Source organism: Pantherophis guttatus, chromosome 2, assembly GCF_059756535.1.
Source record: "Pantherophis guttatus breed Tessera chromosome 2, ASM5975653v1, whole genome shotgun sequence".
Taxonomy (NCBI): domain Eukaryota; kingdom Metazoa; phylum Chordata; class Lepidosauria; order Squamata; family Colubridae; genus Pantherophis; species Pantherophis guttatus.
In genome coordinates, this window is record NC_142064.1 from 19,863,692 (window position 1) to 19,922,109 (window position 58,418).

The window sequence follows — 58,418 nt, forward strand, 5'->3', positions numbered from 1 at the left end:
CCACTGCTACTGTTCTGTCCCCTCCCACGAGTGGCCTTGCAGAGGCTCAAATAGCCCGGCAGTAACAAACACAGGCTAGAGAGACTGAAGCTGGCCCTTTAATAAATAGTTCTCTTCCAAAGCGTATATCAGTCCAATAGTTACCGGGCAATGTTCCAAAGGTCTTGGCAGACAGCCAGCAGGCTAATGCAGGAATGCAGACTCTTGTCAAAAACTCCAAACTAACAGTTGTAACTCCACTGCATCCAAAACGCCAACGAATTGTTCACCACACCTTTCCAGCCCAGTCACACCCCTTTTATACTTTGTAGGGTGTGGCCCTACGTCTCCTGATCACACCTCTTAGGACATGGCAATAGCTGTTCTCTATGTCTCCTACGTCTCTCTCTTGCTTCCAATAGGGGCTCTCCCTCGTCGTTACCGGCCTCCGTTTCCTCCTCAATTTGGCTGGGGTCCATAGGCATGTCAGCAACTGTCAGTTCTTGCTGACTCACCAGTGAAGACGGCCCCTCCGGCACATAGCTTGTGACAGCTTCCTCCTCCTCCATATCATCCTCCGAATCAGCATGCGAAGATAAATCAGCCTCCGGGGCCAGGGCCACAACAGCTACCTTCTTAAGACGAAATGGGACAACTTGCTGCAGCCAATTCATTTTGGCCAGCTCGCCACAGCCAACTCACCATGGTCAATTCATAATCAGAAAAATTAGCTGCAGCACAATTCAACAATGTTATTTAATTGTTTTAAATAATTTTAAAACTCTTTCAATTTTTGTCATTCACGTTTTGTTTTGTCCCCTTTTTTGCATCCTTTATTTTAATGATTCTATCTCACAATTTCTTCGATATTAGGTAACTTTCGTCCCGTGGCAAGTTGCCCCATGGCGAGTTGGCCATGGCAAATTGTCCCATGGTGAGTTGGCCGTGGAGAGCTAGCTGAGATGAATTGGCTGTGGCAAGTTGTCCTAGATCAGGGGTCAGCAACCTGCGGCTCTGGAGCTGCATGTGGCTCTTTCACTCCTCTGCTGCGGCTCCCTGTCAATCAAAATATGAGTCACAACCGCCAATGTGCGATACCCACCGGCACATGATTTATTGAGCTTTTCAACCCCCGGTAGGCCAACCATGGATAAATCCAAGCAAAGAAAAGTTTCAGAAGAAAACAAAATGTTTAATTCAACTACATATGCTAGTCTTGTGGCCGCTCAAGAAATAGTCAGGCACAGGAAGGGTTTTGTGGTTCCCGGTGTTTTCTTTTCTGTGGGAAACGGGTCCAAATGGCTCTTTGAGTGTTTAAGGTTGCAGACCCCTGTCCTAGATCCTTCTTAAGAGATGATATGATGTCTCTCCCAGAGATTATACAGCTCCCATCCAGAAGGTGTCCAGAAAGCAACTCAAAATATGGCTGTTCTCTCAGGCCCTGGAGTAGAGAGGTGATGGAGCCCCTATGGGATGTTTTTTGTTGTTATACAGCTAGTCCTCATCTTACAACAGTTCTTTTAGTGACTGTTCAAAGTTACAACAGCACTGACAAAAGTGACTTACAACCATTTTTCACCATTACAACCTTTGAAGCATCATGTCAAGGTTCGAAGTAACACCCCCAACGAAAGAAAAGTCCGAGGCTTGAGTTTTCTCAAAGTTCCATTTTATTAGAGATGTCATATTGGCACATCTGGGAAAACCCGAATCTGAAATCTTCCAGGTTTTCCCCATCCAAAGAAAACCTCATGTGATCAAACTTCAAATGCTTGGCAACTGGTTCATACTTACGACTGTTGCTGCGTATGTGATCACCTTTTGCGACCTTCTGACAATCAAAGTCAATGGGGAAGCCAGATTCACTTAACAACCAGGTTACCAACTTATCAACTGCAGAGATTCACTTAACAACTGTGGCAAGAAAGGTCGTAAAATGAAATGGGGCAAAACTCACTTAACAAATGTTTCGGAAGACATTTTGGGCTCAATTGTGGTCGTAAGCCGAGGATTACCTGTACAGAGTTTGCCTGTTGGCTGTTTATGATCTCTTTCAATTTTATTTTTATTACCTAAATTAATGTAAGCCACCCAAAGTCATCTTGAGTCAAGTAGTCTCCAAATTGTTTAAATAAAAAGTAGGTTAACATGTTATGCAAGTTACAAAACAAGTGTTAAATTCCACATCAGTTGTAAAAACTGCTTTTCTTATGTTTGTTTAGGCACACCAATGAGTTTGTGTCAATTTAGTTATAAATTATACTTAAAATAATTGGAGGGGTGAGAATCTTTGAGTGTATAATAGCTACTCTCCAAGAAAAGACAAAGAAAGGTAAAATGCTGGGTGTATCAATTATCACCAATGGCTTGGACTTAATGAAAAAAAAATCAATGAAGTTACTCATTTTTAATTTTTAGAAAAAAATTATACATGCACAATTAACAAATTTTTAAAAAACAAACTTAAAAACTGCAAACAAATTAAAAATATAAATTAAGAGAAAGAAAAAAAATACATTTTTTAATCAAGCGCCACTAGTTTACTAATAAATAGAGTACTATTATTTTAAAATATCACAAAATCTCCACCACGGTAACCCATATAGCTGGGTCCTTTGATTAGTAGAAAATATTGCCTTTTCCAAAACAGATAAATAACACACTTCTGACAATCATTCCTTAATACCAGGTGTAGGAAGTTAAAACCCACCCCTCTCCTAGAAAAATGAAATATTTTAGGAAATATTAAAAGGGCAGAATATTTCTCCTAAAAGGGAGGCAGAAACTCAGCCCCCCTCCCCCCACCTTGGTCAATGGGCCATTAAGGCCTGGGTCAGTCTATTCTACATAATAAAAATCTACCTCCTTCAGGCAGAGCCATAGTAGGAATTGCCAAAAGCCCTTTCATTACATCATCACCCAGCAAGAGTCAACCAAGCCTGGGACATAAAAGACAACCTACAAAGTTACCCCTGCATGGCCCCATGGGAGTCTGACAACCAATCAGAATACAAGTTCAAATTCAAAAGCCCACAGAAGGCATAAAACCCAGGCACTCTCAGCATCCCTGTCCTTTTTGCCCAGGACCTCAAAACCATGTGGTCCTGTCCACCATTAAAAACCATCTTTCCAATCAGCCACCATATTTTCCAGTGTCTTTCTCCCCACTTGGAACTGAACCCAGATGGACACTTCTTCCAACACTGGAATAATATCACATTTCCAATGTCTCATTATGATTTCTTTAGCCGCTCTCCTATGCTCAGCTCAATCATAATTCCTGATAAACTGTCAGAGATGAAGGTCTGGACTTACGCTATTGCTGCTTCCTGAGAGGAACGGAACAGGAATGATTGGAATGATGGAAGAACTTGATTTGCTTGTGACGTTTGGAAAATAAAAGGGTAGAAACAGCCCTGCTGCAGAGCATTAAAACTCGTGTGAGTTGGAAAGCAGGTTTTTTTTTTATAAGATCCTGTCACTTTTAATCAATTTATCTTTCTGGAGAAGTGCAGAGGCAGGAGATGGTTTTTTTCATTTTCAGATCTTCCTTCAGATCAGAGTAAAGTCTCCTAAGAACCCTCATATAAACTTGATGGATCAATCATCAAATACAACATCCCACACACCCCACACCCCTCCGCCTGCTCCTTGGAGAATGCGCAGAAGTCAGGATCCTGACATCTCCAGAATACTTGATGGTACTGATTGGGATTGCGTCTTTATCTTTTATTTAGGATATTTGTTTATTGCGTATTTGGAGCAGTATGCCAGGTAATATTATAATATTCTCCGGTAATATTACACTACTAACCAGAGCATGCAAAACATTTGCTAGACCAATTCTCGAATACAGCTCATCTGTCTGGAACCCGCACTGCATATTGGACATTAATACAATTGAATGAGTCCAGAAATATTTCACATGAAGAGTCCTCCACTCCTCCACTCGCAACAAAATACCTTATGCCACCAGACTTGAAATTTTGGGCTTAGAAAATTTAGAACTACGCTGCCTTCGGTATGACCTAAGTATAGCTCATAAAATCATCTGCTACAATGTCCTACCTGTCAATGACTACTTCAGCTTCAACCACCACAATACACGAGCACACAATACCGTGTTTCCCTGAAAATAAGACCCTGTCTTATATTTTTTTGAATCCTGAAATAAGCGCTTGGCCTTATTGCCAGGCACTCAAAAGCCTGATTGGGCTTATTATCAGGGGATGTCTTATTTTGGGGGGAACAGGGTAGATACAAACTTAAAGTGAACTGCTCCAAACTCGATTGCAGAAAATATGACTTCAGCAACAGAGTGGTCAATGCCTGGAATGCACTACCTGTGATTCTGTGGTTTCATCCCGAAACCCCCAAAATTTTAACCTTAGATTGTCTACTGTTGACCTCACCCCATTCCTAAGAGGTCTGTAAGGGGCATGCATAAGAGCACCAGTTTGCCTATCTAATGTTCCCTTTAATTGTACTCATTTTATGTATTCCTAATGTTCCTAATGTTCCCTTTAAGTCAGTGTTTCTCAACCTTGGTAGCTTGAAGTCCACCCATCTTCAAGCTTCCAAGGTTGAGAAACACTGCTTTAATTGTACTCATTTTATGTATTCAATTCATGCTTATACTTGTATATATTATCTAATACGTACTCGACAAATAAAAATAAAAAAAGCATATAACACAATGTTCAGCTGCAAGAACAGTTCCACGAAAAGGGCAAGGACGATGATGAATTAGTCAACAGCAGGTGAAAATGAACTGCTGGTTTTTGGTTGAAACATGTGGCTGGTCGACTCACTGCCAAGCAGTTTAACAATATACTACAAGGAGGTGAAATTGAAGATTGGTTAACCTCTGGCAAAACCTGCATGATAATGAGAGAGCCAACCAAAGGGCAGTACCAGGCAACTACAATTACCAATTACCTGCTTACCAACAATTTTCTTTAAATTGCTAATTAGTAGGGTAGTTGATGCAGCATCTGGTTGAAAACAAGTTCTTTCCATCTGAGCAGAAAGGAAATCACCCAAACATCAGAGGGACGTAAGATCAGTTCTTCATTGAACAGTCAATTCTGGAAAACCATAAGAGAAGGAAGGCCAACCTGAATGTAGTTTGGATTGATTACAAGGAGGCATTTGACCTCCAGCCCCATGACTGGATAATCAAGTGCTTAGAAATAATAGGAATCACTAGAAACTTTGTGCAGGACTCTCTACTCTCTTGGCCTTCTGTGAAGCTTTGAAGACCTAGTTGTTCCCCTAAGTGCTGGGAGAAGATTGGATAATTGCACATTAGAAGGTTGGCTTGGTGCTTGGTTGTTTTAATGTTCTAATCTGTTTGGTTTTATAGTTTTATAAACTATGTTTTTTTATGTTGTTTTAATTATTGATTGGGAGCTGCCCAGATTTGGTTAGAAGATGGGGAGCTATATAAATGTTTTAAACACAATAAATACAATAAGCTGCTTGTCAATAGTGATAGAATGGGAAAGGTTAAGAGAGGAATCTTTCAAGGAGCCTTACTATCACTACCGGTACTACTGTACCACTACTACCACTGCTACTACCTGCCACCGATTCTTCCATCAGCAATATTCAGCAATTCAGGCCATGGCTATCAAACATCAAGAACATCTGCCAGGCTAAACCTCTTCCTTTACACAGACAATCTGAATGTCATGTTCCAGTGTCCCGCGTAAAAAAAGCCAGGAACACAAGTTGGTGTTAGATTGTTTATCTGGAAACTTTGACCCGGCACAAAGCGACCATCCAAAAGGAATCAAAGTTTGTGTTCTACTGTGGTTAGCTCACATGCCCCTTATATTGTGCCCCACCTTCCCTGTGTGTATACTCCACCCCTCCCAACAACTGCTTAGACAGCCTCCACAGTCTGCTCATGGCCCTAGCCGCCCATCCCAGCTCATCCTGCCCCGTTTCCTGCTGCCGCAGGAATCCGACAATCAGCTGTTTTCCCAATCAGACGAACAGCTGTTTTTCACTGAGCCAGGTTCAGCCAAGGTTCCGCTAGTCAGGCGGCAGCTCCGTGGATGCAGGAGTGATCAGCCAGGCAAAGTCTGGGGCCCCCTAGCCAGGCGGCAGCCCGTGGACAACGGTGGGTTTCTCAGGTGGTGGGTCTCTCGGGTGGCGGCTCCATGGCGGCCTGGCCATTGCCAGCTGTGCACGCGTGCATGTCCACTCCTCCCCCACCCGAATGGCAGCTATATACACTGAAGCTATATGGAAAAACACCACCTAAAATAGAGTACCTGCTCAACATTGTAGATATATGCAGCCAAGATTTATTTATTTATTTATTTATTTGTTTAAATTTCTATACCGCCCTTCTCCAATGTAGGACTCAGGGTGGTGAACAGCCAAAGTAAAAACAAGACATACATACAAAACATACAAAATCTAAAATCTGTTTAAAATAATTAAATAATTTTGGCCGTAATTAAAACATTCCAATTTAAAATCCGTTTAAAATTTGACTCAAGCCAGCCCAGCTAGTTGAAATAAATGGGTTTTTAGAGCCCGACGAAAAATCCGGAGGTCTGTTATTGTACGTAGCTCTGTGGGGAGGTTGTTCCAGAGGGCGGGCGCCGCCACAGAGAAGGCTCTCCCCCTGGGGGTCGCCAGCCGACATTGTCTGGCGGACGGCACCCTGAGGAGGCCCACTCTGTGGGAGCGTACTGGCCGGTGGGAGGCTATTGGTGGCAGAAGGCGGTCTCGTAAGTACCCCGGCCCTAAGCCATGGAGCGCTTTAAAGGTGGTCACCAACACCTTGAAGCGCACCCGGAAGACCACCGGGAGCCAGTGCAGCTCGCGCAGGAGAGGTGTCACGTGGGAGCGCCTCGTCGCCCCCAAAATCCCCCGCGCGGCCGCGTTCTGGACCAGCTGGAGCCTCCGGGTGCACCCCAGGGGGAGCCCCATGTAGAGAGCGTTGCAGTAGTCCAGGCGGGAAGTGACGAGTGCCTGAGTGACTGTGCGTAGGGAGTCCCGATCTAGAAAGGGGCGCAACTGGCGTATCAGGCGGACCTGATAAAAAGCCCCCCTGGCCACGGCCGCCAAATGATCTTCTAACGACAGCCGTGCGTCCAGGAGGACGCCCAAGTTACGAGCCCTCTCCGTGGGGGCGAGTGATTCGCCCCCAATAGCCAGCGATGGCATCAGCTGGCTATATCGGGACGCCGGAAGCCACAGCCACTCGGTCTTGGAGGGGTTGAGTTGGAGCCTGTTTCTCCCCATCCAGGCCCGCACGGCCTCCAGGCACTGGGACATCACTTTAAGGGCATCATTGGGGTGGCCTGGGGTGGAGATGTACAGCTGGGTGTCATCAGCGTACTGATGGAACTCCACCCCGAAGCCACGGATGATCTCACCCAGCGGCTTTACATAAATGTTGAACAGAAGGGGCGAGAGGACCGACCCTTGTGGCACCCCACAAGCAAGGTGCCTCGGGGTCGACCGCTGCCCCCCTGTCAACACAGATTGCGACCGGTCAGAGAGGTAGGAGGAGAACCACCGCAAAACGGTGCCTCCCACCCCCAACCCCGCCAACCGGTGCAACATGATACCATGGTCGATATTGCAGTGGAGGTTTAACTGAACAAATATGCCACCCTCACCATCAAATGGGGAAAACAGTGAAAACTGAAGGAGTCAAGATGCCCTATGGAAAGAACATGAAGAGACTGGATGAAGATGATCACTATAAATACCTGAGCATCCTTCAGGTGCACAAAAAGAAGGTTAGTAGTGAATACATCATAAGAGTGAAGAAGATCTTAAAGTCCAAATTCAGTAGCAGTAAGACAATTAATACTGAGCAATTCTACTTATTAGATATATAGCTGAAATAGTAGACTGGATTCAAGTCTTGGATAGGAAAACCAGAAAAATAATGAATCATGGCCTTTATCCAAACAGTGACATCTACAGACTTGGAATGTGGCAAATATACCAGACAATTGAAGAAGACAAAAGGATATTGGAAGGCTATCTGAAGGACAGTGAAGAAGAAATGCACTGAATCTAGTACACCATATGAAGGTTGACTGAATATTAAAGAAGCCTATTAAAAAAGACCAAATGAAGAAAGGAAAAGAAACATGGCAAGGCAAAATATTACATGGCCAGTACATAAAAAATTTAGCAGACAAAGCAGATAGCAACAAGATTTGGCCATGGCTAAGAGCAGGAAAGTTGAAGAAAGATCCAGAGGGGTTTAATGCACAAGATTAAGCTTTAAGAATAGATGCATACAAAGCCAGAATTGAAAAGATAGCGAAAGACAGCAAATGCAAAGTATGTCTCTGCAAAGAAATTGAAGAAACAGTTGGCCACCTAATCTTGCAAGAAGATCACACAGACTGATTACAAAAAGCAGAATGACAAAGCAGCAACAATGATGCAAAAATACCACTTGTTCCCAAGCAAGAACTGGTGGGACCACAATACAGAAAAAGTTAATAGAAAATGAAGAGGCTAAATTGTTCCATGACTTTAGAATTCAAACAGACAAGCACCTGCCACACAGCACATCAGACTTAAACATTGTTGTTAAGAAAGATAAAAAAAAATGGCAAATAGACATTGCAATACCGGGAAACAGCAGAACAGAAGAGAAAGAACTGAAGAAAATAACAAAATTATAAGGTAAAGATTCCCCTCGCACATATGTGCTAGTCGTTCCTGACTCTAGGGGGCAGTGCTCATCTCCGTTTCAAGCCAAAGAGCCAGCGCTGTCCAAAGACATCTCCGTGGTCACGTGGCCGGCATGACTAAACGCCAAAGGTGCACGGAACGCTGTTACCTTCCCACCAAAGGTGGTCCCTGTTTTTCTACTTGCATTTTTTTTACATGCTTTCAAACTGCTTAGATGGCAGAAGCTGGGACAAGTAACGGGAGCTCATCCCATTACGCGGCACTAGGGATTCGAACCGCTGAACTGCCAACCTTTTGATCGACAAGCTCAGTGTCTTAGCCACTGAGCCACCATGTCCCTTATACACACAAACTATAAAGAGATGCAAATAAAAGTAGAACGGCTGTGGCAAAAGAAAGCAAAGATACTACCAATAGCAATAGGAGCCCTAGATGAAATTCCAAAACATCTGGAGCTCCACTTTAATGCCATCAGCATTGACAAAATACCATCAGTCAATTGCAAAAAATAGCTTTACTTGGACTAGTTTACATCCTGTGATGATATCTTTAACATTATATAACATCTGCCTATCCCGAGTTCTTTGGAAGGATTTAAAAGGTCCACAAAATGCCACATCCAGTCTAAACATCTGACTGACAGTGCAAGCAATCAACCAATGGAACAGAAGTTGCCTTCAGAAGTTGTGGGAGCTTCATCACTGGAAGCTTTCAAGAGGAGACTGGACTGCCATCTGTCAGAAATGGTGTAGGGTCTGCTTGGGTGGGGGGTTGGACTAGATGACCTACAAGGTCCCTTCCAACTCTGTTAATTTGTATATGTATGTAATACTGACTTCTGCAACTATGGGTAGTTAAGAGTGTTCTCTGGAGAACTGGATCTTCCCATAATATGTCTGAAGTAGTATAATTTGAGTCTGGTTATTTGTGGCTTGAAGGAGAACTTTGGATTGATTTGTTCAGTGACCCATTTGTTGGTTTTCTTGGCTGTCCACGGTATTCTCAGGAGTCTTCTCCAACATCAAAGTTCAAAAGCATGAGTATTCTTCTTATCCCGCTTGAAGAGTCCAACTTTTACTTCCCTGGAGTGTTACAGTGAATACTATGGCTTGTATGATTCTGCTTTTTATAGGTATTCACAGATTATGGCATTTGAATATCTTTGCTAACTGTCTGACTAATGCACCCAAAACAAGCAAACACTCTCGGGATCTTTGAATTCCCAAAAGTAAAACTTTATTGGATATACTATTTTGATACTGAAGAATCAAAAGCAGCTTTTGTTTTCCCGCACAAATGCTTGCCTAGTTAAACAATAGCTTCCCTTTCTCCCCGCCCTCTTGGGTGATCACATTATCCAATTATGTCCTTTTGTTATGGGAACAGTCCACCTCCTTCTCAAGCACCTGCAGTGATGACCTTGATGATTTCCAGGTTCTCAAGCTCCGTGCACAAGTTCTCAGCACTCCATTCTACCCTTCCCTCCCGCCAGTTCATTGGCAAGTTGAATAGTGATAAGGTTTGAAAGAAGCAAAGCGATTCAATCTTGACAATCTTTTTCAGAGTCTTCATGTCTATTCTACCAAGTGCTTAAAGGATTTTTATCTCTGAAGAATACTTTCATTTTGTCTGATCCATGGTGAAATAGAACAGTATCTGCTGACTCTTATAGCCTGGGTAAACAATTTGTCGTATTTCTGGTATTTTGTTTTTCTTACTTACAATGCCAGCTGGCTGGGACTTTTGGAGTAGATGGTGACCCACCAAAATACATGAATGATACTTCTGCTGTATGGAATTTTTGTGAAACATTGGCAGGTCTACCAGACAGGCGCTGCAAAAATCCAGATGACCACTAGCTGGCATCAAATAAAGCTTTCTATACGTTTCTGCCATCTATTACCATGTTTACCCATGTTTAAGGGACGCGGTGGCTTAGTGGCTAAGACGCTGAGCTTGTCGATAGAAAGGTCAGCAGTTCAGCAGTTCGAATCCCTAGTGCTGTGTAACGGGGTGAGCTCCCATTAATTGTCCCCACTTCTGCCAACCAAGCAGTTCGAAAGCACGTAAAAAATGCAAGTAGAAAAATAGGGACCACCTTTGGTGGGAAGGTAACTGCGTTCCGTGCACCTTTGGCATTTAGTCATGCCGGCCAAATGACCACGGAGACGTCTTTGGACAGTGCTGGCTCTTCGGCTTTGAAACGCCCCCTAGAATCGGGAACAACTAGCACATATGTGTAACGGGAATCTTTACCTTTACCTATTCTTCATCTCATGGAAGAATCTCAGATGAGCTTCTGACAAGAATTTTAAAACCGTTGTTCAACACAGCAATGAGAAATTCTTGGACTCTGGATTCTCAGCTTTGTCCCAGTATGTGGCCTTGGCTGATGAAATCTATAGTCCAGCAACTTTCAGAGAAGCCATCTCTTTAAAAAATGGCATTTAACAATAGACATATTTCAGATCTTAGTAAAATTTACTATTCCCTTGACACCAGAAGATATAAGCTGGATCACCATTAGGATTCACTTAGTCTAAATAAACATGAATTACGGAAGACTGGTTTATTATCTGGTGGAAATACAGTCAACTCTCCGATGCTGCTACATTCAAGATCTGAAAGGCTTTGACTGAAAAGATATATGGTTCTTCATTGGCTTCAAAACAGCTGATCAATTATTAATTTGCTTCCAATTCAGAATTGCATACTAAATTTATCCCCCATGGCTTCATTCCAGGCAGTAAACTTTGGATTAATTTATACTTAACTTTCTGGAATGAAAAATAACAGCATAACTGAGTTCTATGCTATGAAACAAAAATGTAGGAAATTAGGAATTCCTTCATCCAGCAGGTACGATTGATTTTCATTTCTTAGGTGCACAAGAACTTTTGGTCCCCGGATTAATTGCTGAATGGCAGTTCCCAATTCAGTCAATACCAAGGAATACTAGGAATAGTAAATAATATTACTGACTACTAGTAACTGAATGGAGGCCACTACTTCCACATTCCTGTCTAGGCCTTTCCTTTGACCTAACCATGGCACAAATGTATCTGGGAACTTCTCTTTCGTCATTCTTCAGACATCTCATTCCCAACCCTGAATCAGCTTAACATTGTCCTTATTTAATATTTTGATCTATCTACTCTTTTATTCCAAAACAATTGTATTTGGGGATACAATGTGACATGCTTCGTTGACAAACCGTTCTGTTGTTGGCAGAGTCAGGTGGCCCAAGAGGGCTCAGCCCATGTCAGCCTTGCCAGGTGGATCGGACAGGAAACATGAGCAGATAAACTAACCCGACTTATTGTAAGGCTATGTAGGACATTAGCACCCACCCCTCTCTTAGAAAAATGTAATATTCTAGGAAATATTAAAAAGGCAGAATATTATATTTCCCTGGATGAGAAATGGAGAAACATGTTTTTTAGGCAGGAAGCAGACTCACTCTTAATAGCCCTCACCCTCCTCAATAGCCCACAACAGATGTCAGCACTTAAGAGATAAAGAGATAGCTAGGTCTATTCATAAGCAAATGACCTCACCCAAGATCCAACAAAGGTAGGATTAGCCCTCTACCAAGGGTGAAATTCAAAATTTTCCCCAACCGGTTCTGTGGGCATGGCTTGGTGGGCGTGGCAGGGGAAGGATACCGCAAAATCCCCATTCCCTCCCCACTCTTGGGGGAAGGATATTGCAAAATCTCCATTCCTACCCCACTCTGGGGCCAGCCAGAGGTGGTATTTGCCGGTTCTCCGAACTACTCAAAATTTCCTCTACCGGTTCTCCAGAACCTGTTTGAACCTGCTGGATTTCACCCCTGCCCACTACCCATCTAGCAACAGAACTCACCAAATGGCACCTGGGGAGATTGCATCACCCAGCAAGGCTCAACGAAGCCTGGGAGTCAAAAAGACAACCTACAAAGTTACCCCTACATGGCCCCATGGGAGAACCAATCGGAATATAAGATCAAATTCAAAAGCCCAGAGAGGGTATAAAACTCAGGCACTGTCAGCATCTCTGCCCCTTTTTCTTCTTCACCCAACATCATCAAGGCATGTGATCCTGTCCACCATTAAAAAAACCATCTTTCCAAGCAGCCTCCATGTTTCCAGTGTCTTTTTCCCCACTTGGAACTGAACCCAGATGGACATTCCTTCCAACAATCTTTAAGGAAAAACAAAGTCCAGTTGCCTTTTGAAAAAGCACCTTTGTGGGTCTCCTGCCTCTCCTTGACTGCTAATAAATTAAGGGAGTCTCTCTACTGAGCCTCTTGTCTTGCCCTACCCGTTATAAAGCTGGGGAATATGCTGTTTCTTATCTACCCATTCCCTAGGCAGCATCTCTTTGTCCCATCTCCCAAGGTCTTTCCCACATACCATTGCAGCCCAGCAATTTTTCTGTTTTAGCTGGCATGAGCGTGCCCTTTGCCTTCTGGCCCTGGGCACCTGTGCAGCAGGAGGGTCTGGTTCCTTAAAAGCAGCCTTTCTCATCCATCTGGCAAGTCTCCAGGCTGATCCCAGGTTCAGAGTCTGGATCAACATGAACGACAGCTAACCCCTGGAGTCAAGGAACTGCACAGAGAATAAGTTGGTTTTCTTGTTGCCTCTTTATGGCACAGCACTTCCTGACCCCGTCAGCCTTTGTTTGATCTGCTTTTGACCTAGGTTTTAGTGCACTTTCAGAAAAGTCTTAAACCCCTTCTTTAAAATAACGTAAAAAACAATTGAGAAACATGAGTCAGCAGTTGCAAGGTGAATTAGAAGTTGGCTGTTCCGTTGCGTCAAGCAACCATGTCACCCTTGACAGGTGTTAGGACATTCTTCAGCATACGCTCAACCCTTGTCTAAAAGTGCAATAGATCCTTGTTCTGAAGCAGGCTGAATGCAAACTTAGTGGTCTTTCAGAAGAACCATAAACCCATCTCCCACGTAGCCCATAAAAGTCCAAGACAGGAGCTGGGAGACCATGTGAAATAAGATTTCTCCTGTTTCAACATATAAGCCTCCTCACACCTGTCAGCTGTTTTCGGGGATGGCCAACAGGTGCTGGTAGCTCAGTTTCATGCTTACTATCGCTCCTAGCAGTGCAATAAGTTGCCAGGGCTGGGAGGGGCAGCAGAAGTCAGGAGAGATGGATATCTACCTGCCAGGAGCCTAGTCCTATGACTTTGATGTAAAGATTCAGCCAAGATCTCCAATTCTCAAGTGGAGAAAAAGAATGATCCAAGGTCTAAAATGAAGGAAAAAAATTAATTCCAAAGCTTAAATTCCAAAGAATTTAAACTCTAAAATAGATAGGTAGAGATGGGAATATGTGGCTTGATTATTTTTTCTTTAATAGGATCTCCTGGGTATTATTATTTTCTGTTCACAACAATGTGAGTTAATAGCTACCAGTTCTTTAGCTGGTCTCCTTCTCCTCCTTTTCTTCTTCTTCCTCCTCCTCCTCCTCCTCCTCCTCCTCCTCCTCCTCCTCCTCCTCCTCCTCCTCCTCCTCCTCCTCCTCCTCCTCTTCTTCTTCTTCTTCTTCTTCTTCTTCTTCTTCTTCTTCTTCTTCTTCTTCTTCTTCTTCTTCTTCTCCCCCTCCTCCTCTTCCTCCTCCTCCTCTTCTTCTTCTTCCTCCTCCTCTTCCTCTTCCTCCTTCTTCATCCTACCGTGTTTCCTCAAAAATAAGACCCTGTCTTATATTTTTTTGAACCTTGAAATAAGCGCTTGGTCTTATTGCCATGTGCTCAAAAGCCCAATTGGGGTTATTATCAGGAAATGTCTTATTTTGTGGAAAACAGGGTATTTTCCCCACAACAACCCTGTTGGGCCAAAAGAGAATGACTAGCCCAAAATCACCCAGCTGGCTTTCATGCCTCTGACTTCTTTTTCTGCAATAAAGCAACTTATCTGGCTTTGCCACATCCTTGAAACTTCTGCTGTAGGCAAGTTTCTAATTATGGAGTTCAGTATTTGGGGTGTCAAAAGTTATTGCCATACCTAGGTAAGAAGTGGAGCAATTTCTACCACCCCCTAGCGATGGGACTGCATAGTCAGGCAGGAGAATTGTTGGGCTTTTGGTACCTACCTAAAACCAAAAACAATTCCTTTTCCAAGATAACCCTTACATATCCCTCTTTGGCAAGATTTTTAAGAATGGTGCAGGTATAGGAATTCCAGCAACTAAACTGAATTTCCTATCTGCATCAACATTTACCCAACATACATTACAGGCAGGAGTGGGTTCTAAATTTTTTTACTACCGGTTCTGTGGGTGTGGCTTATTTTGTGGGTGTGGCTTGATGGTCATGTGACAATTCTTTAGAATTTAGCAGACGTACTGGTCTACCAGGCTTTTAACTGCTTGCAGAGCTGTACCGGTCTACCCATTTGGCGGCCCTTTGAAGCCCTGCGGCAAGAGTTTAAACAGTTTTTTTTCTTTCTAGACATCAGCTGGGACTCGGGAGGCAGTGAATAGATTGGGGGCGGGGCCAAATAAAAGGTAAGAATAACGCGGGTGGGGCGGGAGGGCCCAGCTCCCGAACAAAGAGAACCGGTTTGGTGACGTCATATCGTCACCGCTACCAGCTTGTCCGAACCGGGCTGAACCGGGCCGAACCCACCACTGATTACAGGTTGTTCTCAACTTAAAACCATTCATGTAGCAACTGTTCGAAGTAACAACAGCAATGGGGGGGAAATGACTTATGACTGGTCTTCACACTTAAAACTGACATCACATCCCCACAGTCACACAATCAAAATTTTGGGGACTCGGAAACATGCAGATATATATGATAGCTACAGGATCCTGGAGTCATGTGATTGCCATTTGTGACGTTCCCAGCTGGCCTCCACCAAGCAGTCAATAGGGAAAGCTGGATTCACTTAATGACAGTGTGATTCACTTAGCAACTGCAGTGATTTGCTTAACCACCATGGCAAAAAAAATTGTAAAATTTGATGCAAGTCACTTGACAACTGTCTTGCTTAGTAAAGTCTGGCCTTAATTGCGGTTGTCAGTCAATGACTACCTGTATGGCAAAATCTTTCTTGTTTTGTTTCAATAGAATAGACTAGACTAGACTAGACTAGACTAGACTAGACTAGACTAGACTAGAGTAGAGTAGAGAAGAGTAGAGTAGAGTAGAGTAGAGTAGAATTCTTTATTGGCCAAGTGTGATTGGACACCCAAGGAATTTGTCTTTGGTTCATACGCTCTCAGTGTACATAAAAAGAAGATACATTCGTCAAGAATCATAAGGCACAGCACTTAATGATAGTCATAGGGTACAAATAAACAATCAAATCATACTAGGAAACAATTAATATAAATTGTAAGGATACAGCAATAAATTACAGTCATACAGTCATAAGTGGGAGGAGATGGGTGATAGGAATGATGAGAAGATTAATAGTAATGCAGATTTAGTGAATAGTTTGACAGTGTTGAGGGAATTATTTGTTTAGCAGAGTGATGGCGTTCAGGAAAAAACTGTTCTTGTGTCTAGTTGTTCTGGTGTGCAGTGCTCTATAGCATCATTTTGAGGGTAGGAGTTGAAACAATTTATGTCCAGGATGCAAGGAGTCTGTAAATATTTTCACAGCTCTCTTTTTGACTCGCGCAGTATACGGGTTCTCAATGGAAGGCAAGTTGGTAGTAATTGTTTTTTCTGCAGTTCTAATTATCCTCTGAAGTCTGTGTCTGTCTTGTTGGGTTGCAGAGCCAAACCAGACAGTTATAGAGGTGCAGATGACAGACTCAATAATTCCTCTGTAGAACTGGATCAGCAGCTCCTTGGGCAGTTTGAGCTTTCTGAGTTGGTGCGTAAAGAACATTCTGTGTTGTGCTTTTTTGATGACATTTTTGATGTTAGGTGTCCATTTTAGATCTTGAGATATGGTAGAACCTAGAAATTTGAAGGTCTCTACTGTTGATACTGTGTTGTCTAGTATTATAAGAGGTGGAAGTATGGAAGGGTTTCTCCTAAAGTCTGCCACCATTTCTACAGTTTTGAATGTGTTCAGTTCCAGTTTAATGTCTCTCTATAAACCAGCAGTCATTAAAAAACCATCCCTGTATCCATCATCAGCTGGAGAACTGACCACTACAAAATCCCTTTTGTTTCACCAAACAGCCTCTGCTACTCCATTCATCAACTGCCTTGGCACCAGGTTTTGACATATGGCTAAACCCACCAGCTCTCTGTTAAAATGTGCTTCCTTTCCCAAGGTTAGCCTATGGGAATCAGGCAAAGGGAATACTGTAGTTCACACGGTGGCTCAGTGGCTAAGAAGCTGAGCTTGTCTATCGAAAGGAATTTCATCTAGGGCTCCTATTGCTATTGGTAGTATCTTTGCTTTCTTTTGCCACAGCCTTTCTACTTTTATTTGCATCTCTTTATATTTTGTGTATATAAGAGATACGGTGGCTCAGTGGCTAAGACGCTGAGCTTGTCGATCGAAAGGTCGGCAGTTCAGCGGTTCGAATCTCTAGTGCCGTGTAACGGGGTGAGCTCCCATTACTTGTCCCCACTTCTGCCAACCTAGCAGTTCGAAAGCATGTAAAAAATGCAAGTAGAAAAATAGGGACCATCTTTGGTGGGAAGGTAACAGCGTTCCGTGCGCCTTTGGCATTTAGTCATGCCGGCCATATGACCATGGAGATATCTTTGGACAGCACTGGCTCTTTGGCTTTGTAATGGAGATGAGCACTGCCCCCTAGAGTCGGGAATGACTAGCACATATGTGTGAGGGGAATCTTTACCTAATAAAAGAGAATATCTGTAGTTCAGATTGAACTATGGAGTCCTTGGTGCTCTCTGAGTGGGTTTGTTTGCTTGTGGACATTTCATTACCCATCTTAGCAAGCAAACAACTAAGCTCAGAGAGCACCAAGGACTCCAAAGGGAATAATGGTCTGTTTTACATAATCCTTAAAAGTAGAAAGCCCCTCATTGATCTGCAGATAGCATTAAAATCTATTTTAATTATTCCTCCATTGGGAAAAGGAGAATCACTCCATTGGTTTTTATTAAGAAAGAGGCACTAAAGCACACTGATCCAATCCATAGAAATCAATAGTACACGCTTCTAAATAAAATCCCTTAACCGAAGGCATAACGTAAAAGATTATGCTCATCAAATTTGGGGGCTAAGTGTCATATATCTCAATCACAGATTCCCAAATTATAGGTCTGTGGTTATTGAATCAACTGCCCAAAAAAAGAAGTTCCAATATTCTCAGATACGTTATCGTTTTCACTTGTTAAATATATTTTAAAAAATGATCATTGTCATAAATGTAACCAATCTAAATTCCTTCTCCAGGACATGAGGAAACGGATTTTGATAACGGCCAGCATGGAGAACCCTCTACCAGGAGAACTCTATCTGGCATTCAAAGCAACAGGGACATATGGAAATGAAGGTGTCGCATGTTGTTTGATACCAGTTTAATTTAGTTCAATATGGACAGTGTCCCGCTGCTGCAACCACATTCAAGACTGCACGCATTCTTTATAAGAAATACCATGCAAAGCACATATTGAGCTTTTAAGCCTATTCCTTCTCCAGTTAATGGACAAGATCTCTAATATATAGGTGGCAGAGATCGTCAGCACATTGCATGAATAATGCATTCAGTTTATGGGCTCCGACCGGGGACTTCAGTAAGCATACAGGTGCTTATGCACAGATATCAAAGTTTTTGAGAAGTCAACATTCTTAGCTGTTTGCAATCAATAAACAATGCCATCCCCATGCTATGATTAGAGTCACAGAAGGACCGAAGAGCATTAGCACAATCGACTAATGTCAGCCCAGGGGTGCTATTCAGCAGGTTCTGACAGATTCTGGAGAACTGGTAGCGGAAATTTTGAGCAGTTCGGAGAGCCTGCAAATGCCACCTCTGGCTGGCCCCAGAGTGGGATGGGAATGGAGATTTTGCAGTATCTTTCCCCCAGGAGTGGGGTGGGAATGGAGATTTTGCAGTATCCCGCTGCCACGCCCACCAAGCTACACTACACCCATCAAGCCACGCCCACAGAACCGGTAGTAAAAAAAATTGAATTCCATCACTGTGTCAGCCATGACGTTATGCTCGTTCAGCTACACTACACCCCATTCTTGGTTGAATAATTGGCTGAGTTCTTGCACCCCATGAGGCCATAAAATAAGAAGCAGCCATGTTTTTGTATTTAATATTGGGGGACAGGATAGGGCAGGGGTAGGAGTCAGTATTGTGGGGGGGTTTTCTCTTTTGTAGGAGACATATTACTTCGAAGTATGGGTGGTGTGGTGGCCTAGAGGTGGAGCTCTCGCCTCACAATCAGGAGGCTGTGAGTTTGATCCTAGGTAGAGGCAGATATTTCTCTCTCTGGGCACACTGTGAATATATCTGTTGAATAAAGCTCTGCATTGGCGACAGGAAGGGCATCCGGTCAGTAAACACTCAGCCCCATTCAGTTGCCCAGACTCCACCCCACAAGGGATTATGAGGAATTAAAAGAGGAGGATGAGGATGATATTACTTCAAAGTGTATTACGTTTATTTTGGGGTTTCCCATTTCAGAATAGAACACCAGAAAGTACCATAAATGATTTATGTTGATTTTGACCAATTGTAAGATAGAATAGCAGCTTTATGAGTCATGAAAATGGGGGACTTCAAGGACCCCACGCGTTCACCCATCCCACTTTAATCAAATTATTAGGCTCACATATTGCATTATTTATTTATTTATTTATTAAATTTTTATACCGCCCCCCCTCTCCCGAAGGACTCGGGGCGGTGAACAGCCAAAATTAAAAACATACAATACAAATATTAAAATACATTAAAACGAAATTAAATTACCTTTGGCTTCTCCAATTTAAAACCCCTTACCCATAAAATTCCCCAATTAAAAGATTTTTAACCCAGCCCGGCTTGCTGAAATAAAAAAGTCTTCAGGGCCCGGCGGAAGGTCCGGAGTGGGTGCCCCCACAGAGAAGGCTCTTCCCCGGGGGGTCGCCAGCCGACATTGCCTGACAGACGGCACCCTGAGGAGGCCCTCTCTGTGGGAGCGTGTTGGCCGGTGGGAGGTTATCGGAGGCAGAAGGTGGTCTCGTAAGTAACTGGGTCCTAAGCCATGGAGCGCTTTGAAGATGAGAACCAACACCTTGAAGCGCACTCGGAAGACCACTGGAAGCCAATGCAGCTCGCGCAGTAGAGGTGTCACATGGGAGCGCCATGTCGCCCCCATAAGTACCCGCGCAGCCGCATTCTGCACCAGTTGGAGCCTCCGAGTGCTCCTCAAGGGGAGCCCCATGTAGAGAGCGTTGCAGTAGTCCAGGCGGGAAGTAACGAGGGCATGAGTGACCGTGCATAAGGAGTCCCGATCCAGAAAGGGGCGCAACTGGCGTATCAGGCGAACCTGATAGAAAGCCCCCCTGGCCACGGCCGTCATATGCTCTTCTTAAGACAGCTGTGCATCCAGGAGGACACCCAAGTTACGCGCCCTCTCCATGGGGGCCAATGTCTCACCCCCAATAATCAGCGATGGCACCAGCTGACTATATCGGGACGCCGGCAGCCACAGTCACTCAGTCTTGGAGGGGTTGAGCATTAAGTCATGATATGGTTTGGTTTTGATTTAGCGGGATGTGTGAATTCTATTATGTTTTATTAAACACTCTGGAGTGATGTATTAATCAAAGGCATTGAAGTATTAATCAAAGGCATTGAATATTACAATTGGTTATACCTTTCGGATGGTGTGTCTTCTAATACAGGGCTTCTTTTTCTCTTGGTTTCATAGACGTCGTCATCCATCCATCTCCTCTAATCATCCAACACCATTCAAATTTGTTGGGTCGCAGTCCCCCAAACTTTTTGATAATATATTATTAACCAATCCCAACACTTCAACCCCAAAATTACAGAAGACTGCTTTGCCCTTCCTAAGAAATCTGTATGAATGCAGAACTCATTAGTGGGAGCCTTGGTAGTACAGTGGACTAAAGCACACTGTTATTAACATCTGCTGCTTGCAATTACTGCAAGTTCAAATCTCACCAGGCTCAAGGTTGACCCAGCCTTCCATCCTTTCAAAGGTAGGTAAAATGAGGACCCAGGGCGATAAGCTGACTTTGTATAAATATACAAAAGTATGAAGGCTATTGCTTAACGCATTGTAAGCCGCCCTGAGTCTCCGGAGAAGGGCGGCATATAAATTAAAGCAAAAAAAAAAAAAAAAACCTCTGCCCATCTTTTAAAATACAAGCATGAAGTGTAAATACATACTGGCCAATAATTCTTGGTGTGGAGTGGAGTTGTGGTTTGAAAATGTGAAGATTAAAAAAAAAAGGAAAGCTGTTACTTCTACTTGAGGGAAGGCAAAGTCTAGTATAAAAAACATTAAAAATTCAAAGGGCTGACAAATCACATCAATCAATGAAGTCTTGTGGATGCAAAAAAAAAAAAAGCACATTTGACCCCCCAAAAATAGAGCAATAGCACTTAGACTTATATACCGCTTCATATTGTCCCCAACAATCTGGATCCTCATTTTACCAACCTCGGAAGGATGGAAGGCTGAGTCAACTTTGAGCCTGGTGAAATTCAAACTGCTGAACTGCTGGCAATTGGCAGTCAGCAGAAGTAGCCTGCAGTAGGGCACTGCGCCATCATGGCTCATATAAACTATCACCTACTTTTAAATCCTAAATTTCTCTATTCCCAATAAAAGCTGTTAAGATTTTGGTGCCTATCCCATTACAGCAGGGGTATCAAACTCAAGGCCTGGGAGCCAGATGCAGCCCACGGGGTAGTTAGATCTGTCTCGGGGGCCGCTCTAAAAACAGCAAAGGACTGCCCCGCGGTGCCTCTGCCAGTGAAAATGGAGCTCAGGAGGGCCACCCATGACCCTCACAGGTTCTTCATGCCCCCCCCCCACGCCATTTTTGCTGGCAGGGGGTGGCAGGAGGCCGTCATGGCTGAAAACAGAGCTCGGGAGCCCGTTTTCACTGGCAGAGAACTCAGGCCACCAGACACCCCCAACACGAGTGATGTCAAGCTGGCCACACTCACCCTGACCACACCCACCCCAGCCCCCGAGATCAAACACAACCCTGATGCAGCCCTCAATGAAATCGAGTTTGACACCCTTGCATTACAGGATGAAGACAGCCTGTACAAAATTCCATTACACCCGAATAAAAATAAATTCCTGTTGGCAAACCTGATGTCACACTGCATTAAAATCAATCAGCTTCTATTTGTATCATCTTTATCATTCTTCATTAGCCGAACACCTTTTTGTGTCCTCCAGGTAGATTTTTTTTTATCAAACTCCTTCTTTGTGAACAATCCTCCCTTTGTGCAAGTATCAGCTAATCCAAGTATTTTTGCAAGGAACCAGAACTGTTTAGATGAGGTAATACAGTGTATTGCAACAATTTTAAAAGATCTGAGAAAAGAATAAAAGTCTTTCTTCAAGTACAAAGCTCGGTAACAATAGTTGCTGAACTGCTAATTATAGGAGTCGCCATTTTGAACCACCTTTAAATTGTAATTAACAAGGTGAGGGCAGATGTATAATTCCTAAGAGACACTCTTCTGATTAACATCCAGCTCTAATTTTGATATCTGGGTTAAGAGTAATAAGCAAGATCTATCTTAGGGCAATAGGCTAAATCACATCAAGACATAAAGTCTGCAAAATAGGCATAAATCAGTGGTGGGATTCAAATTTTTTTACTACCGGTTCTGTGGGCGTGGCCAAGGTGTGTGGCAGGCAGCAGTCAGCCTCCTGCTGAGAGCAAAAACGGGCTGCAGGGGGGGAACATGCCGCCCCTGCGCCCCATTTTGGGCCTAGGAGGCCTCCCTGAAGCCTCCTGTGAGTCAAAATGGGGTGTGTGGGGACTTCTGGAAGGGGCAGGACAGGAAGAGGCGGGGCCAGTCAGAAATTTAACTACTGGTTTGCCCGAACCACCTGAATTCCACCACTGGGCATCATACATTTTGTGCTGCAGAATTTAACATTTTGTGCAAAAGATTCTTTTCAATTACACTGCCACAACCATGCACCTAATTCTAAAAACGACTGCTTCAAAAGCTTAAAGCCAGCCTGCTCGAAAATATTGAAACAAATGGAACAAACATTTGTTTCAATACACTCATACATGCAACCGTCACTGCTGGCTTCATTATAGGGGACACTTTCTGGAGTTTGGAGCCCCTTTGAAAAGACAATAAGGATGGGGCTATTCTAATCTGCCACAGGAAGGTCTTTCTCAGAAGTAGGGTCACAACTGAAAAGGTTGTGCTTCTTCTAGGCTTCTAAATACCATGTTTCCCCAAAATAAGACTGGTCTTAGATTATTTTTTGCTCCAAAAGATGCATTATACCTTATTTTCTGGTTAGGTCTTATTTTCAGGGAAACAGGGTAGGATGGAATTTAGAAGAAGGCTTCTCTTGCTGATCAGACTAGCTAGCCAGAAGGGAATAAGACATGACCAATCCTTACAAACACTCAAGCTTTAAATAATAACTGCATCAATTCCATTTAGATTGTATGCTGAGATGAAGGATGAGGCAGGCTAACCCAGCACTCTATGTCCAAAAGGAACGTTGATAACTGAACCCAAGCTGAACATGAGTCAGATGTAGAATACAGCTTCTAAAAGACAAAGACGTTCTTAACTATATTAGCAGAAGCATTGTGTCAAAAAAAAACTAGAGAATCTAAAATTTCATTGTAGCCTCCTGTTGACAGGCTGAGGCTGATGGATGTACAGTTGTTGGTTCTAAATGTTAAAGATGGCTAAAAGCAGGACTTTCATTACAAGAAGTGGCCAGAATAGTGTATGGGATGGAGGCATAAATCTAAATTACGTAACGAACACTGGAAAGAGCTGGATGTGTTCCATCTGGAAGATAAAAGGAGATCATAATAATAATCTTAAACTAGCTGAAGGGCTCTTACCCAGATAATTAAAACAGGATACGTTTCTTAGTGGCCCAAGAACTGGAACCAAGCATAACACGTTTGGAGAAACTTCTTAAGGATCCAAATTACTGAACCATGAAACAAACAGATTTTTTTTTCTTTTTGCTGGAATTAAATCAAATGTTTCTCTGGGTGTGTACTGTCTTGGAATTCTGGAGTTTCAGTGGAGAAACAGCCCAGAAAAGTAGCTTTGCCTCCAGTGTTAAAAATTATCCATTCAATAAGAGGCTGGAAGATGAAGCATCCAAAACTCCAACTACATTTTTTTTTCATCTATTTTACAGTTCAGGAAGATGATAAGATTGATGATTCAGGTAGTCCTTGACTACAATCATTTGTTTATAGATCCTTGAAGTTACAACAGCACTGTAAAAAAATGACTTAGGCAGGTCATCACACTTATGTCGCAGCTTCTCCAGGCTCACATGATCAAAAGTGGGGCACTTGGCACTTGGCGTGTATTTATGGCAGCATCCTGGCGGGTTATGTGATCGCCATTTCCAACCTTTTCGGCGAGTTTCCAAGAAGCAAAGTGAATTGGATCAGCTGGACTTCCTCAATAATTTCACTTAAAGTGGCTCGCTTAACAACTGCAGATGATTTGCTTAACAAGCAGGGCCAAAAAAGGGTCACAAAACTGGGCAATTAACTACCACCCTACTCAGCAACAGACATTTTGATCCCAATTGTGGTGTTAAGTCGAGGGCCACCTTTAATCAGGGAATTTATTTGCATGCTACTTTCATAGAGAAAATCTCCAGGGCTTCCTCAGTGTTTGCTATGCGATTTCACTTAACCAGGGGCAAATTATGACCTACTTACAATATCCGAGGAATATCAAAGTGCTATAAATCCTAAGTATTTTGTTTCACCCGTGTTTATTTGGAAAGGAGCCTTTTCAAAGTCTTTTCATACCAAGTGCTGCCAATGTTTTTAGTTTTGAAAAGCTTTCTTTCGTTTCAGCTGGGGTTTGGCGCTTTCTTTTTTCTTCTGGGGAACATGGATTTCCAATTAAAATGTAAAATGTCTTATTCAATTTTAAATTGAACAGAGAACACATCTAGCCAGTGTCGTCTGCAGAGGAAGCGAAACAGGAAATATGGGAATTGCTGCATCACAGTTGAGATTCTGCTCCTTTATATGCAAATATAATGCTGGGCCACATAGAAAAAGGATAAAACTTTTGACTGCCATGTTGCTTGTTTTGACGGGCTCCCCTGCAGTTGCTGCTGAAAGCAGCCACCCATTTAATAACAGCAGCAATCAGGAAACATTGGAGATTATTCAAATAGGCCTCACACGAGCCTGCCACTAAATTTGGGGAAATATTCAAACTCCTTGTTTAAAAAAAACAAACTTTGGCCCTTCTCAATCACAGAAGGTAGAGTGAGAGGAAAGGGATTAACTTCACATTATTTTTGGTTAGAAAGAGATATTTTCTTCCATTCCCATGGAAGAAACCTCTTTCTTTCTATTTTTACTTCTGCCTTCCAGAACAGGGGTCTCCAACCTTGGCAACTTTAAGACTTGTGGACTTCAGCTCCCATATTCCTCAGCCAGCTTTGCTGGCTGAGGAATTCTGGGAGCTGAAGTCCACAAGTCTTAATGTTGCCAAGGTTGGAGACCCCTGTTCCGGAAGGTGCAGAGACAACTCTTCTTGGTTCCATGTTGGGCCAAGAACCCAACAAGATAGCAAAGATGAAGGCTTAGAATGAGCAGGACGCCGCATTAGTTTTGCTCAAACAAGCATCTCGAAACACCTTGCAGGCTGCAAATGTTGGGTTGCCCCATCACAGGACCTCCAAGGATCCAGGTTAAGAGTGGAGGTTTAATCTTGAGTGGCAACCTCTCTCTTTTTCTCTCTCAATTTCTACGAATAAGCCTTGTGTCAATACATTGGAGCTGCTCTCCCCATCAGTACCTCCTTCTAACTGGGTCTCTGGACTGATTCATTTCCGCCATCCTCTTCATGTAAGCTAGTCTTGAGAGAGTCTGCATTCTATTTCTGCCCCAGGCTTACTCTGTTTCTTCTTCTTTCTTGCTGCCTCAATGCTCCCTGAACAAGGGAAACACATAACAATTACTCAGTTTAACTCTCTATTTGAAGGCATTCCTTCTAGTTAAAGGATTGTCTTGTCCAAATTCAGTGTAATGTTAATAGTCTTTTTCACTATGATCAACTATAAACTAGCTTTTTGCATCCTAATCTTTAAAGCTAGAAGAAACCTGGTCGAGGAAGGCTAGTTTAAATTTTAAGTAATTATTTTAATTCACGTTTATAAATTACAAAACATGTTTAATGTAAATATGCATCTTTCCTTGCTGGACGGGTAAGTGTCCAGATTTTATTAATTCAGATTTGTGCTACAATGTAGATCAGCAGAAAATGGTTTGTGCGCAAGGAATTTCAAACTCCTGTGTGATTTATCTGAATTATTACCAAAGACAACTGAAGAACTAGGACCAGGAAAAATGCTTCACTTGAGCAATTGGAAAGCAACATGCTTTGAAGATCCATCAAACTTGTGTTTTATACAAGATTTGTTTTTCCCTTATTGCAAAAGCCATCACAAGGAAACCTAACAATAAGCAACACACTTTCAACATACGTGTGGAAAATAGGATATTTCTGCATCTACATTCAGTTTAGTTCTAATCTCCTGAGAAATACGATGTATAGTATTATTCAATGACCTACATTATGGTGGGTATCCAACTCTTATTCATTGAGTGAATAGTCTTAGGGCATGTGTGAAATCTTGAATATTCACCATTAAATATATAGGGCTTAGCACAAGAGACCAGTTCTCTATCTCAGCAACTGTCATGAAACCTCTAAGATTAGATCATTATTAGTGAGACTCACAAGGTCATTCACACAGCCCACTCACCTGCGAAATACATGTCTGAGCAGCATTTCAACTTGCAGTCAGCTCTCAAAAGTCTAGCAACTAGCCACCAATTAACAACATTTCAGCTTATTGCAAATGGACTAAGATTTAGTCAACTGGCTTATTTCCAATGTTTTAAAAATATTTTGACATGATTAAAGTATCACTAATTAACTATGTAGAGCTTTTAATTAAAAAAACCCCTGTGAAATAATTTCAAGTATTCAACAAGGGGACTATATGAATCCTAATAATTAATGCTGTAAATATGACTATATGCAGGTGAGAAATCATCTTTGTGCTTACTCTATGTTGGTCGCAGACATAACCTTTGCTTTAGCACTACAATAAGAGCTGCACAAAACCAACCATTAGAGCTGTTCTGGATAATAAAAAGATCTTCTATAGGAAAGCAAAGGGTGGTGTATTTCCCGAAAACTTATTAAAATCATTTATAGTCCCACCAGAGTTTTCAGTTTGTATAATTGGAGACAGTGGACAAGTTTAGATACTTACACGTTCACTGTCCTTTGCTCACCAAAAAATGCTTTTCTAACAGAGCATGTAATTCCTCTTGGCCTCAGGAAAGAAAAATTATTCTATGAACCTGAACTAACCATTCTCGAATCCTTCCTATTGGAATTGTTGCAAATGATGGTTTCTTATTCTAGGTGACTTTAGCAAAAACTTTTTTTAAATTTAGTCCAACACCAATTTAACCTATATGACATTCACTGGAATTGATTATGGAGATTGTAATTCCAATTTTTATGCAAACTTATTCATAGTTGTGACATCATCGACTATTGCTATCCATGAGGGCTATTATCTGCATTGGGCTTAGTTAAGTTACTCTTCTCCTTCTTGGACCAACTTTCCCGAAAAGTAATGAAGAAGTTCTGAGCCACTTTTGTAACTTCATCAGCTAGAAAACATTTTGCAAAAGCTAAGTAATTATCAAGTGCACATGTTGTTCATTCTGTTTACATGACTATGGATGTGCAAAAAAGCCTCAAAACTGTGATATATATAATTTTGTCTCAAAACTGTAGAACAAATGAAAACATTTCACAGCATTGGATTCTAATCCGTCTTTTTTAGATGCTAGGAATTTAATCCTATAACACAGTCCATAACTGTCAGCTTCTTGTACCATAATATTTGTGGAAGGAAGAGACACCATCTTCTGGTTCAATTAAAGAAACTCTCCAGAAAACTTAGATTATTTCTTACTGCTAATAGAAAATTTCAGTTCATAAAAATGTTTCTATTTATCATCAAGCTGGATCTGATCTAATCAGAGACAAGTTTCATCCTTGCAAGATAAAAAGCTGATGCATCCATTCTTCGTTTGCAAGAAATCCCCAGACCATAAAGGATTACAGCAGTTTCCAACACTATGTAGGACAGATTATTGTATAATTAGAATTAAGAACACAAAATACAAAATTATATGCTTGCTCTGTTTCAGGCACTTTCAAGATCATAGGTTTATTTACCGTAGGTAAAAAGCTAGTATACAGATTGGGAATCCCTTTACTTCCAACTACAGTTATATGCGTCATTTAGTACTCTCTGTTTTCAGTGTTAAAAGAAAAATCTCTAGATACCAGCCCCATATTAATGTGTTCTGTTATTTGAACCAAAAAGGGGGAAAAAAGCCAGTTTTTAATTTGTTCAATGCATAATATTTACACTGTGAAGCAAGGACAAGCAACAGTAAAGAGGTAATAAACTTTAAAAAGCCAGTTTATATATTTTTACAATAATGTGCTAATCAGCATAATTGTATATAAAAATTAAAACATAGTAGAGTGTCCTACTACAGAATTCTTAATTGGTTTAACTGTAGTATTCACCTGCTAACAATTTACATGCAATACTTGCTAAGATTGACAGCTGATTTTTTTTTTGAAGTGTTAAGTAGATTAATGACATGAGACATAGTACAGTATTAGGTTGTGAATAAACTAAAACTGAAAACTGCACAAAGAATTTTACTGGTCACAAGCCTCTTCTGAAAATAAGATTTTTTTAAAAAATCATAATAACGTAGTTTTATCATACTACAAATACTATCAAGGCAATGCATAGGCAGATTGTACCTGGATGGCACAAAGCCCAGGCAGGTTCAGAAAAGAATCACACATGTTCACTCACTCACTTATAGGAGGCCCAGCTTCCCAAAAAAGGGCGGGGGGGGGGGGAGAAGGGAAGGCAGTAGCTGAAAAAAAGCAAATAATGGAATGCCAGGTGTACCATCCATTGACATTTGGAAATTAACTAAAATCATTTAATGTGCTCGTGTGTTAATATACAATTCTTACTATGTACAGGCTACATTGGAATGTATCCCATCATAAAAGCTTTTTGTGAAACAACTGGGCCTTTCTGTACTAATCTGAGATTTCAAAAGTGTTGTTTTGCAAGGGGGGGGGAGGGGACCCCAAAGCATAAAGTTAATATAGTTTTTCATGGGCAGCAATATGCAAACGTTACTGAGCCCATCTTGGGATATTCCAGGTTTTAGAATGATTTGAACACATCCAAACTTCAATGAAGAAAGAAAATATATTTCACCAAGTATTGCTTTGACGCTTTTCTCAGATTCATTCAGCTAAGCTAGTTCTATGAATTTCCCACCACAAGTGTTCATGGTTTAACAGTGCCTGCAAAAACCACTTTCTCCAGATTTCAATGTAGCTAACCTTTGGGATGTCAAAATCCTTCTATGATTTTAGTCCACAATGTTCTGCTGCTGAGGCACAATGTAGAGCTAAATCCGCTGGAAACTTAGGTTCTTGCTTCTCTCCTGGGAAGTGGTTTCTCTTTGTACAACAGCATTCCGGAGGGAGAAAAGGAAGTACACAATAGAAATCTAAAGTAACTTAAATTGGATATAAAACAGAATGACAATATGACAGCCCACCAGTTTAAGAACAGGAAGTAGCTTTCTTGCACCAGCAGAATCCTGTAGTAGACACACATTGGGAAGGGGGGGAGCAGCAGGGGGGGCGGCGGCAGGAGTATGGGGACCCAGAACACATTACCTACCATTCTTATGAACAGGAACCGATTTTCATCACAAAAGGGGAGGTACAGATGACAGAAAATATGACTCATCGAGAGAAGATTAACTGATTTACATGAAATGAAGGGGGGGGGGGGAAGTGTTTGAGCAGTCTGATTGTACTTATTTCGTGAAGGCTGCTACAACAGCCCACAGGACCTCGTTTGTGTTGGCCTTCATACATTCGACTTCAGGGTCTAAATCCAGGAGCTGCCGCACCCTCTTTGTGGCAAGGTCATACTGCTCATCCAGAAGGGGGGCAAAAGCGTTCTCCAGGACGTCCGACGCGTGGGCTAAGTAAATGAGAGCCAGCAAGCGCTTGTCCATGCGGTGGGGGTCATTCACCCATCGGTCAAGCACAGCTTCTTGAACTTTCTTGATGAGGCGCTGCTTAATGTTGTTGTTGGTGAGGGGGTGTGTGGTCATGTCAAAAAGGAGAAAGTTCTGTTTCTCCGTAGTCAAAACCCCCTTTTCAACTAGGTTTTTGGCTAGCCGTTCGCGGACGTTTCTTAACTGGTAATGCAATTTTAATGGATTCCATGTCTCACCTGGAAAAAAAAACCCAGAAAAAAAAGGCATTTAGCAGATATTTTGGTAAACATTATCACTCCAAAACTATACAATGGTTTCCCCCCCCCCATCTGAATGGTTAATGATCCACTTCATAATGATGTACTCAGCACCTCTGGATCACATAATGATCTACTTCATAATGATCTACTTACCCTGGTTTCCCGAAAATAAGACCCTGTCTTATTTTTTTTGAACCCTGAAATAAGTGCTTGGCCTTATTTTCAGGGAGGTCTTATTATTTTGGGGTGCGTGGAGCAAGATGGGGCTCCTCTTGCCGTTTTACCTGATTTCCAGCTTTGTGTTTAAACATTTTTGGGGAGGGTTTATTTTCAGGGGGAGGCTTATTTTAGCACATGCACCCAAAAGCCCGATTGGGCTTATTATCAGGGGATGTCTTATTTTCAGGGAAACAGGGTAGTACCTCTGGATCACACAAACACTCTCTAGAAGCACAATCTCCCTCTCTGAACCTTTTTCCAAGTGAACCTCAAAAATATTCCACTGGATGAGGCCACATGCATTTTTTGGGGGGCAGGGTATAAAAATATGAAACTTTCTACAAGAAGATAAACCAAATAACTGAGTAAGCCTTGTAACACATGTTGACTAATTAACCCTCACCCTAAAGAAAGTACAGGTGGTCCTCAATCTATGATCACAATTAAGGCCAACATTTTTGTTGCTGAGTGAAACATCTGTTAAGTGAATTTTGTCCCATTTTACAACCCTTCTTGCCACAGTTGAGTGAATCACTGTAGGTGTTAAGTTAGTAACACTGTTGTTAAGTGAGTCTGGCTTCCCCATTGACTTTGTTTGTCAGAAGGCTGCAAAAGGGGATCACATGACCCAGGAACGCTGCAACTGTCATAAGTACGAGTCAGTTGCCAAGCATCTGAATTTTGATAATGGAACCATGGAGATGCTGCAACAATCATTAAGTGCGAAAAAAGGTCACATGTCACTTGTTTCAGTGCCGTTGTAACTCTGAATGATCACTAAATGAACTGTTGTAAGTCCAGGACTACCTGTAAAGGCAACTGACATTTAAAATTGAGTAAGAGAAAAAGAGAAAGAGATGCCCTTCTCTCTTCAGGTATTTTGTAGATAACTGCATGCATTTAAAGGCTGGTTCTTGAATAACTTGACCATTAGTTAAAACTATATATTGATAACCCTGTGTAGTTCATTACTGTTCTCAGGCATTGCCTGTATCTGCTTAAAATCTACTGTAGGCAAAGTCTACTGCCTCTCTTATTAATAAAATATTTACAGGACCCTCAAAATATGCTGAACATACATAGATTTCACTCTTACAAGCCTTATCAAACAAGTATGAAAGGGGGGGGGGAGAGAACCCTTCTTTTGTGTGACCATTTAATTAGATTATTTTTTTTTGGTATATTGGTGACACCTTGTGACCAAACCCTCAAACTACAAGGAATTCTGAAGAAGTTAAGTTACCATATTTTTCGGAGTATAAGATGCACCTACCTTTTTTGGTGAGGAAAAGAAGAGAAAGAAATCTCCCTCTGCCTCTGAGCAATTTTGCCTCATTGCAGCAAACAGCAAACAGCTTGCTTTACTTTCATTTTCGTTTTCAGCATAGCTTGATTAGCACAAGGAAAAAAAAAATCTGCTCCAGCAATTTACCTCTTTGCAGCAAGCAGCAGAGCCCTGTGCAAAACAGCTGAGAGCAAATCAGCTGAGTCGGGAGGCCGATCCAATCAACTTGTGCTAATTAGACTGTGCTGAAGCTGAAAGGAGTTGTTTTTTCTTGCTGTTTGCTTGCAAGGAGGTAACTGCTGGGAGGCAGAGGCCAAAGGGTGGGGGCCAGTGGGTGGGCGGGGCTACATTCAGTGTATAAGACGCACCTAAATTTTCACCCCCTTTTAGGGGGAAAAAAGGTGCATCTTATACTCTGAAAAATACGGTACTTCTAAGTTGACAATTATTTTACCATGTGTTCCTATATCAGAGCTCTTTGCAGACTTATGAATATTTTGCAACTTTCCTTATGAATGAGTTCACAATGCAATCAAAGTAATCTGAATCTCTGTTGTATCTTAGAATGAGAAGGAGATTTTAATGCATATTTCTTTTCAAAACTATAAATGAAATGCAGTACTTCAGATTAGAAGCTGGGTCTCCTCCTCACATGACTGAACATACTGAATACCAATAATTTAAAACAAATTATTGCCCCAAACTAAAAGATCCAAGGAGGAGGCTAGGCTAGGCCTCATTCAAAGGTGATACACAGAGATGTAAATCTATCACATTGGAGGAATTAGCATTGCATTCTAGCCAAAGAATGTACTTTACATGCTATGGCTGGGAATTTATTACATACAAAGAAATAGAAATACAGTTACCATCTTGTTCGGTGCCATTCAAAGTTACAATTGCACCATATGAAAAGACTTACAATAGATCCTTGACATTGTGGCTGTTGCAGTGTCCTATGGTCACGTGATCATCATTTGTGACCGTCATTGTCAGCTTCTGACAAGCAAAGTCAATGGGGAAGCTAGCAGGAAGCTGCAAGTGGCACTTAATGATATGATGTTGCACAGATTTCGCTTAACACTACAGCCAGAAATGCCACAATTGCCGACTTAAGTTGCACAGTCATCTAATGTCACACTTCATGATTGCATCACTTAGCAACAGAATTGCCAGTTCTAATTACGTTGTTAAGTAAAGACTGCCTGTAAGTTACAGGTCTATTTTGGGTATACACGTGGAAATATTATACAACTTGCGAAACTTTGGAAGTGCAGTTTTTAAACAATGTGTTTATGGGGAAAAATATAACGATGTATAAAATAGCTTTCCCCAATCTATCTCCCCTCTCCATTTGTGCTGCAAACCATGCTGACTTGGGAACTCTGGGAGTTGTAATTTCAACACAAACAGAAGTAGACAGGTTGGAAAGCCAGCAGAGTAGTAGAAACCATCTGTGTTAGAAACCATCACAAAATTGCCATATTTTTCGGAGTATAAGACACACTTCCCCCCCACCCCACCCCTAAAAGTGGGTGAAAATTTTGGTGCATCATATAGACTGAATATAGGCTTGTTTTTGGCCTCCCATACCCTCCGCGCATCCCTTTTTGCTCTCCCCAGCCCCCAGAAGCACTCTGCAGGCCAAAAATGGGATGCGCGGAGGGTTTGGGAGGCCAAAAACAGGCCTGTTTTTGGCCTGCAAAGTGCTTCTGGGGGCCGGGGAGGGCGAAAACGGGATGCAGAGAGGCAAAAAACTATCTTCGTTCTTGTTTTCCTCCTCTAAATCTAGGTTTGTCTTATAGTCTGAAAAATACAGTATATATGATGCCAACAGTCACAGCTGGAGCCTTACAATCTAAGGCAACTTCCTGCTTCTTTTCCAAATTGGTTTTCTTGGCCAACAACCACTGCACAAATAAGAGTGATATGTTATTTTTCTGCTTTCATTTACTTAACCAAAATTACATCTATATGCATATAAATAGCATTTTAATATGCTTTCTTTTAAGCTTTTAATATACCTGATGAATATTAACAGAGTAATCAATATTACTTTAGATATTTTTAGTTGTAAATGGTTTTTAGTTGGGAGGTTTTAAATTTTGGGCCAAAACTTGTTTAATTCTTTTAAAATTTAAAATTTTGTATTGGGATATTTTAGGCTGTGCACCGCCCTGAGTCCAGCAGGAGAAGGGCGGTATAAAAATTTAATAAAAATAAATAAAAATAAATAAAATATTAGCCAATTTGCAGCTTGGAGGACTGAAAAGAAGGGCACCTGACTCAACTGGTATTTCACTTAGAAGCAGTTTTCTAAGGCTTATTTTGCTTTCTGAATCCCTAAACATTTTTCTGGAAACTTAAAACATTGTTTATTATATTAGCAAGAAAAGCTCTGCATTTGTCTCATGTTCAACACTAGTTTTTCCTTCCTGTTAGCACACAGCAAGGATAAAAGGAAATAATGCAGACACACGTTATTAAGATTTAAGTCTACTATTTACAAGGGATTAACTCCCCTGATTTCACTGGAACTATGAATAAACATTATGCTGCTTGTGAAAGACACTTAAGGTAGAGAAAGTTAATAAGCAGACTAAAAGAAAAACAAAATTGGAAGCCATGTTGCATTGAACTATGAAGCAGAAGTAGATTACAATGTTCTATTATAGTGTATGACTAAACTACATATTTGGAACTCATATATATATTTTATTTTGTTCAGAAATAGCAACATATTATTACTTCATAGAGGAAAAACATATTAGCACCAAGCATAATAAAGTTTTCATTTTCAAGAGGCAAAGAAAACTATAATTTAAAAATTATAGTTCAATAATGGAAACCCTTTCTTTTTATTAGAAATACACACTACCAAGAATCCTGTGTGAATGCAACAGCCTGAACAAGTATTAGATTAAAAGAGAGGGTTGTCTTTGGGAGTAATTTAGTTTGACCCTGTTGCTCCCGAGGAAGTGGACAGGATCCTAGGGAGTATGCGCGCAAGCACCTGTGTTTAGACCCATCTCCCTCCTGGCTTGTGAAAGCTTCCCAGGAGGTGACAGGCGGGTGGACTTTGGCGGTGATTAATGCTTCCCCACAGGAGGGGGCGATGGCACAGCACTTTAAGGAGAGGACCACTGGACTCCACCCAGTTGGATAATTTCTGACATGTCTCCAATCTTCCCTTTTTTTTTTAATTTGATTTATATGCCGCCCTTCTCCGGAGACTCAGGGCAGCTTACAATGCGTTAAGCAATAGCCTTCATCCTTTTGTATATTTTATACAAAGTCAGCTTATTGCCCCCACAAACTGGGTCCTCATTTCACCTACCTTAGAAAGGATGGAAGGCTGAGTCAACCTTGAGCCTTGGAGAGATTCGAACCAACAGTAATTGCAGGCAGCTGTGTTAATAACAAGGTGCTTAGACCACTGTACCATCAAGGCTTTTGGGGAAAGCTGTTGAGAAGGTGGTCGCAGAGCAGCTCAAGAAGTTTCTGGATGAAACGGATGACCCCTACCAATCAGGATTCAGGCCTGGGTTTGGGACCGAAATGGAATTGGTCACACTTTTGGATGATCTCTGGCGGAGCGGGATGGGGGTAATGCATCCATCCTTGCTCTACTTGACTTCTCGGTGGCTTTTGATACCATCGACCAAGGTATTCTCTTGGGAGAGCTTCGAGGGATGGGAATGGGAGGCCTTGTGTTATCCTGGTTCACTTCCTTCCTCTGCGGCCACTCTATGAGTGTTGATAGGAGGGGAGAGATCCAGCCCTTGCCCACTGCTTTACGGGGTTCCACAAGGCTCAGTACTCTCTCCGCTCCTGTTCAACATTTACCGTATTTTTCAGAGTATAAGATGCTCTGGGTTATAAGAAACACCTATCGTTTTTGGGGAGGAAAATAAGAAAAAAAATCTGCCTCGGCCTCCCAGCATCCATCCAGTATTCATCTGGCCCGTTTGCCATGGCCCATTCACGGTGGTGGCCCGTTTGCTGCCACCCATTCACCGTCACTGTGGCCTGTTCGCCACGGCCTGTTCACAGCCACCCATTCGCTGCTGCGGCCCATTCGCTACCATCACCTGTTTGCCACTGCAGCCCATTTTCCACCATCCATTCACCGTCACAGCCCATTCGCCGCCATCCCGGCCCGTTTGCTGCTACCTCGGCCTGTTCACTGCAGCCCATTTGCCGTAGCCCGTTCAGCGCGGCCACCGTAGCCCATTTTAGAACAGCTGATCAGCGCCACACCAACTCCCTCCCCCTGCCGCAACATTTGCTGTATAAAACGCACCAAAATTTTCACCCAATTTTGGGGGTGCAGAAGTGCATCTTATACTCCGAAAAATATGGTATATGAAACCGCTGGGTGAGATCATCCGTCACCATGGACTGAGGTATCACCAATATGCTGATGATACTCAGCTGTATGTCTCGGCCCGTGAGTTAAGTGATGCCATGTCCTCTCGCAGTGCCTAGAGGCTGTTAGGGGAGCAACAGATTGAAACTAAACCCTTGCAAGACCAAATGGCTCTGGGTTTGGGGTTCATTGGCTCAGGGAGAATTGCCACTTTTGGTCTTGGATGGGGTGGCACTACCCCAAACAGACCCTGTGCGTAATCTAGGGGCTTTCCTGGACTCACGACTCCTGCTCAAAAAGCAGGTGGCGGTCGTGGCCAAGAGGGCCTTTGTGCAACTGCAAGTTGTGCGCCAGTTACGCCATTTCCTGGACCGACAGTCCCTACTCAGTCACTCATGCCCTAGTCACTTCCCGTCTTGACTATTGCAACGCGCTCTACATGGGGCTGTCCTTGAAGAGCATCCAGAAGCTCCAGTTGGTGCAAAATTCAGCAGCCCACATGGTTTTGTGCAGACCTCGATGTGCACATGTATCACCTCTCCTGCGGGAGCTGCATTGGTTGCCGATTTGCTTCCGGGTGCAATTCAAGGTGCTGTTTGTCACTTTTAAAACCCTTCATGGCTTGGGACCAGGTTATCTGAGGGACCATCTCTTGCCAGTCACATCTACCTGACCCACCAGAGCAGGGAGACAAGGAATGTTGCAGGTCCCATCCCCAAGGGAAATACACCTGGTGGGACCCAGAAGAAGGGCCTTCTCTGTAGTGTCCCCCTGTGTCTGGAACATCATTCCCCCAGAGATTAGAATGGCCCCGACTCTAATACTCTTCCAGAAGGTGCTGAAGATCTGGTTCTGCCAGCGGGCCTGGGGAACCCAGAGAGGGATGGAGCCCATTAAATGGCTCATGTGATCTGCTGTTGCCGGGGCGTGAGGTGGGAGGTGATTTTGTTATATTGTACGATATTAATTTGTTTATTCTTTTTGTTAGTTTTTATTGTTTTAAATATGGTTTTATATTCTGTAAACCGCCTTGAGTCGCCATGGGCAAATAGACTGCAATAGAAATTAAATAAATAAATAAATAAATAAATAAATAAATAAATTTAGAAGAATGAGAACTCTGGCCTGTATAATGACTGGTCCATCTCTAATTTGGGTTTCTAACCTGGTGTCTCTCACTTACTAGGAATTAATCGAGCATATACCAATATAACTGGAATATAGGATGTCCCAGGTTAAGTATGCTTTGATTGAAGGATTACCCATAGTTAAGAACATGGCTTATCATAGCAAAATTCAAGTTAAATACACAATGGTTCAGGTTCATTACACAGTTCTACTTATACAGCATAAGTGTTATTATTCCAGTTTACATACAAATCCAATTTAAAGGACAACCTTGGGAACTTAAGAACTTGTTCTTAAACTGGGGACTACCTCTATACATTTTTTGTGCCTTAAACACTAGTATGTAATTAATGGCAGCCCAAAGAAATTTGAAAGCATCAGAGAGGTTAATTTTTCACAGAAATTTCTTACCACTAAGCAGTTCTATCCAGTTTTGCACTGTTTCTGGAGGCTGAGTTTCTTTAATGTGCTTCAAAGCTTCGTCAAGTAGAACATCTCCTGTAGGAGCATCTGATTTGCAGATCACCTGATTGGAAATACAGCAGTTAAAATGAGCACTTCAAATTTTACTTTCTTAACATCAAGTACAGAGAACATGGCTAGACACCATATGACGTTTTACAATGAAAGGGTTAAACATAGCAGATTGTGACAAATGTCTTTTTACTTTTCACAATCAAAACTCAGTATCTTCTGTGAGTATCTTCTTCATGAATTGACCCAGTTCTATAGATCACATGAAGAATTTAAATGAAGAATAATTATTCCAGATTACTAGCGTGTGGTATTAACAATTACAGAGAAACAGAAATCCATGTCAATGCAAAGACATTGAAAAGAATGGCTAGGATAATTAAACTCAGTATGATTCTTCCAAGTATATCCCAATATTGATCAAATAAAAAAGGTGTCAGGAAACAAAGTAATTAAAGCCACTGCTATCTAGTCAGCACAGATTTTTTAAAAAAGCAGAGCACATTAGCAATAAATGCAAAAAAGCAACTATGGATAATGGCTGTTCCTTAATCTGTTCAATGCCAAACTCACTCTCTTTTTGATATTAGACCAGGTGTCAACCCTTCAAGATAGTCCATAAAAGAAGTACCAATCACAATTACCAACACTATTTTTATTAGAAGATTACAGTAACAGAATCTTGCGCGTCCAAACCCCTTCTCCCCTCCTTTACTTTTAATTTCCAAAAAATTGGGGGGGGGGGGAGTCTCTTCTAAAATGCTTCCCCCACCTCTTCTGTAGAGTCCAACACCTTTTGCATAATGATTGTCCTATCTAATCTACAGCTTTTCCGCCTGTCTTCTAAGGTAATTTTCATTCTTATAATTCTCTTTCTCATACTATTACACCAAATATGGAGGATGTACAGTTCCAACAGAGTGAATAGGATCCAAGAGATCCCAATAGAGTTCATAAACATTCTTGCTGGGGCCAATCCTTCTTCCTAAATAAAGAAAATATCTTGTACCTCAGGGCTGTCAAACCTGTGGCCAGTGGGCCAGATGCATCACGCGCTGGCTACGCCCATGCCTGGTTTAGCAAAGGGGGGGGGGTCACCATATGTCACGTGACACTGCCATGACACTGCAGGTTTGACACCCCTGTTGTATCTGGTGAGTTGCTGATTTCACATTCTATAATCACACTTAAAAGTACTTCTAAAAGTTGAGCTAAACTTCTAAAAAGCAGAAAGTGAAGTAGGCGGAATATTTCTCAGGATGGCAAATACTGGGGAAGGAAGAATTTATCTTCCCCTTCAGCACAAGAAGATGTACCCTCACTACAAACAGAAGGTGGGTTTTTTTTTTTTAAATACAAAAAAATGGATACAAGCAGAGAAATTTAAAAAGCAAACTGCAACATCAGCTGGAGCTATTGAGGGATTATTAAACTGAGGGCATGAACGGAATGCATGGATATATGAGAAAGTACACACCAAACAAAACATTTTGCTTCAAACACAAAACCAAAGCAATAATACCTGAAGATTTTTGAAACTGCATTCCAGCTAAATAAAATTCAAAATATTTTAAGTATTCCAGCTATAGGAAAAAACAGAGAATTCAAAACAAGTATTTTGTCCTTTATTCCAGAGCCACCAAGGTAAGTGAGCTCACAATCTGGGTTGCTATTTAGCAGGCACTAAACAACTTGCTCCAAATTAAGTGAGGGGATTATTTTAAACATCCATCAGTATTAGAGCAGACACTGAAGTTTGATTAGGAAAAAAAAAAACCTCCTATTATATTTTTAGATTAGTATTTTTTTTAAAAAGCTTCAACACAAAAGTTTAATTGCAATCCTCAAGATGAAACACTTGAAATGATCAAACTTTGTTCTGAGATTGGAACAAAATAGAATTGCAGCATCTGAAAGCCTGCTTCAAGGTTAGTATATTTCACACACTTTTAGAGACTCTATGAAAATGCATGGCATTTAGAATAGAATAACAGAGTTGGAAGGGACCTTGGAGGTCTTCTAGTCCAATCCCCTGCTTAGGCAGGAAACCTTACACTACTTCAGACAAAACGTATCCAACATCTTAAAAATTTCCAGTGTTGGAAGCATTCACAACTTCTGGAGGCAAGTTTTTCCACTGATTAATTGTTCTAACTGTCAGGAAATTTATCCTTAGTTCTAAGTTGCTTCTCTCCTTGATTAGTTTCTACCCATTGCTTCTTGCTCTACCCTCAGGTGCTTTAGATAATAGTTTGATTAAAAATATTGCTGACTATTGAGGTCTCTCAACAATTTACTATATAATTAAAACAATCACTGTCCACTGCATAGTCACTTTTCCTCCTGGGCTTACCAGAACAGATTCAGGCCATACTAAATGAACCCAAATATGAATAGAATATTGTAAATGCTCACAAGGAAATAAAAGATGTGAGACTCAATATTACATTACAACCAAAGGCAAGTTTACATGAACAGATAAATGATTACAGTTGTAAATGATAATCAAGTAGGAGGCAGATCCACTGAGGATCCCAGAACAACAGATTGTTGTAAGGAGTGGAGTAACTGTTTAAGATGGAACTTTGAGCAATCAGACCAAATGCAGCCAAGACTGCAGGCACTTCAAACAGCACTGGGTGTTAAAAAGAAAGAAGGAATGGGGACAGTAACTGAATTTGAACACTTTAAACACTACAATAATTCTTATCAGCTCAACATCAAAGTTGGGTGCCCATTTTAAAACTAACGTACAGATAATGGAATACTTCTGTAATATAGGTGTTTATTGTTTGATTATAATGTGTAAACCCCCTCTTTATACTTTATTACATGTAAATTTGATCCTTGAGGCAATAGTTAATTGAAATCATGATTAAAACAAATAGTTTTTAAGGGTGAGCAACTGGCTGTTCAAAAATTTCCTCTGAATGTTGGTATCAGACACAAATATTCATTTGTTTTATTTAAAACATTTATATAGCTGCCCATCTTATAACCAACTTTGGCTACTGGAAAAATCAGAATTATGAATTATTTCATGGGTACAATTAATACACCTAGAATAGTTCTTTAAAAGCTCCCCAAAGTGAAAAAGTAAAAAAATAAAGAAAATCTTAAGATTACATTCTTGCCCAAGTCCTTTTTCAACCAAGGACTTATTTTTGAAAAAGGAGAGCCTGATTTCTACCCCACTTCTGTCATTGCCCATTCCTAGTTTAATATTATATTAAGAGCTACCAGATTAGTAAGTACTTTACAACTTTCAGGAAATGGTTAATTTTAAATAATTTCTAACTGCAATTAAAAGTTCAAATAACAAACACTAGGTTGAAGCCCATAAATACTTAATGACTGTAAAGACCTAATCTTTTAGAAACCAAAGTACTGCTAAAGTACAATTGTCAACAGGCCCAACTAGCACAGCCAATAATTAGGCATCTACAGAGGTGTAATTTAAAAGTATTTGTAGGCCACAGGTTTCTACTCTACTATCTCTGAACCAAGTTTTTTGCGCATATTGTCTAAACATCAAATCTTCCTTGGATGTAGTATCAAAATAAAAAAAGAAAATAACATCTAAATTATTCCTGTACAGCTGTTGAATCAAGGAACATTCCTGCATTTTTGGCAAATCTATCAATTCTTTGTGTTCTGTAAAGGAGAAAGGAAATACATTTAAAATTAATCACAACTAAGCACAGCTGTACATAAGTAATATGTCTTTGCTGTGCAAAGCTTAATTCTGAACAGTGGAACAGTGTGGAAATTTTTCAAACTTGCTTTTCACATAGGCGACTCAAATGTTATATTGACAGAAGAGTTTGCCCATGCAACCAGATTTGTGGTAGAGAATGAAGCGGGTGTTATTCACAAAATCTCTCCAGGAAGAAGGGGAGAAAACTGCCTTTATATAATGCCAATAAAATCAAACTGAAAGAGCAACACTGAGTGATTCATTCCCTAACTAGGCCTTGGATTTAACAAATTTAAGTACTTTTATAAGATTGCCCAAATTTTTGAGGTATGCAAATTAAAGTACCAAACTTGCTGATTAGCCACTGGTCTTCTTGCAGTGTCTTTAGAAATGCCGATATAAATATGTAGATTTATAAATATTACCATATGTAAAAATGTAAGGGAAAAAGATTTTAGAAAAGTACAGAGGTTTACTTCACTGCACTTACCTTTCTAGTTAGCAAACTTTTACGTCTCATTCCAAATGCTTCAAGCTGAAGACGCCCCCTCAGTGCCAATTCAATTAACATGCAACCACGGAGCCCAGATGAAATGCAATCATTCCAAAATGATGTATAACCCTAAAGGGGGAAAATGTATAGCTGATTTTTTTTTTGTAAATGCATTACAAGAATAAGTACATATATACAACCCCAGATAAAAAATTCTGTTGTTTTCTGAAACAAAATAGTTGCAACAAAAATAAATTAAATACTAATGAAGAAGTATTTTCTTTCATTATACTTTCCATTTTTTTTAATTTGGAGAGTTGAGAATTTTACAGGAATGTTCTTAAGTTGGGTCTGTGATACATACAAAATCCTCTTGCTACAATTACGTGTATATTGAGGTTTCCACGCATGTATGTGTTCCCATAAATTAACTAAACAGATTATTAAACAGTAAAAAGGCTAATCTCATCAACAATTTCTAGATAATTTTCTTACTCCCTTATATAACAAACGTTTCCACTTTTTTCCTTATTCCCTAGTTTGTTCTATATTATCTTTATTTTAGAGGAATACCGCTGAAAAAGCTTTTTCTTTTCTCTAATTTGGAACTGAAAATGCAGTTTTTATATCTCCATTCATAATTATTCCTTATATAACTATTAAGTAAGCTTTATAAATATTTATATTTGTGTAAAGCATATGTCTAATCATATTTAGCCTGTAACTGCTAAAAGAAGAGACAAGATCATTGTCATAGATTCACCTGTACCAATTTCTCTGCTTCTGAAAAGTTACTCCAACTTGTAGTGAATATAAAAAATCGCAGGCTCTTCCACAAATGGAGGAAGCCCTTTCTTCTACATAAGGGCAAGCCCAGGCAAAAGGAATTTAAAAAAATAAAATTAGGACACCGATCTTTACTCACCAAATAAAATTATCATTAGTTTTAATTAAGAACATGCAAAGCTATTTTGGTTCTGAGGCATTAAAAAGAAATGGAATGGAAAATATTAAATACAGTATAGTCTTTCTTTGAGCACTATAGACTAACTCTGGAAATAACTTTACTACTTGCTCATATATTTTCAAAAGAATGCTTCAATAATAAACATATGTATGCCTCTTCTATCCTGTTTCCCCCAAAATAAGACATCCCCTGATAATAAGCCCAATCGGGCTTTTGAGCGCATGGCAATAAGGCCAAGCGCTTATTTCAGGGTTCAAAAAAAATGTAAGACAGGGTCTTATTTTCGGGGAAACACAGTATTAACTGAATTATATTGCACATCACATTTAGAAATCACCCAAGTCCCTCATAGAATGACTCTGGGTAGGTAAAAGAGATAAAAACATAAAAAGTTATATATAAATTTTATATTAGTAGGCAATTAAAACAAGAATAGAATAATGAAAATTAAACATTAAAAAGTCAAGGGAGAGCCTTCAAGGCCTAACCAGTCTCATGACTGCGTGCTCCTCTGTGAGCCCCAAACAAGTCAACAGAGCAAGGTATTCAGACACTTCCAAGGTCAAGAAAGTGGGGGCCTGCCTCACTTCTGGGGGCATGCGGCCCTGCTCCCCCCCATGTCCATGTACGGCAAGAGTTCTACAGGTGTTTATTCAAACCCCCCAAACAGGTCCTCAGAAAGCACCCCTGTTGCGAAGGTCCAGACTCCGAGCTCAGTACAGCAAGAGTCACTGGGTAACTGAGTCCAAGGAAAGCAGGCCAGGAAACACAGCATGAGAACTGGGCACATTGCTCCAGCAACACTCAAGTTCTCTGGAAAGGGTTAAGTAGGCAAGCTCTTCATGAGGTGAGGTGGCCTCTTTGTGAGTAGTCTAGCTGACCGGCATTGTGCTTGCCTCCTCTACGTGTCCTTGGATCAGGAGGAGGAGGTGTGGACTCCAACTCCTCCTCATTGCTATCGGGTGGCAGCTGCTCCCGGTCCTTGTCTGGAGACTTGGCCAACCTCACTCGGCTGTCGCTCCTCCAATTGACTCAGCTGAGGCTGCTCCATCAGGCTAGCATTCTTTGAGCCCCGATCCTGACCAATTCTCAGCTCCAAACTTTCTTCTGCAGACTCAAACTCACCCTCCTCCTCTGAACTCGCATCTGGAGAGGGGTCCAGGGGCGGATCCATGATGGGGAGGTAATCTTACATACAGTGGGGACATCTAAAGAGAAGGCTCCTTTCTAGACCCCACCAGGCAAATTCTTTAACGGGGAGGGGGGTAATACATTTCCTTCCTCACCGAATGGGACAGGCCAATGTAATGGGGCAAAGATGGTAGGGCTTTAAAAGACATAGCCAACACCTTGAATTGGGACCAGATGCAAATGCAGATTGTGCAGCAGAGGTGTTACATGCATTGTCCTTGTGGTGCCCAAGATTGCTTGTGTGGCCGCATTCTGTACCAGCTGAAGCTTTTGGATATTTTTCAAGGGTAGCCCCATGAAGAGTGCATTAAAATAATCTAGATCAGGGGTGTCAAACTTGCGTCATCATGGCATCAACACATGACATATCGTGACTTTTTCACCCTTCGCTAAATCAGGTGTGGGCGTGGCAGCGCGTGACACATCCGGCCCGCGGGCTGCGAGTTGGACAGCCCTGGTCTAGATGGAAGGTAACCAGGGAGTGAGTGAGTAAGCAAAGAGCTATCCAAAAAAGGGTATAGGTGGCAAGCAACATAAAGTTGAACAAAGGCCAAATTACAATTTGAATGAAGTTAGAAATCACCTAATTTGCTTACAAATAACAATAAAATTGTAATACAATACATAAAGGTATAAAAAACCCTAAATGTCTAAAAAATATAAAGCTAGAAGTCAGTATGTAGATGATTTGCTGTTAAATGTTTCATACTACATTTTAAAATCTAATATTTGAACATAAAGTAGGGAAAACTGAGAGGGAGATATATATATTCTGAAGATAAATAATGAGACCCAGGAATTCCATTTAATTTGTCTCTCCCTATGGTCGGTGATTTACAGTGCTCTCCTGTACATGTACATGTAATATGGAAATAAGTCCAATCAGGTAGTTTCCTCTCAGATAATTGGACAAAGAATTAACACAGTAAGGGATAAACTGGTTCATAAAACAAATGTACCTATTAATTAATATCATTCATACAGGAATGAAAGAAACCTAAGTCTTTAATATTTATTAAGCATGTTTACACTGCAGAACAGTAGCCATCTGGATTGATGACCAGATTTTTTTTCTCAGAAAAAATAAAGCCATCAGAAGACAAAAAAAAGAGGACCTGACTCAATAATACCACAAGTATTGTCATAAATTCTAAAACAAATTTTAAGCAAACTTAGAATTCTACAACACACAGGAAACACATGACAAATTAATGCATAATCAAGGTGGATTTTTTTGCCATGGTCCTGAAAGCAAACACACTACAGGCAGTCCTCGGGTTCAGCAATCATCCAAAATTACAACAGCTCTGAACAAGTGATACTTATGACCAATCCTCAAATTTCCATCTGTTGCATTAACCCATGGCCATGTGCTCATGATTTGGGTGCCTGGCAACTGGTCCTCATTTTTGACAGGTTTCAGTATCAGTTGGTCACCTGATCACCATTTGCGACTTTCCCTGCCACTTTTCCACAAGCAACATCAACAGGGAAGCCAGCAGGTTGCAAGTTGATTTTGTCACTTTTCCTCCTGAGGAGACCCACTACAATATATGATCCCAGGGAGCTTGTACTCTGTAACAACTCCTGCTGATATGCATTTGCTAGTGGTCATCTGTACCCCTTAGCGCAGGTATACTCAAACTACGGTCTGGGGGACAGATACGGCCCGCCAAAGTCATTAATCCAGCCCGCGCAGGACCATGAGGTTGCCCTGCCCACATCAACCCACCTACCCGCCCGCCCCCACCTGGCTTCTGGAGGCCGAGGCCAAAAACGGGACGTGTGGAGGCCTCAGGCGGCCAAAAACGGGCCCATTTTGGGCAGCAGAGTGGTACTGAAGTAGTACTGTTACCCTCCCCAGCCTCCAGAGAGAGAGAGAGGGAGGGACAGACAGACACACACAGGGGGGAAGGAGACATACACACACACATACACAGAAACAGAAGTCCCTCACCTGCCCCAAAGGCAGCCACATCCCTTCACTTACCTGCTTTCCACCCCCAGGAGCATAATAAATTAAAGTTTAATTTGTGTGTATTGTTTAATGGACTGCTAAATTGGCCATGCCCATCCAGTCACATGACCGCCTAGCCACACCCACCCAGCCGGTCTGGCCCCCCAACAGTCTGAGGGACTGTGAATTGGCCTGTTTAAAAAGTTTGAGGACCCCTTCCTTAGTGCATGCCTGCCTTCAGTGCCCCCTCACCAGTCCATGCTGCCTAGCACTCACCTGAAGCTACCCAGTCCACCTGTACCTCCTAGACCTGCTCACAGCATCCCTTGAGCTCCATAGTGTCTGCCTGAAAGACCCTCCTGCAGCACCCACATTTACCTCCTCACTCCTTGCCTGGGACTCCCACCTCTTTCCATTTAGCAACCTGCACAATTTGAGGATTACAATGGCGGCCAAGAGTGCAAGGATTGCTCTTGATAAGCACATAAGACTTTACAACCACCAAACTTTACAACCATTACTTCATCACTTATCTTCAGGAATTCCAGCCCCAAATGCTGTTGTAATCGGAGAGCTACCTATACTTATTAATATGTTACAAAGTTTCATCTTCCAATTTTAATCCTACTTCCTGCTGTGAACTGACAAGACATTAGAAGCTTCATTTTGATACAACACGTACATACGAATATTAAGTCCTCAGTTTGGGAACAAGCATTTCAACTTTTCACATACTGACATGACAGTAACAGCTAGTAATATAAAACTATCTTAAATATAACAGTGTTCACTTATATTTTGAACTCAAAACAGGGCTTTAATGCACAAAAGAACAGAATTTGTTTGTATTAGAAACAAATAGCACATTACTACTGAAATAATATTAATAAACTGAATCTGAAGATACCTAAGATATCTAAAGGCAAGTTTTAATTTGATGCTAAAAACAAACCAAGAAAGATGCTTTTATTTCAAGTAGATATAATCATAACCTAGTGGGGAGGGGTGAAAAAACTCCTTTACATAAATCATTCATCTCTAAAATAAAGTATATTTACTCTTTCATTTTTCTCCACAAATGTTATAATATAAAGCAGGAGTATCAAACTTAGATTTGGCCCATGGGACCACCCTGGAAAGAGGGAAGGACTGGCCAGCGCTGCCTTGTCCCATCCCAGGCCGACCGGGCACTGATCTACAACCTGGTGGTGGCTGGCAGCATGCTGTAGGAGGCTGGGGCAGCCGAAAACAGAGCTCAGGAAGGCTGTACGCCCCCCTCCCAAGCTCTGTTTTCGTTGGCAGAGTGCTGGAGGAGGCAGTGGCAGCCAAAAATGGATTCCCCCAGCCCCACCCAGGCATCCCCAACACAAGTGACATTGAGCTGGCCATGCCCACCCTGGCCACAACCCCAGCCCCTTGAGATCAAATGCGGCCCTCAATGAAATCGAGTTTGAAACCCCTGATATAAAGCTACATGAGAAACATTTTCTTGCATATATAAAAAAGAAACAAGCCAAAATAGTAAAAATGCAACAGATGTTATTGCATAATTTTATATCTATATCCCACCTGAATGATTTTGTCTGGGTTTGAGAGCTAAGGAGGTTGTTAGTACCTCTATGGGAGACCACCAGGGAATAGCAAAGCTGCACACTTGAGTGTCAAAAGTCTACTAGAAAGCAGCCATAATTAATTTTTGTATTGTTTCTATGAAAACTAAATGGATGATTGAGCTTGAAGGAGATTTCCCTTTCTACTGAAACTCCATTTTACAACTTTGCAAAACAAACTTTTAAATCCTTCTCTGATGTAAAAAAACGCAGAGCACATAAACCTATATGTGATACTGTATTACACCCCAAAAACGAACTGGTATATCTTGCATGGAAAATATGACAATTCAGCAATTATATATTGTTACAAAAACATGACAGTACCATAAACTTATTTATGAATGATCAGTCTAAAAGTTTCAAAGTACTCTACTTCAAATGACACCACCTATGAAATTACTGCAGAACCTGACTGATCTGCAAGGAAAGGCTTGGTTAAGATTTGACTGGAAAACACCATAGAATTCCCAGGGCTTTAGGCTACACTGGGAAACTGAAGAAATATCCAGTGAAAAGCAATGGAAAACCATGAATGTACTGTTACCAGGAAAACTTCATGGCTGCACCCACGTAGTGTAGTCACTAGACTTAAAAGGACATCTTTAGATTATTGCCCTTGAAAATGAATTGCAAGCTACAATTTGCCCAAAATATAGTAACCCAACTATTAACACAAAGGGTTAGATTTAATAGAATTGCACCTGTTCTTCAATCATTGCAGAGATACTAACTGGCATCCCATGTTAATTTAAATTGCTAGCAATCACTGATAAAATTCTCTATGGCTTGGTGCCCTTTTACTTATTTGACAGACTTTCTCTCACCCATCTTTTGGACATACATCTGAACAGTTCATCAAAGATTTTTCAAAGTTCAACTATGTACTGTTTATGGGTTCATCCTAGTCTACATACTCATTGACTCCCTCAAAAAAGTTTAGAATTAGTGAAACGAGGCTTACTTTTGCAAAAATGTTGATTCTCTTTCAGTAAGACTTGTCCCTTTGTATGTTTTGACTATTTTCTCTTTAATAATATTTTCTACCATACTATCTAAAAAGATGTTAAGCTAACTGAACTGTAATTTCCCATTACCTTCCTTGATTTTTAAACCAAAATCGTACCAGCTCTTTTCCACTTCTCAGGAACAAATTCAGATCTTAAAAGACAAGTTGCATATTTCCAATTTTACATTTTAATTCTTTTAAGAATCCTTGGATAGATATTTTATAGGGCTGGAGATTGAATTATTTTTCATTTTATAACAATTTTTTTCCTTACTATTTGTCTCTGTTGACTTGACTCCCTTGCTTGGAAACTGTCCTACATTATCACTGAACCTTTAGCCAATACATTGGCAAGGAGAGCTTACATCCCTATTGCTCAGGGGTGTCAAACTCACATCATCACGTGATGTATCGGGACTTTTTCCCCCTTTGCCAAACCGGGCATGGGTGTGGCCAGTGTGTGATGCATCTGCCCCGTGGGGCGGAGTTTGACAGGCCTGCTATAGCTATTCACTAATTTTTGTTTCATACTTAGATTTTCCCCCAAGCAAACCTTCATACTACTTTTCCACTGTCCATATCCTAGGAATTTATCAGGATCTATAAACAAGGAAGGTAGCAGAATGCCTGAAACTCTAAGGTTGGACATCTCAAACTTCCTCTCCCAGAAGCCCTCTGGGTTCTGAACCCCATTTAGGTGATAAGAAATGGGTATACTGAGCTATTGCATCTTCATACTGATAATTTATGTGATAGTCAGGAAGCATATCATACAATACTGGGCTAGAATAAATAATTAGAACCAAAATTACATCAGCAAGTACAAAAGTCACTGTGCTGCTTAATGTTAACAAACTAAGATAATATCAACAGGAAGTGTCAACATAATCCAAATAGGCAGAGAAGATGAATTTATTCTAGGCTTTTATCTTCCTAAGCTACAGATTCACAAGGGATCTTCAATGGGAGATTCTTCTATGTGGGAGAAAGGCTATGACAGGTCTAGACAAAATATTTAGTGCAGAGAAATAACATCAACAGGTGTATTGATAGCTTTTTAGTAATGATGGAGAAAATTGTGAATATTTCATACTTCAAGAACAAATTATTTAATTTTATATGAAATATAATAAAGCCTGGTCCACAATTTGTTGTGATTGACAGAATCAAAACCCTACATATAAACAATAAAGGATTAACATTTCATGCTGTCCTTTTTTGTAACTGGAATAAACATCTGTTTTCCATACATGCTAGAAAACATCAAGTACCAGCTGCATCATACTGTAGGATTTTAAACAAATATCCTGGTATTTCATCAGTTGTTTTGATGGTAGCAATATTTTCTAATTACAATCAATATCTGGTTTTAGTCAGTGTATAAAACTTTACATTTATTTAATCCTTATATTAATATCATGTATTTTTTTATACCATTTCCAGTAGATTTTTGCTTTCTTTCATTTCTGTAGTCTTTTTAAAAAGTTCTTGTTCTTCCCCTTTGGTTGCTATTTTTATTACTGTACATTACATATTTAAATGTAACATCTTCTCATGTTGCTTTTCTTTGAAACTCAGTTGTTACACAAATTTTATTGTCTTTTGCAGCAGTTTTCAACTCCCCACCAGACAGCAATTTCCACTCTTCCTCCCCCACCTTTGGGATATTTTTGTTCGTTTCATTTTTAATTATGCTTTAATTTGCAGTATAGAGTTGTTCAAGTACTTAATGTGTCATATCTAATCCATTAAATCTATTCTTTACCTTCAACTGATAATTTGCTGAAGTTGCATCTTCTTAGGGTCTTTTTTTAGCTGTAATTTTGTAAGAGGGATTTCATAATCTGAGCGTCTTTCTGCTGACTAAATAGAGCTTCCTTTATCTTTGCTTTCATAGTAAATAGTCAATCTGATTTCAGCAGTGTTTCTGAAAAAAGGCATTTGCTGTAACACTGATTTTTTTTTTTTTTGGCAAATTCTATTGGGTTTGTACAGAGGTTCCTTAGTCCAAATGCTATTCTACTTCCACTGTAGCATTTCCATCTTATATAACATCTTTTTTGACTGTTGTGTTAGCAAAGTGTTTCAAGTCATCTCAGAACTATTTGGTTTTTACTTTTCCAGAATCTGTGATTGAACTATCAGTGTAATACTGATTGGTTTGCCTTAGACGCAAATTAAGATTATTCTATTATTTTCTGGATTATGTGCAAGCACTTACTTTAAAACATTTTGTTACTTCCCACACCTATTAACAGACAATGATTCTGAGAGTGTATAGCTGAAATTGAAAATTCCTCAGTTGCAGCATGATCTTCAGGTTTGAAAAAAATAAGTCTATAAACTAAATGATAGTTATTTTTCATTACAGTAGTCCTTAACTTATGATCAGCTGTTCAGTAAATGTTCAAATTTACAATGGACTCCTCAGGGGTACTTAAAGACCTGGATTCTAAATTCCACAGTCCGTTGTCCCGTCCCCCCGCCCCAGGTATATGATTGCATTTTGGGTGCTCAGCAACCAACCCATATTTATGGCTGTTTGCAAGTGTCCTGCAGTCACACGATTAGCATTTACTTCCAGTTTCCAGAAAAGAATGCACATTGCAAACAATGGATCTGCAGACATGTTACTGGCTTAATTGCAGCATTTGCTAACAACTCCTGCAAAGTCATAAAAGTGGATATAGTCACATGGTGACTTCTTAACAACTGGAACAATATATAACTATAATTTTCGGATCAATTACAGTCGTGAGTCAATGACTATCTGCTTGACTACTTGCCATTTCAGGGTTACTCCAAATTATGGAAGTTAGATTTCTATAGCGACTTCAAACAATAATAGAATCTATATCCCAAGAGAGCTTAGTGAGACTAGCTGTACTTAAAAATATACCTATTGAAAATTTTCATTTACAAATGCTTTTAAAATTCTCAATTCCAGAATATTTAACTGTTCTTTATAAATACTATTTACTGTGAGAAAAGTGACAGAGAAGGAGCCTTTACATTTAAATATTAAATGTAATTCAATATTAAAAGCTTGCAAAGCAATTCGTTTTGAGGCAAAAGTGTACTAACAACTTTATATATATATGATGCAGAATGTTAAACACTACCCTGCCTGCACAAAAGTTGACAAAAAAAACAAAAATTGTTCTCCATTCCAAAAGATATGTATCAGTACATCAATACTATATACTATATCAGAATTTTTAACCAAATAGCATCACATTCTGATTCCATATTCAGAATTACTGCTAAACTCATCATAGGTGCGGAAGGCTAATGCCAGGAATCCTTCTATCACACCTGGATAAAAACTCTACAGCCAAGACTGCCTTTGTGAATCTTTGTTATTAATGGTACTGCTGCTAATACTGCAAATCAACAGATCAGAAATAAAATTAAATACTCATATGAGAACTGTAAAGAGGACAGCTTTATCGCACATTAATTCGTTATAAATTCTGATGAGTATCAATGGTTTATAGCGGGTGTTGGCAACCCGCGGCTCCGGAGCCACATGCAGCTCTTTGGGCCCTTTGCTATGATTCCCTGTCAGATGATCCCACCACTGGCTGGCCCGGCCCCTCGCCCTCCCCTCTGTCACTCCTCGCCTTAGACGGTAAGGGCGATGGCAGCGGACTGGGGTGGAGAGAAAGTCGCGTGTCTTCCTGAGTGATCGAGTTGTGCACAGCACCAACAAGGGCCGGAAGAAGAGGCAAGTACAGGGCCGCTTCGCTTCCGCTCTGGAATATGGAGTGAGTCTCCATCCGTCGCCGCCGCCCTTACCTTCTCAGGCAAGGAATGACTGGGAGGGGAGGACAAGGGGCGGGGCCAGCCAGTGGTGAGTTCAGCTGGCAGGAAGCCACAGCAGAGGAATGAAAGAGCTTCATTTATCTGGGAACCTGAAATGATTCTTGATTTAAATCATATGGTAAAAAGCACCCAAAGAAGAACAACATCAGCAGAAAAAAAAAGGGGGGAGAAAGAAAGAGATGAGAGAAAGAGACAGAGAGGGAGAAAGAGAAAGAGACAGAGAGAGATGAGAGAGAAAGAGAGAGAGAGAGAGAGAGAGAGAGACAGACAGACAGACAGATATACCTGTTTCCCAGAGAAAAGAAAATACCGGGAGCCACAAAACCTGGGTAGGCATGGCTGGGGGTGTTATGTGACTGGGTAGGAGTGAGTGATGTCAAGTTGGCCATTCCCAACTAGGTTTTGTGGCTCCCGGTGTTTTCTTTTCTGCAGGAAATGGGTCCAAATGCCTCTGAGTGTTTAAGGTTGCAGACCCCTGATTTATAGTTACCTATCTTTTGAGAATATCTGTAAGAAGCAACGATTACTGAGTCAGTCATCTTTTAAGCAAGACAGTAACAGCTCTTTGAAGGTAATGTTTTTTGTATTTACTTCAATTTGTACCTTATCTAAGAAACATGAATGCCTCTTTCCATCAGGATTATCATTTGGTAGCTACAGAATATGAATCAATTGTTAAAGAAGTAACTCAGGAGACAATTAAAGATTTGGAAATCTTTACCATCTTTAAGTCAACGTGACATGGCAAGACATACTGTTTGACTTTATTTAAGTGGAATTGAATTTCCTAACAACAAGTGATATCACAGCATAAAACTGCAGCCTACACCCTACCTCATCACAAGAAGTTGATTCTTATCCATGAAGCTTGTACCATTAAAAATCTATTATAAAAATACCACACGACATTATTATCAAGTTGGGCTTAATGCAACAGGTTCCAGATTTGTTTTCTCAAAGGTAATTTTAATAATTTGTAAACATACTTAATAAATCTTTCCTTTCTAGGAAAAACATGTGTTTATATGAGGTTTGTGGCATTTTCTACATAAAATAGCCATGTTTAATGGATAAGTTTGTTCATGTAATTTCCAACTCTTCTGTTCTTTTTCTTAGGCACACTAATTACGTTAGTGTAACAAAAAGTGTCAACTTCTAGCCCACAATTCTAAGGGACCAATACAAGTAAAAGAGAGGGAGTAGGAAAGGAATATACAAATAGTGAAATTATGGTCTCAGTGTTATGGCTTGCACTAGCATGTCAGAGCAAAAACTGGTATGTTAATTTTGCATACTGTAAGACAACTCAAATAAGAAACAAAATAATCATCTCCCCTCCTCTCTCTCACATACACAAGCAAACACTTTTCTGAGGAAATTTGAGGCTAAATTACTTTCTAATTACAGGCCTGTTGAATTTTCCTGTTATATAGTATATTTTCAAAGCTTAGAGCTGGGATCCCCTTCCCCAATGTAATGGTAAACACATATTTATTCCCATTGTAAATAACGTTTCTAAATTGCTGGCTTTCTCAATTCCAGTCAATTATAGCTGCTTGAAAAAAAGCTTGAACAAGAATGCCCATTTTCCTGCTATCTTCAATCAACTCCTCCGTTCTACACACACACATTCATTATAATTATTCTTCATTTCTTTAAACCTGTGAATCATCTCTTGAATGATTTCTGCTGTAACGAGCAATAAAGGGGGAAGGCTTTGCAAGGAGAAGGGGACTCAAGTCAGCTGGGCTCCCACAACTCAGTGGCTAAAAAGTGGCCAGTTTGTGGCACAGCATGAACTCCACCAATCTATGGCCCAATGAAGTGTAAAACAGGGAACAACTTGTGCAAACTGAAACAACCTGAACCCATGGACTTCTAAATCCTGAGCCTTTACCCTGAAAAATCAAGAAAATAGCACCTTTTTTTTTTAGTAATTAAAAGAGAGCCCCTTTTGTGGGTTGACTTCCTTAAAGGCTGTGTAGACTTGTAGAGCATCAGAGGAAGGCAGCTGCAGCCCCCCAAAAGTAAAAAAAAAAAAAAAAATCTGGAAAAAGGCTACCAGATTCCAGATGACTTGCTAGGGTAGACTAACCCAGTATTCCACTTATAATGAATGGTTTCTCTTCACTACCATGACTTGGTGGCTAAGACACCGAGCTCGTCGATCAGAATGGTCGGGCGGTTCGAATCCCTAGTACAGGGGTCTCCTGTGTGAACAGGGGGTTGGACTAGATGACCTCCAAGGTCCCTTCCAACTCTTGTTACTGTTACCCCAATAACTCTGGGTGAGGATTCCTCTTCCTCCTGCAATATCAATCTCTTGCTTCTTCAATGGCTCTCTCAAAACCCCGTTCCCCCATTTAAGGCTCCAGGAGGCTCTAAAACCCACTCTTCCCAACTAGGCTGGCTGCGGAAGCTAGGCTTTCGTCCAAACACATCGGGCCGGCGCTATGCCGGGAATGTCCACCCCACGGCCTCTTCAAATCCTTCCCCCCCCCCACCTCGCCCCTTGTTCCCTCATAATCCGCTCGCCGTCCCTCACCTCCCGGTCCTTGAGGCCCAGCAGCAACACCTCCTCCATGAGCGTGAGCCGCGTTTCCTTGGAGTCCCCCTTCTCCTCTTCCCCCTGCTCGTCTCGCCGGTCTTCCTCCTCCGGCCCACCGCCGCCGCCTCCCCCGCCGCTGCCGCCGCCGGCCCCCCGGTCTTTGTCGGCCGCGCTGCGCGAAGCCTCCGTGCGGCGTTGCACCAGGCCCGAGCTGCGCTGGGTCAGCGAAGTCATGACGCGGCGGCGGCAGCGGCGGCGGCAAGAGAACGGAGCCTGCGACCCCGGAGGGCCCCGCTCGGCGGGCGGAAAGCGGCAGGAGCCCCGGGAGGCCGCGGCCTTCTCCCTCCGCTCCCGCAGGCAGGGCGCAGGCCCGCCGTCGTCGGTAGGCCAGAGACGGAATGGGCGGGCCGGTTCCGCCTGTTGCGGCACTCAAAGCGGCGACGGCCGGGGCGGCGGGGGCGACTTCGGCGGCGTCTCCTCCAATATGGCGGCGCGGGCTCCCTCGGCTGACGCCAGCAGCGACGGCGGCGGAGGCGGAGGATGTGGCATAATAGGCGGAGGGAGAAGGGAAGGGAGGCAGGCCGGCTTCTCAGAGCCCGCCCGCTCGTTCGCCCGCCGGCCCTGCACGGCCGACGTGGCCGGGTCGCTCCGCCCTTCCTCGGCGGGAGAGGGGCTGCTTGAGGGGCTGTGGAAAACGTGGGGCTCTTATTTATTTATTAGAATTTGTCAAACAAAAACCGAGAGCAAGAATAAGAGAATAAAAATGCAACGACAGGGACGATAGGCCCCTCCCTCTCCTGACCACTTAAGTATTTATTTATTTATTTATTTATTTTATTTCTATACCGCCCTTCTCCCGAAGGACTCAGGGCGGTGTACAGCCTGATTAAAAGCACAAAGACAGACAAAATTTAAAAATTATTAAAATTATTAAATAATTGGCTCAATTATAAAACCCCCAAATTTAAAATCCCACAATTAAAATCCCACAATTAAAGTATGAAGTAAGGTTTCACGGAAGTCAATTTGTGACTGAATAATTGTGAAAATTTGTAGCTGAGACAACTGGTAGAGCATTCCAGACGTTGACAACTATGACAGAAATCCTATTTTTTTACAGTCAAGTTTAAAACGTTTTACATTGAGGTTAAAGCAGTTGTTAGCGCGCGTATTATTGTGATTAAAGAAAAAAAAAATGTCATTTACAGGTAAAAGGTTACTAGGTATAATTTTGTATGCAATAGCTAGGTCTGAGCGCAAGCGACGCAGTTCTCAGTTATCCAAACTGAGAATTGTTGTGAGGGGGAAAGGAGCAAGGAGGAGTGTATTTGCTGCCTTGAGGTACCTATTAAGAAAAAGGAAAGGGAAAGGAAGATTATTCTCTCAGACAGAAGCCAATGGACAAACAAATAGAACAATAGTCTATTGTTTGACTTCTTTATTTCTTAAATTCTGTACTTCTGTTCTAGAAGAACTTTACAACTAACAATTGGTGTCACAACTGATTTTTCCCTGTTCCTGAACATGCTTAGAAAATTAAATTGATTATAATTTTTATATCTTTGCAAGCCCTTTTCATATAAAGAGTTTGTGGTTCATTTTGAATACTTCTATGTGTATAAAATAAAGGGGCACAATGGGTTCAGTAGTTAAGACACTTGAGTTTATCAGCTGACAGCCCAGTGGTGGGTTGCTACCGGTTCGCCCGGTTCGGGTGAAGCGGTAGCAGCGGTGGTAGGAGGCTCCGCCCACCTGCCCGGACGTCATCAAATACACTGTGCATGCGCAGAAGCTTCTGTGTATGTGCAGAAGTGGTGCGCGTGCATGCGCGCGTGAACCGGTAGCAAAGGTAAGTGAAAACCACCCCGTGACAGCCCAGTACGAGACCCAAATGCCGCACGATGGGGTGAGTTCCTGTTCCTGTCCATGTAGCAGTTAATAAAAATGTGAACAGAAAATATGTATAATCCTGCTGGCCACATGACCACAGAAGCATTTTTGAACAATGCTGATTCCTTTGGCTAAGAAACTGAAACGACATCCCCTAGAGTCAGACATGATTGGACAGGAGATACCTTTATCTACATATGTAAAATAATGTCATCTAGACACTAGTACGTCATTCAGTGCATAAACAAAATTACAACCCTTCCCGCATATGTGCTTACCAGAGATGGGTTTCAGCAGGTTCTGACCAGTTCTGGAGAACCGGTAGCGGAAATTTTGAGTAGTTCGGAGAACTGGTAGTAAAAATTCTGACTGGCCAACCCCCATCTATTCTCTGCCTCCCGAGTCCCAGCTGATTGGGAGGAAATGTGGATTTTTTAGTAACGTTCCCCTGGAGTGGGGAGGGAATGGAGATTTTACAGTATCCTTTCCCTGCCATGCCCACCAAGCCATGCCATGCCCACCAAGCCACACCCACAGAACTGGTAGTAAACAAATTTGAAACCCACCACTGGTGCTTACATGTATATGCTTATATTCTCAAGAATACACAGACACTCATGGAACTAAAGTTGATTTGTACACAAGCACCACCATTGTGGGTTCCAGGATAGAAATAGGTGGCAGGTTATTTCACAGAGAAGACTGACTTAAGTGAAAATTATGATACTGTCCAAAAAATGCAAAGAAAAATTTCAGAGCCCTTGTTACAAAAATAGCATGCATGCTTCTGAGTTTACCATGATGTTTTCTGGAAAGAGGATAAAAGCATTTCCAGTTAATTACAGTCTAAAGATGGAGCTTGCGTTCATTGAAGACAGATTGGGTTCATCTCATGCTGCATTTAGTTCCATCTATCACCTTTGTCCAAGCAGCTTTGAAAAGTACTATATACTATAATACATTAGGACAATATATATATATAGTAATAGGATAATAATTACTCCAAAATTACTCCAAAATTAGGATTTATAAACAGGTTTTCTAGCAGCTGAAAAACAGGAAAAAAATTGAATTTAAGTGCTACAAAAGGTGCTTAAAAATAAATATCAACATGTACTTATTGATAAACTCAATTGAAACATCTGAGGATTGTGTTTGGCCATGCAGAAGATTTGCATATGGATATACTTTTATTTAGGTATTTATTATTTATTTAGGTTATTAATTAGATTCATTTATTTGATTTATATCCTGCATTTCATGCAGATGTCCATTTACTTGGGAAATAAGTGATAATATACCACTGGTATTGACAAAATCACCATCAATTGCAAAAAGCAGCTTTACTTAGAACAGCTTACATCCTGTGACACTATCTTTAACACTACAAAACAACATCTACTTATCCTATGTCATTGAGAAGAATTCTATAAGTGGATTAAAAATGCCAAACATTTAAACAAAAATGTCTAAACAGTTGGCTAAGTAACAAACCATAATAATTATGATTGCATTATATGTTATATATAAAGTACTATTTATGAGCACTGTGAAAACTTTGAACCT

General features: G+C 41.2%; 1 protein-coding gene and 1 long non-coding RNA gene across 2 annotated transcripts; one reads left to right on the plus strand and one right to left on the minus strand.

The window, feature by feature from the left end:
- Nucleotides 1-14,992: 14,992 nt before the first annotated feature.
- LOC117680039 (uncharacterized) lies at nucleotides 14,993-18,208 on the plus strand. Its single transcript, XR_004595512.3, has 2 exons — nucleotides 14,993-15,165; nucleotides 17,994-18,208. It is a non-coding gene; the product is annotated as an uncharacterized LOC117680039 (long non-coding RNA).
- A 9,805-nt stretch (nucleotides 18,209-28,013) lies between these two features.
- GOLPH3 (golgi phosphoprotein 3) lies at nucleotides 28,014-55,607 on the minus strand. Its single transcript, XM_034442436.3, has 4 exons — nucleotides 54,960-55,607; nucleotides 41,853-41,984; nucleotides 37,603-37,717; nucleotides 28,014-30,166 (listed from the first exon to the last, which is right to left on the minus strand). The coding sequence occupies exons 1-4, from the start codon at nucleotides 55,194-55,196 to the stop codon at nucleotides 29,742-29,744; spliced, it is 909 nt and encodes a 302-aa protein (XP_034298327.1). The 5' UTR covers nucleotides 55,197-55,607; the 3' UTR covers nucleotides 28,014-29,741.
- Nucleotides 55,608-58,418: the final 2,811 nt, after the last annotated feature.

Coding starts and splice junctions, on each gene's coding strand:
- GOLPH3 (XM_034442436.3), bottom strand. CDS start 55,196: ATGACTTCGCTGACCCAGCGCAGCTCGGGCCTGGTGCAACGCCGCACG. Junction 41,985..54,959: donor TGGGCCTCAAGGACCGGGAG/GTGAGGGACGGC, acceptor TTCCCCCTTTAG/GGTTATACATCATTTTGGAA. Junction 37,718..41,852: donor AAAGTTTGCTAACTAGAAAG/GTAAGTGCAGTG, acceptor ATTTCCAATCAG/GTGATCTGCAAATCAGATGC.